General features: G+C 39.6%; 2 protein-coding genes and 1 pseudogene across 10 annotated transcripts; 1 reads left to right on the top strand and 2 right to left on the bottom strand.

Annotated features, from left to right (window-relative positions):
• Positions 1-2,094: 2,094 nt before the first annotated feature.
• Positions 2,095-26,459, top strand: LOC140525803 (uncharacterized). Of its 9 annotated transcripts, none has more exons than XM_072641491.1 (5): positions 2,095-2,503; positions 3,088-3,158; positions 3,742-3,868; positions 17,535-17,648; positions 21,454-26,459. In XM_072641491.1, the coding sequence occupies exons 2-5, from the start codon at positions 3,126-3,128 to the stop codon at positions 22,647-22,649; spliced, it is 1,470 nt and encodes a 489-aa protein (XP_072497592.1). In that variant the 5' UTR covers positions 2,095-2,503; positions 3,088-3,125; the 3' UTR covers positions 22,650-26,459. The 9 variants fall into 9 exon arrangements, with proteins under 9 accessions (XP_072497592.1, XP_072497593.1, XP_072497597.1 ...); XM_072641489.1 differs by having other exon boundaries at positions 2,387-2,503; positions 21,451-26,459; XM_072641490.1 differs by having other exon boundaries at positions 2,387-2,503; positions 17,532-17,648.
• Positions 26,460-30,288: 3,829 nt separating this feature from the next.
• LOC140522712 (large ribosomal subunit protein eL28 pseudogene) lies at positions 30,289-30,658 on the bottom strand (annotated as a pseudogene).
• Positions 30,659-41,206: 10,548 nt separating this feature from the next.
• OR10C1 (olfactory receptor family 10 subfamily C member 1) lies at positions 41,207-42,498 on the bottom strand. The gene has a single exon (XM_072641497.1). The coding sequence runs from the start codon at positions 42,488-42,490 to the stop codon at positions 41,549-41,551; it is 942 nt and encodes a 313-aa protein (XP_072497598.1). The 5' UTR covers positions 42,491-42,498; the 3' UTR covers positions 41,207-41,548.
• Between the last annotated feature and the right edge of the window lie 18,450 nt (positions 42,499-60,948).

The raw sequence follows: 60,948 nt of genomic DNA, 5'->3' as shown, positions 1-60,948 counted from the left end.
TGGACAAGATAATTCAGTCCCTTTCGGCTCTAACATTCTGTGATTAAAGTTACCTTGCATACATGATAGAAATCGATGTAAATTAATACAAATGTAAATGTGTATAATAAGATCATTTGTTTAATTAAAAAATAAATGCGTGTAAATTGTAAACTATAAGACATTCTATAAATGTGAGCTATTATCATCATTACTATCAATGAATTGCACTGTTCTAGTCATCATGCCTGTAATGTCCTAGGTCTTTGATCACCATTCTCAGGTATATGTTGTCTCTCTCTAACAGGATAACTGATAGAAAGGTGGGCCATGAGTCAAGAAAACCAGAGTTCAAATATGGCCTTAGATACTCAACTAGCTATTTGACCCTGGACAAATCACTTAACCTCTATTTGCCTCATTTTCTTCAACTGTAAATCAGGGATGTTGTGAGGAACAAGTGAGATTATATTTGTAAAAAAACAAAACAAAAACTTTAGCACAATGCCTTTAGCACAATATAGTAGGCCCTTAATAAATGTTTGTCCCCTTTCCCTTCCTTTGGGATAGGGAAAGTCTCGTTTTTGCATTTGTGCCCTCAGGTCTTAGCAAAGAGTTTGGCACCCAATAAGAACATGAAAATATGAGTATTTTGTTCATTCAGGGACTCATGGGTACCCAGAAACAGATACAGAAAACACTTAAAGCATTAAAATAGTCCATCAATGACTCCTAGAAGGAACTTCCTTCAACATTCTGCTGAGCACCTTTTTTCTACCAAGTCTTATGCTCTGAGATTTGCTGAAACATGCTGCGGTTTACTTTCTCCATGGAAGGTGAACTTACTGTGGAGGCTGCTGAACAATCAATCCCCTTTCCACAGGACCTGCACTATCTGAGTGATTCACTGACTTTCCTTACCAAGTAGGACATTGCATAGGAACTAGGTGGGTCATCCTCTTCTTTCTCCAAAGAAGAAACTGCATCATGGCATTTATTCTTCTTTCTAGAAGTCTGGATTCCCAAACTTGAACTTGGGAACTCTAAAATTTAGGGTTACCCACAAGGCAAATCTGAAATTTTAGTGCTGACCAGGATTTCGCTTTTCTGGTTAAAAGATTCTGGGGCTACCCTGTCTAATGAATTAGAAATCTCCTCTGCTCTCCACAGGGGAATATTGTTAAGGAACATTATCTGTAAAATACTCTCTAAGACAACGTGCAATTATATCTCTCTCTGCCATGTGCTTCTCCCAAGACCCATCAACTGCTCCTGTGATTAGAGGGAGAAAGGAGAATACTTTGCCTTGCTGCACTCTGGAAAGAGAAAGATGAAAGGGAGAAGATGAAGAGGAATGCCTGTGCCTGAGAGGACCCCATGTGTAGGGATGGTTCTTCCTACGAGAATGAATTCTCCTTAGATTTGATTTGTTAATCACTATGAGTTACCTGTGCTCTTTCAGGTACCTGTGGGCATGCGCTTATTCCATGAGGCTGAACCCTTTTTATGGCTCCAAACAAAGACAGATATCCATTAGCCTCATCAGGTTGTTGGGGGTGGGATAATCACTAACTTATAGGGCTGGTTACCTGGTTAGAATACTAAATGTACTGTAACTTAAAAGATAGTTTTATGGAGAACTCACAAAAGGAAAATACCCACATAGAGCTCAGAAGAAGCAATACAAAGTGTCTCTTTAGAACATTGGAATAGATAGTGTGACAGGGGAGACACTAGCACAAGAAGGCATAGCGTGCCTGCATCAAAGAAGGTGCTGTTTGTTGATCTATGAGCAAAATACAATTGAAGTAGTTCAACATTAAAATGACATATGCAGATTTAGAGAATCCACCCCAGATGTTGACATGGACATTAGTGGTCAATCTGCGTTGCAGCATCCTGGGCTCATATTGGTCTGATTAGCCACAAACACATACACTGTAAGTTGATTCTAACGTGGTGATGCCCTTTTGGTCTTCCAGAAGGAAGGACAACCAACTTCACCCCTCCAGGTTGTTCCCAAAGCACGTGGAGGCCAGGTCAGCCCCTCCCTTTCCTTCTCCAACCCCTCCGGCTCATTCAGGACCGCAGCTCCCCCAACTCCTCTTCCAGGTTTCCTTCCCTCTCTCCTTACTCCTCCACTGCCCCAGCTCCTCGCCTCTGCCTCGCTCCCCTCGTCCTCGGAATCCCCCTCCCCGCCAACCTTGGCTCCTCCCCGCTTCCTGCTGGCCTGACGCGGAGGAGTTAAGGGCAGCGAGATCCATCTGGGCGCCCTAGAGAGTCGCTGCAGCTCGCGGACTCGCCAGACCCCGACACGCATCCCTGCCCTCCTGATTCCCGGGCCCGGCTGGTGCCTTTGTCTCTTAGCTGCCTTCTTTCCTGTGCCCCCTTCCCTGGTTCCTTTCAGACCCTCAGCTTGGGCTTGGCCTGCAAGGCCTCTGGCCCCGCTGTGCCCTCCTCCTCGTGGCTCCTTGCCTCCCTCCCTGCCTGCGGGCAGCCAGAGGACAAGCCCTGTCCAGAAAAGGTGAGAGGAGAGGGAGTCCAGCTGATGAGGAAGGGCACGGGGAGGGAATGGGGTACAAGAAAGTAGGAAAGGGAGGGGAGGGGACGAGGAATGAAGGAAGAACTCACTATTCCCCCATATCTGGACCAGACCTGGGCTGCGGGACAGCTCAGGTTCCCCTGCAGATCTGACTGCTTACCCTACTGTGCCTCTCCAGCCTTCGCCTTTCTCCCCCCACCCAGTACTCCAGCTTCATTCAAACATTTCTCCTTTTGTCTGGCCCACCCTCATCCCACTGATTTCCATCTCCCTGTGGGCTGAAGTGGGGACGGGGCTCAAAGGAGAAGGGCCAGGGGGCATTTTCAAAGATTTTTGTCCTCTGGGAGTGCAATGGGGAGGAATGCTGAAAAGGGGGTGCTTCAAAGAGAAGGTTGGAACTTGGGGGGAGAACAGCAGGGAATGAAGGCGTATGGGCTGATAAAACTTTGGAGGGGACATGGGTGGGCATTTGGGAATCTATGTAAGTGGGAGGGGTTTCCTTGGGCTCCTGGGGGTGTGGAGGAGGGTGGGGAGTCCTCTCTGATGGCTCAGTCTCCTCCCCCCAGCTTGACCTTCATCTCAGCTCCATTCCCAACAAACAGCCATGGTATCCAGATTCCCTCCAAATGGGGCTCAGGTGAGATGTGAACCCCTCACTTCTTCCTCTTACTTTCCTTTGCCCCCACCCCCACACTCCTTAATTCCATCCTGGGTGGGGTGGGATGGATGGGAGGTTGGTGGTGGTGGGAGATGATTGATTGTGTGTGTGTGTGTGCGCATGCGCATGTGTGTGTATGTGTCTGTGTGTGTGTATGTGTGTGTGTCTGTCTGTATGTGTGTTTGAGGAGGAATTCTCTTTCCTCTTTCTCACCTCACTCTCCTTCACAGCTTCTCAAGCCCAGACCCACATGGCCCAGAATCTTAGGATTAAGTGAGGGGAATATTTCTTGGGCATCCAGTGGGGATTCATACATTCGTTCCTTAAATACACCTTGTGTGCAAAGTACAGCTCCCTGTGGTGGATTAAGGCAAATAAGTTAAATATGTGGATCTTCTCCTTCATCTGTGTGTCTGTCTTTATGCTCTTTCCTCCCCATCTCATTGTTTATTTCTGCCCCTCCCCCTTTTGGTCTGTCTCTCATGGTCATTCCCCTTGTGTGAGTCACTCTATCCTCCTCCTTGCCTCCCATCCCTATCTTTTCCTCTCTTGACTGTTTCAGGGGCTGCTCACCTTTGAGGATGTGGCAGTCATTTTCTCCCAGGAGGAATGGAGGCACCTGGACTGTGCTCAGAGAGCACTCTACAAGGATGTTATGTGGGAAAACTACAGGAACCTGGCATCTGTGGGTGAGGTCTCATTTCTCCTGCCATGTCCTAGAAATTCTAATCCTCCTTCAGTAACTTCCTAGAGGCATCTTGCTCCCTGATATTTTTCTCCCAGGTCAACGGATAATTGGACTGGGTTTAGCTGTAGTAAAGAACTGTAGATAATATACTGTTTCAGCGACTTTAAAAAAAAATTATTGTTTACATGGATATGTTTAAGCCCATTGAAGTCAATATTAGTCTCATGTCTCTTTCCGTAGGCATCTAAAACCCTTGTTTAAGCAGCTAAGTTTTATAATTTGTCTGATATTCAGAGAGGCTTAGCTGGATGACACTAAAGGACTGGCTCTTCAGCAACAGCGACCTTCTTGATTCTCCTGATCTAAGCCCTTCCCTTTCCCCTCTCCCTTCTCCCTCCTTCTCCATTTCCCTTTCCTTTTTTCTCCTTTCACTTTCTTTCTTTCTCTCTCTTCTCTTCTCCCTTCAACTCTGTCCTTAGAAGCCTGACCCATCCCAAGTCTGTTTACCCAGAAGCAAATTCTGACCATGGGTTTTACTGCATGAAGGGAGATCAGAGATTCCCCATTCAGTTCCCTCACTTTACCAGTAGGGGTTAAGTGGGGAGATAAAGTCAAAATCTCAAAGGATCAATTCAATTCTACAAGCATTTCTTTAGCCCTTCTTATGTGCCAGGCACTGTGCTTTGCACTGGATATATAAAGACAAAAGTAAAATTGTACAGGTCACTCTCCTGATCAGTTGGTATAAAGGAAGGGATTGGCATAGTGGGAAAAAAAATGTTTAATTTGGAGTCAGAGAACTTGTGTTCAAATCCTGACTTTGTCACAGCCTTTGCAGCTACCCCAGTCAAGTAATTTAATTACTCTAGGCTTTGTTTTTCTCATTTGTCAAATGATTGGGTTGTACTAGATGGTTTCTAAGGACCTTTCAAGCTCAAAATTTTTGGCCTTGTGATTACATATAGATGAGAAAACTGAGATTCAGAGGATTTAAGTGACTTGTCCAAGGTTACTCCTGTATCATCATTAATTAACTATTTATGAAGTCAAGGAGAGTTGGGGATTCTTTTATTATTAACTCTTCTCTGTCAACAGGACTGAACCCTTGAATGGCAAGAATTGAACAAAATAGGCTAGAGACAGGTGAGTCAGGAATCAAACAGAAATTTAATTTCAAAGTGAAGGAAAAGGCTTGCAAGCAAGGACTCACATGCTGGAGCCCTGCCTCTAGTGGTGGCCCCTCCCTCCCTTTGGTGTGGGGATGTCTCAATATTTATAACAATGGCTATACCATGAGCTGTGATCCTGACCATGAAGGGTAACAGTAACAATGTGACAAGTTTGATTCACAGCAGGTGTTCATGACCAGAAACAATTTTGGCATTTCGCTGTGGCTGAGATTATCCAGAGGGTGAGCACAAAGGGTTGTTATCATGCCAAGCTCAGGGCACAGCTTGCTTGCTGGGCCTTAGCTCTGAAGAACAGGGAGTCTCCTAATATCTTGACATTTCTCCCTTTTGTCTAAAGGGAGGGCGTCTGAAAGAACCTTTTTTCCCTCTGACTAACAAAGGAGAGGCAGGTATGAGCTAAGATGCCAAGAGAGGCCAGTTGAACCAGGAAGAGACTTTGCCCAGGATGTCCATTCCTTGAGGGGGACATTTTGGGGAACTATGTCCCAGATATCATTGCTAGCCATTGTCTGCTTACAAACAGAAAAGGGTTGGAGGGGAGAAGAATGTAGAGGAAGAAAATACCAACACACACTTAAATTAGGACCTTGGTGGTTGGACAAATAATAAAAGGCAAGAGGAAAAAAAAACTAGGACAGTATACTCAGTCCTCATCCAGAATCTTGGGACAGCTGTCTCATCTGAGTATTGGCTACATCTGGGTCCACACTAGATGAATCTTGATGTCCTTGGAGGGTTCTTCCATCTGCTCAGGAACAGGGAATTTCTTCAGATGATCCAGAGTGCACACCCACAAGTTTGGCAGCTATGGAAATAGTCAGAAGGACCTGGTAGGGACCCTTAGAAACAAGGACTGATCAGTATAGGGCCAGTTTTCAGATAAGAAAACTCCTTGCATTAATCTTTGGATCGAGCTTCTGGTTAGTACAACATAGGTCCTTAGTTAAGAATCTCTAGACAACTACATAGAAATGATCCAGTTTTCCAGCCACACAGGGCTAGGTTCAAACAATGCAAGAAGGTTTTCCTCACAATTCCCATAATTACATTAAGTCAAGTACAAACCAAACTGCTTAGAGACTAGCTTTGAGAAGGCAGATTTACATGTCTCCTTGTATTTTAGTGACCCATTCTCAATATCCATTTAACTGGCACATTCTGAGTCCCAGATGTCTCATGCAGTCATCTGATCCCTAGATATCTTTTCTTGGACAATATGCTTGTTCTCAGGACAGCTGTAAAAGGGGCTCTGCTTTTCTGGTTCCAGATCTAGAGGTTCCTAGATAGTTTGACTTAATATAATTTAGTACAATCACTTGAATTTGGTTCTTCAATCTTGAAACTTCAGAAAATTTCAGTTTGTATCCCATTTGTTATTCTTACCTCAATCCTGTACCTGATATAAAAATCTTTTTTTAAAAAAATTATGAGCTACTTTTCTATTTCTTAGCCACCACTGGATAGTTTTTGATAATTACTGTCTTATAATATAGTTTAAGATCTGATAATGCTAAACCTTTTTTTCATTTTTTTAGTTCCTTTGATACTCTTGACTTTTTGTTCTCCATTTTTATCATATTGGCCCTACCCATCCATGAATAATTTGTATTTCTCCAGTTATTTAAATCATCTATAGTTCCTGGACTTATTTGGGCAGAGATATTTTCAGGTGTTTTATACTGTCTAGAGTTATTTTAAATGGAGTAACTCTTACTTTCTCTTCTTGCAGGGTTTTGTTTGTGATATATCTAAAATTATTAATCGTTTTAACTAATCTTTTAGGTGTCTTTTTCCAAGTATATCATCATATTGTCTGCAAAAAGATAATTTTATTATCTCATTCCCTATTTTATTCCACTTCTTTTTCTTCTCTTATTTCTATTACTAGGATTTCCAAAACAATACTGAATAATATTGGTGAGGTTTCTAGCATATCCCCATTACAAGTAATGCTTGCTGATGGTTTTAGATAAACATACTTTTTATCAATTTAAGGAAAAACCAATTTATATCTATATTTTAAAATTTTTAATAGAAATGAGTGTTATACTTTATCAAAAGCTTTTTTGCATCTATTGATGTAATGTGATTTTTTATTATTAATATAATCAGTAATGTTAATAATTTTCCATATATTAAACCATCCCTGCATTCCTGGTATAAATCCCACTTGATCATAATGTATAATCTTTACAAAGATATGGTATCATAATCTTTTAGTTAGTATTTTATTTAGGATTTTTGCACCCATATTCATTTATTCTTTTTGGTTTTATGTATCAGTATTATATCTGTTTCATAAAAGAAGTTGGTAGGATCCTTTCTTTGCCTATTATTCTAAACAATTTATTTAATATTGGAATTAGTTGATCTTTAAATGTTTGATAGAATTAACTTCTAAATCTATCCAGTCCTAGTACTTTTTTTCTTAGGAAGCTCATTTATGGCCTGTTCTTCTGTCTTTTAAAATTATCAGACAGATACTACAAAAATGGGAAAATAATTTCACTTTCTTTACCATTATGCAGTTTTATATGTAAAATCCTTAATCCAAAGAAAACTTTCACATTACATATTTTGTCTTATTACTTTGTCTAATCATATCATCCCTGTACTATAATTTGACTACAAATATAGGTTAAAATTGTAAGATATTCATACTTGCATCCTGTTATAATAACTCAGAGATGTTTCATTATCAAGCTTTTATTTCGTAGATTTAGTATTGTACTTACATAACTTCTTGAGTATAGAAATTTTATATAAAAGGAAAAAGAAAGATATATGTATAACAATGTCATTTATTGTAACAGAGGGAAAAACTCCCTTAGCTCAGTTTGATTCTGGGCATGAGTCATATGTGACAGACAATCATGTAGTCACAGTGTGTTAAAAGCAAGACTCAGAATTTAACCACATGGGAAATTTTCCATTTCAGAAAAGAAATAGCACAATGGGGAAATAGGATCAGGAAGATCCTATATAGGCTGTGCCCAGGTTGTCCCCAAATCTCTTCCCAGACACAGAAATCCACCATCAGCAGTTCCCAGACTGTAGCACATGACATTTTCTACTATTGGCTTCATGACAATTCAGACAACTTTTTACACAATCAATACTCAAAACAAAAGTAAATTACAACCTGAAGAATTTTTGCATCATGTAGCAAAATTATATGAACCACAATGTAGGGCTTGAAAATCTTTCCTGATGTTTCCCTAACAGTTAACATTTCATTTATCCTTTACTTTTAAATGAAAACTACTCATATTCTGGGGCTAAGGTATACAGCAAATACCTTAGAGTTGGCTCATCATTAATATGTTGAAACTACATCTTTAAACCACCCTATACACTTTCATAATAGCCAAAATTTTCAAATGGAAAATTTGTTATTATATATTATTATTATCTGCTTTATAACAAAATATACCTTATTAAATATTTAACAGTTTTCAAACATCCATTTTTTTATCACATTCTTTTAAAAGCCCAATTCATATGTAACAACATCCAGATTAAAAATTTGTTTAAAAAGTTCTGATAGCATTTCTGTTAGACAATGATCTCTCAAATTTTATAACATAATTTAGAAATGAAATAGTAACGCAAGCAATAAACTTCAGATGACTTCAATTGCATTTGCAAATTATCACATATAAAAATCATTAATCTTATTACCATTAGATTTTAAAGTCACTTTACAGTTATTGGGTGTGGAACAACTACATTCAAGTAAAGATATAATGTAGTGTTTAGCCTATGCCAGTCACTGTGTTAAGCACTCTACAATCATTATATCATTTTGATCTCACAATAGTCTTGGGATGTGGGTACCATTATCATTTTTCTCTTCACAGATCAGGAAACAGGGGCAAAAAGAGATAAAATAACTTGACTTAGATTACACAACTAATAAGTCCCTGCAGCTAGAAAAGAGAATGGTGGGCTCACCAAGGACAGAGGCTCTCTGGCCCCGCTACCTTGTCCTGCCATGCTAGGTGCTTCCAGGGGCACCAGGGCTTTCCCAGACAGAATTTGGCCAGGGCCTGCCAAGGACTGGGCCTATACTGGACACACTGACTGGGTTTTAGGGTATGTGGCATAGGGCACTGGCTGAGGAATGGGAGTCCCAGGGGGTGGGGTGGCTTGTACCAGAACCTTCCCATTGGTCATAGTACCTGGTGGCAGGGAAAAGTGGATTCTGGCCTTGGGATCTGACCCCCAGAGAGCTGCAGCTTTGGGGCCAGGCACTGCTGAGTCCACTTACAGCTACTGGGGCAGGGTGGGCAGGATATACTGCATCTGAGTGATGCCCCCAGGCTTGCCTAGAGGGGCTGGCTTTGGGCTACTCAGGAGCATAGGGCCATTGGGACCTCTGCCAGTGGGGGGCCTTGCTGTAGCTGCTGCCCTCCCCCCAACTCTACTGGTGGGCCCTGGGCAATGAGCTGTGCACCTAGAGGGGCAGAACATAATTCAAATTTTCCTACATTTTTCCAGCATTTTCTTTCAAGACCTGTATTTGGGAATCTGATCTGGAATGAGAGGAATTAACAGAAAAAGGGTCTCTTGAACTGGGGGTGTCACAGGAGATAGCTGGTTTAAATCTTTTCTCTTTTCATGGTCAGAAATGTCAAGGATGGGTTAAAAAGAGATTGTTACAAGGTGCAAACCATTTGCCTATTTTTTTTTCCTTTTTCCACTATGAGACTCCTTCTAAACTAGCTGCCTTCTTTCATTGCCCTGGAACAATGTGGCTATTAATCTTCCCATTTATTTTCAAAACTTTTATAAAGTTTAATCCTTATTTTTCCTTAAAACAAATTCTGCAAAGTGGTAACCCCAAACTTACTAAAATATTGTGGAAGGGAGTGAATTCCTGGAATTACTTCAAAGTCTCAGGAGTTCTGTCCTGCAGTCTTAAAATGGCTAATTTCCAAACCCCTTAATCTTGATAGATTTTAGCAGTTCTCCAACTTTGATTATCTGACTTTCCTTCTGTAATTCCAACATAGCCAAAGTAGAAATGAAAGGAAAAAAAAGTATCTTACAAGTTTTTCTTTTTCTGTTATAACCTAATCTCCTGTGGAAAGACTAAAGTGAGAGTTAGTCCTGCTTATGGGACAATTACTTCAACTATGAAAGTTCATTAATCTTTCCCAGTGTTCTAACTCTCTGGCTGAAGCCCTTAGAAGCTTTTCTGACTGACTGCGTTTTAAATCCTTCAAGGTAACAGAGTCTAGCTCACAACACAAACACAACACAGACATTTTCCATTTTCCAAAGACACAAACACAGACAAAACAACAAGACAGATACAGACACAGAGAATTCTAACAAAACGTGCAGTCACAGTTCATACAGAGGCACATAGGTTATCGAAGTGTGCAGTTTTTAACTTTAGGCATGCAGTTACACTTTTACAGAGGCATACACAGATGCCAATAAACAGAGGTCTGCAGTTAAGAAAGGATATCCTTACCAGAGTTATCCAGATGAACAGGCCCAAGGGAGGGGCCCTGGAGTTTTCCTCACAAAGAATGTTGAGCTCAGCCAAGGCTGGAACTTGGAGGACTGGTGTAGGGAGAAGGGCAGAGGTCTCTCTAGACGAGGAGGGAGGAGTATGTTGGACACAGGAGAAAAAAAATCTCTGGTTGCACCTTGTCCATTCCAACTGGTACTGGAGCATCCAATTTCATCTACTTCCATGTACAATACCATTTTTGACACCCAATTCCTGTCAATTGGATGAAACTGGCCTCTTAATCTGTGGGTGACTAGAGCTGAACAAAGCAAACTAGAGACAGGAGAGTCAGGAATCAAACAGAAGTTTAATTTCAAAGTGAGGGAAATGGCTTACAAGCAAGGATACATGTGCTGGAGCCCTGACCCTGGTTGCGGGGCACTTTAGTGTAGGTAGAAATCAATACTTATAAGCAATGCGTTGTAGCCCTGACAATGAAGGGTAACACCAACAATGTGACAAGTTTGGCTTCACAACCAGAAACAATTCTGGGATTTAACTGTGACTGAGATCATCCAGAGGGTGAACACAAAGGATTGTTGTTACACCAAGCTCAAGGCACAGCTTGCTTGCTGGGCCTTAGATGTGGAAAACAGAGTGTCTCTTAATATCTTGACATGTCTTTTATCTCATTGTCTCACTCTCTTATTTCTCCTCTCCACCCTCTTCCATTTCTTTCTCCATTCTCCTCCCTCAACCATTTAATAATGACTCACTCTTATTGATTTCTTCTTATAATAATGTGAGGTCATGGAAATATTATCCAATTTCATAGAAGGGGAAACTGTGGTTCAGAGAGGTTAAACGATTAGCCCATGTCTGCACGAGCCAGTAAGTTGCAGAGATTGAACTAGAATCTATGTCTTCTGATAGCAGACTCAGGATTCTTTCTACTATACCATAGTTCCTCTTTCCTTCTCTTTTCTCCATAATCTCATTTAACTTGATTAAGATATATAGCTTGGCCCTTTCAAAGGCCAGTTTCATCATCGATCAAGTTTTGCTAATTGGTCACTCTGCGTCGAGTCTTCCCAACTTCAATCCATCTTTCACTCAGCTGCCAAAATGACTTCTCTTGAAGCATAGGTCTGTCCATATCATGTCCATGTCCATGTTATCCCTCTTCTGCCTCTTCATCAGTAAACTGCAATGACTCTCTACTGACCTTCTGGATCAAATATAAAGTCCTGCATTTTTGCATTTAGAGCTCTTTAAAACCTGTTCTTTTCCTTTCTTCTTATACTTTATTCTTCATGAACTCTGTAACCCAGTCACACTGGTTTACTTTTTCATCCTTAAACATGACCCTCTTTCTCCCTGCCCTGGCTCTTCTTCATGGCTGGAATGCTTCCCTTCTCATTTTCATTCAACTCAAATCCCATTATCTACATGAAACCTTTCTCTGTTTCCTCAGTGGCTAGTGCCTTCCACTCTGATTACCTTCTATTTATTCTATATTATTCTGTATGTATCTAGTTATCTTCATGAGCATTTCTCCAATTAGAATGTGAGTTAACTGAGAGCAGGGACAATTTTTGCCCTTCTTTGTTTTCTGTGTATGTATGTGTGTGAGTGTATGAGAGACTTCATTTTATTTTAATTGATGAAGTAACATGAGCATTTCCATAACAGTAGAATAAAAAAAAGACGATTGCACATGAAACTGCAATCTGTTATGTACAACTTGCTATTCCTTTTAAATATATAATAAAGTTATCATGTAACTTTCTTTTTTTCCCTTTTTTCCTTCCCCTCTCCCTCCTTTCTGCCCAAAAGATGGCTACTATTACATCTATTTATCAGTTCTTTTTCTGGATGCAGATAATTTATTCCTTCAGGCGTCTTTTGTAGTTGATTTGGGTACTTATAATAGTCAAAATGACTTAGTCACTTAAATCTGTTTTTAAAACAATATTGTTGTTACTATATACATTGTTCTCTTGATTCTGCTCATTTAGTTCTTCATTGATTCATGCAAGTCTGACATGGTTTTGTACAATTAATGAGTTCATCATTTCTTATAGCACAGTAGTATTCCTTCATGATCACATACCATAACTTGTTTAGCCATTCCTCAGTTGATGGGTATCCCTGCAATTTCCACTTCTTTGCCACCACAATTGAGAAAAAAAGTATAGGCAGTTTCTCAGATAGTATTATTCTCAGATAATAATATATTCTCAAATATATAAAAAACTTGTCAAATCTATAAGCATATGAGTCATTCCCCAATTGATAAGTGGTCAAAGGATGTGGACAGCCAGTTTTCCAATGAAAAAATCAAACTAATTTATAGTCATATGAAAATATGCTCTAAATAGTTGTTGATTAGAGAAATGCAAATTAAAACAACCTTGAGATATCATTTTACACCTATCAGATTGGCTAAAATGATTGAAGAGGAAAGTGACAAATGTAGGGGATATGGAAATATTGGGACACTAATTCATTGTTGATGGAATTGTGAACTGATCCAACCATTCTGAAGAATAATATGGAATTATGCCCAAAGAGTTATTAAACTGTCTATATACCCTTTAACTCAGTGATTCTACTACTGGGTCTACTTCCAAAGATAATTGGGGAAAAAAGAAAAGAACGTATATGCTCTTCTTTGTATCTCCAGTGCTTACTGTAGTATTTGGCAAGTAGAATAATAATCAATCAATGCTTATTGGTTGACTCCCTGCATTAATTTATAGCAATAGCAAACATTTACATAATGCTTGAAGGTTTGCAAAGCACTTCACAAATATTATCTCATTTATCTTCATAAGAACTTTGGTAAATGACTATGATTGCATCTACTTTATTTCCAATCATGTAACTAGCCATTGTCAGTGTCTGGATTTGAACTGAGGTCTTTCTTACTCCAGAACAACTGACTATTCACATTTGGAGTGATAATAGTCCTGGTTAGTCTATTTATGGAATATCATGTCCAGTCCTTAAGGAACATATTTGTTAAAGCTGCTTCAGATGAGGGCCAACACAAAACTGAGGGGATACCAAATAAATCTATATGAGATTAAGTGAAAGAAACTGGGGATGAGAAGTCTTAAGGGGCACAGAATAGCTGTCTTCAAATATTTTGGAGCTTGTCATAGGGAAGAGGGGTTAGACATGTTATTGTTCCTAGAAAGCAGAACAAAGCTTACAGGAGAGAACTTTCAGGGGGGCAGAGTTTAGCTCAGGATAAGGAAGTTCCCTCTCTCTAAGTTGACCGAAGCAGATTGAACTATCTTTAGAAGCTCTGAATATTTTTTGTCAACAAAACTGTTCAAGTACATGACAGATTTTGAGATGTAGTGGGCACTATGAATGATTTATGTATGGGTTTGACTAGATGACCTTTCTAGATCCAAGAGTCTGTGTTTTTAAGATTCATCCTCACTACCCCCTAAGTCATCCAGGGGCATTCAATCAACCAGTCTTTTTTAAGTGTGACATGCCAGGCATTGTGCTAAGTTCTGGCGATACAAGGGAAAAAATTGAAATAGTCTATATCTTCAGGGAACTTACATTCTAACGAGGTGAGGGGGCATTCACATATAAAGGTATAAGCAATATAACCACAAAGCAGATGCAAGGTAATATTAGGGGGAAGGCACTGAGGTGGGGGGAAGACCAGAATGGGCTTCTTGAGGAAGGTAATATGGATCTGTTTTAAAGGAAACTAAGGATTTTAAGAGATGGAGGTGGGGAAGAAAAACATTCCAGACATGAAGGATATCCATTGAACATGCATAAGGAAAGGAGATGGATGTGTGTATGAGGAGCAGCAACACAGCTGGACTGACAAGTGTGGAGTGATGTGCAAAAAACCAAACCAAACCAAAACAAAAAACCAACAACTGAAATGATAGGAAGGGGCCAAGCTATGAAGAACTTTAAATAGCAAACAGGAGTTTATGTTTGATCCTAGAAGAAATAGGGAATCACTGGAGTGTGTGTGTGTGTGTGTGTGTGTGTGTGTGTGTGTGTGTGTGTGTACATATGTGTGTATGTGTATACGTGGGTACATATACAGACTTGCATTGTAGGAAAAACATTTTGGACATACTGCAGTAAACTTGAAGCAGGTGAATGAGGGAGGCCTTTGCAATAGGAAATGAGAGGTGATAAAAACCTGAACTATGATGGGGCTGTGTGAGAGGAATGAAGACCATGTATGTGAAGGAAGTTGTGCAAATAGTAACAATATTTGACAGCTTATTAGATATGTATTCTGAGTGAGACTGAGGAATTGAAGTTCAGGTGCCATTGATATAAATAAGAAAATTTGGAAAAGGGGTAGGTTTTGGAGGAAAAATAATGAGTCCTGTTCTAGACATGTTGAATTTGAGATGTCTATAAGGCAGCCAGTTTGAAATGTTGACTATCCAGTTGGCTGATAAGAGTATAGAGATCAGGAGAGAGACTCAGGCTGAATATTTAGAACTTGGATCATGTTATTAATTATCATAAAGATGATAAGAGCTGTGGGAGCTGATGAGATTACAGAGGGAGAGAATAAGAATAAGGATAGAAAAAATAGGGATTCCAGAAGAGAGCTTTGGGGTATACTGACAATTAATAGGTATGACATGGATGGAGATCCAGCAAAGGAGACTGAGTAGCATTTGGAGAGGAGAACCATGATAAAGTGGTGTTATGAGAGCTTGGAGAGATTTTGTTTGAGGAGAAGATGGTCAACTTTGTCAAATGCTATGAAAAAGTATGATAATTGATAAAAATCCATGGGATTTGAAAATTAAGAGATTATTGGTGACTTTAGAAAGAGTAGTTTCAGTTGAATGATGTCAGAAACCAGATTATAGAAGGTTTAAATGAGTTAGAACAGAGGAAGTGAGAACAGCCAGTGCAGAAGACTTGCCCGAAGAGTTTAGCTGAGAAGAGAAATACAATACTGTCACCTAGTGGGGATGGTATGATCTAGTGAGGTTTTTTTAAAAAGGATGGTGGAGATAGCATGTTTTCAGGCATGTTTCCTTTCACAGAAGTAACTAGTAGAGAGACTGACAGGAAAGTATTGACAGAGAGGATTGACAGAGAGAGGAGGAGGTTGATAGAGAAGGATTGACCGGGAGAGATGAGAATGGGTATATTGTGTTGAAGTAAATGGAAGAGAATGGCATATAGAGGGATTGGTACTGGCAAGAAAAATGGCCACCTCTTTATCAGAGGCTAAAAGAGAAAATGTTGAGGGTCAAATGTCAATGATATGAGGAGATGGGGAGATGAGGGAGTGGGGGTCACCTGGTTTCTTTGGTGAAATATGAGGTGAGGTCTTTAGCTGAGAGGGTGATGACAGAGGGTCCTTTGTTTGACTTGAGGGGAGAAGATTGAAATAGCTATTGTGATCAGTGGGATAGAAAATAAATTAATGAGGATTAGGATAGCCTTGTTGCAATGAGGGCCCAGATAACATATTTTGGTAGTGGCCCCATCAGCATTCCTCCAGCAGTACATGAGTAGGATAGAATTGGTGGTAGGTGGGAGTAATCCAGGGCTAGGGTTTGGCATTGTGTAAGCAAGGAACTTTATAGGACAGTAGAGAGTTGAACTGGTTCACTCGTGGATTGCGATTAGAAAGGAGAATGAAATCAGAATTATATTTCCTCCTTTTGCAGATTTTTTCCAGAGTCTTGTAATAGTTGCTAAGTGCTGATGAGAGGAATGGGAGGGTGGTGGGTTAGGGACACAGTATACATTGAAATGGTTGATGTCTTTGGGTGCCAGTAATAAGACTTAGTGCTATACTAGGTCAAGTTCATAGTCCATCTAGTCTAGTGTTGAGTTTCAAACAGAAAGGAGGAGTTTATAGGATAATATGACAGTTGTCTTAGTCTAGGACACTCTTCTCAGAGCTTGGGACCCTGTCCCAAACAATCCCAACTGCCATCATCAGTCATTAAAGACTTCTTAGTTGCAAGACACTGTGCTAGGTACTAGGTGCTAAGGGGGAAGTGGCATGAGATGTAATCCCGATCTCCAAGGAATTTAGTCTTGGGGAAGTGGACAGTTTATGCTACATTTTATGGTCTAGACTAGGGGTTCTTAATCTGGTCTAGATAATAAGGATTCTTAACCTGGTTTAGATGAGTTTTAGAGGGTCCATGTATTTGGATGGGCAAAGAAATTTATGTCATTATTTTCATTAAGATCTAAAAGGAATTTATAATTTCCTCCAATTATCAATTATTTTTTAAAAATATCATTCTGAGAAGAGGTCTTTAGGCTCCACTAGAATGCCAGAGGGGACCTTGATAAAGAAAAGGTTAAAAACCCCTAGTCTAGACAGCAAAATGTTACAGCTGTTTAGTAGAAGAGATTTCTGTGCACTGAGATGATTAGAGAAGGCCTTGTGTATGTGACAGGACTTGAGCTGAGCCTTGAAGGATATATAGAATTCAGGTAAGCAGATAGGGCATAGGGAGGAAGTCATGTGGGGAGAATAATGTCTACAAAGACTTTAAATTGGAAAAGCTCTACCCACATTTTTGCAAGAACAGTAAGTAGTCTAATTTTACTAGGCTGAAAGGTTAGGATAGAGAAGTAGAGGAGAAAAGCCTGCAAAAGTAAGGTTGGGGTACATTTCAGAGGGCTTCAAATGCCTGACTCAGAAGTTTCAGCTTGATCCTACCTAAACCTCAGTTTCCTCACCCACAAAATGAACAAGAAGATGTCTAAGTTCTCTTCTTTTTCTAATGAGCTAAAGCTTTGAATTGTCAGCACTGAGAAGCTATTAAATGTTTTGGAAGGGGAAGGGGAACTGAGTGTGTGGAGGGAGCAAGCATGGGAGCATGTGGAGAATCTTAGATGGAGAGAGGAGAGCAAGGGTTGGAAAAATGCCTGAGTCTGGGCTTTCTGAGGTCAAAGTCCAGGGTGGGGCAAAGCAGAGTTAAATGGTGAGCTAGGTCCCTGATCTGACTCTCTTTCTCTTGAAGCAGGATTTCCCATCCCCAAACCACAGCTCATCTTATGCCTAGAACAAGGTGAAGAACCGTGGCTGCCTGACAGCCTGGGATATTTGGAAAGGAGAAGGATCCTATTCTTCTGTATAGGTGAGGAAATTGGTAGCAGAAAGGAAGAAAATAACTTGAGGCGAGGGGGGGCTTCATGCTCAAGAAGAAAAGGTTATAAGTGAGAAAAAAATAAATTTCTCCCTTAGTTATAGAGCCTATCTATTTTTGCTTTGATCACAACTATGATGTGGGGGCAATAGTGTTCAGTGCACCCTGCCAGAGAAACACCTTGAGCTCCATTTTGTTAATGGGTCTGTTATATCTGTCTCAGTGTCCAATGCTTCTCATCTTACCTGGAAAGCAGTCTGGTGTAGTGGAAAGAATACTGTATCTGAGGACTCAGAGAACCTGGCTTTGAATCTCATCTTGACCAGTTACTAGCTGTGGGACCTTTATGTATTTGTATACCTCTGCTGTCATAAGTTGGTTCTAATGAATTCTAAGAACTTCAAGCTCTAAATCTTTGGTCCCATGGTTGCTTTAGGTTTTTCTTTTCCCCACAGCCAACTAAACTTACTTCTCCTACATTTTATATTCTCCCTTTTAAGAAAGATAATTCAGTTGCTTTAATAAATTGATCTAGCCTGAGAAACACAGGGAAGAGGAATTTCATGCACAGAGTCTACCATCAAGGGATTGAGTTACATTTTAATAGTGACTCCAGAATGCTTCCATCTTTGTTATGAAACCTAAAATATTTTTTAACAATGGTATTCCCTAGACACATTAAAAGGAACAGAGGTCCCAAAGGCAGATTTCTGATGGAGATATTTGGGGGTTTCAAAAATCTTTGGACATTTACCTTAATTGGCCTTCATCTAGAGCTAGCCCAATAAACAATAGCTTTAAGGTTTGAAAAATGCTTTACAAAATATTATCTCATTTTCTTTTTACTTGCCTTTGCCCTGGCAGGTAGGTGGGATTATCTTCATTTTACAGATGAGGAAACTGAGTCAGCCGGAGATTAAATGACTTGCCCTGGGTTACATGACTAATGTCTAAGGAGAGATTGGATTCTTCCTAATTCAAGATCCAGCCCTCTATCCACTCTATCCACTGTGCCACCTAGGTGCTGTAGGTGGGAGAAATAGTGCTATTATGGGAAAAGCACTAGGTTGGATGCCTGAAGGGGCTGTTTCAATTTCTGTCTCTGAGCTGGGCATGTGTATCGTCAAGGTAATATTCACAGCACTGGTGGTGACAATGAATATGCCAGCGTAGTTCTCAATCACAAAGTATAAACAACTCTCCATATAAAAGTCAGAAGAAAAACATTTATTTAGACACCAGAAAGCCAAATTTCAGAACCAGAAAGTAGTCATGGTGACCAAGAATTTAATACATATGATCACTGCAGTAGGCAAAGTCATTCTCAAGCCTCCTCCCCCACCCTCCCCAGAAAACACTCATGAACCTGAGCCTTGCCATACCTGCCTGTGTCCTCTCTCCTCTGCCCCAACCATGCTCACTCACTTCCTCCCTGTTTTGTTCCACACTTCCTGTTCCCTTGTTCAGCAAGCTTCTCCTACCACATATGTCTTAGGCATTCAGGTGACTCAAGCAGGTCACATGGGCCTATTAATGAATGAGAAAGATCTTTCCATTTAAATTGCTATTAGAGCATTATGGTGTACATCTGAGACCCCATCTACCAGGGAGGCTAGAACTGGAAGATCTTTTATTCTTGGGAGTTCTGAGCTGCAGGGAGCTGTGCTCATTGGGTGCTCTCATTATTTTGCACAGGTGTGGTGGGTCCTTGCAATGGGTTGGAGGATAGGACATTATGTTGCCTAAGGAGGGATGAGCCCAGGTCAGAAACAGACAGGTCCAATTACCTGGGTGAATTAATCATATGATTAACCTGTGAGCAGCCCCTCAACTTTCAACCTCAGCAAGATGGGGAAAGTCGGTCTCAAAAACAAAACAGATTCTGGCTTTGCCACTTACTAGCTGCATGATGTTTCAGAATTTTATTTTCTTCATTTATCAGTTAAGTAGATCGAGAAAGTGGTTTCTAAGCTTTATTCAGGGCTGGGATTCTACGAGTCTATGAAAGATAAGATAAGAGCACCTTAAGGAATATTTGATTCTGTATAGTAAATCTTGTCTCAAGTTCAAGTTTAAATTTCTCTTGCTTTTCTTATCAAATTCTTTGTTGGCTTCAGTACCACCTGTGCTCAGGAGGTTGACTGGTGTGTTAGAAGGGAAACTAAATTAAGAATTTTGGGGATTGGTAGGCTTATCCACCATGTGACTCGAGTCATCCACTGTGTGACTCTGGGTGAGACATTTTATTTGTTCCTTCATCCATAAAATTAAAGGGTGGAATTGGGTTCCTTCTAGATCAAATAGGCATAATTTCTCCCTTTTTCATTGTAGCAACAAAAACTGCCAGGAAAAATCTTGGAAATAAAAAAACAAAACACTTAACTCCTCCAGCCCCCTCTTTTCTCCTCTCCTTGTATATACGAAAGGGGGCCATGAGCCAGGAAAGAAAGTAAGGTTAGAGAGAAAGAAAGTCCATCTTTTTTAGCTTTGCATTTTTCATTTGATTCAGAGGAGGTTCTATTCATCCCTAAGTGGGAGAGAGAGGCTGGATGGATAAACTAGATAATTTTCCAATTACTTTTGTCAGGAATTTGTTGAGTGTGAATTCCCAGAATGTTACACATTCCCAACTTTATAGACAAAGAGAGAAAGGCATTTCTTCTCCAGAGAGAAGAAACATTTGGGATAAGTTCCTTGTTTGCCTTTTCTGCATTATTGAGCCTCTTGATAATGTGAAGAGTTTAGCTAATGGTGCCAAGTTATCCATTGTAAACATTACTATGTTTAGCAAATGTTTATTCTTAGTCTGGGTGACATCCTGGCATCTTCTTCCTACTCTCAGTGTTTCTTTTATTCTCATGAGCCGTTTGGTACTTTGGAAACACACTCTTGTTCAGTATTAAAACCATAGAACTATAGACCTTGAAAGAATTAAGTTTGAGCTTAATTAGAATTGGGAAGTCAAGCAGGTCAAAATTATCATGTGATACACACTCAAGGCACCGGGCTCAGTGGAAAGATCACAGCTCTGAGAGTCTTTGCTGTGCCACCGAACTATGTTATCTTGGACAAGTCACTTCCTCATTAATCATTTCCTCAATTGTAAGATGAGTTAGGTCAGGTGATCTCTGAAGTCCCTTTTAGCTCCAATGTCTGACGCAAACAGAAATGGCTTTAGGATGATCTTTTGTTTAGAAATATACAGGTCAATTCTCCTCTTATTTTTTTTCCATAGTGTTATTCCAGCTGTAGAGCACTGGTCATGAAATCAGGAAGACATGGGTTTAAATTCTTTTGCACTATAAAGAAAGTACATTAAAAAAAAAAGAAAAGAAAGTACCTTAACCCTTTTGGTTTCTGCATCTATAAAATGAAAGATTTGGACCTAATGACCTCTAAGGTCCCTTACAGTTCTAAATCTCTGAACCTTATTCAATTTTCTAACAGCTTTGTGCAGGGTGAATGATTCTCTCCAATTAAGAGAATTGTGGATTCTAGTGACTTAACCCAATATAACTGAGAGTAGGATATTTATAAAGTGCCTAGTGTGTTTCTGACACTGCTAAATACTGGGAGAACTAAGAAATTCAAAAGCATGGCCCCTGCCCTCAAGGAATTCACATTTTAATGGGGTTAAAACATATGCCAATAATGACCTATAAGACTTGCAGACCAGAGAGTTCTGGCAGGCTTCAGGTTACAAGCCCCATCTCACTGGATCCTGATCACATAATTAGGGAGATAGCTCACACACAATTTTCCGCTTTCTGACTCTGTTGTTTGTGTTCCGCAGCAGGGGACAAGCCATGGACTCCTCACAGGTTTCAGAAAGGTCTGGAAGAAGTGGGGGCCCTCAAAGGACACATTTCTGGAGCCCAGACAGAGAGTTCATCTTCCCCAGCAGAGGACAAGCCAGGGACTCCTCCCAGGATTTGGAAGGGCTTAGAAGAAATGGGGGCTCTTGAAGGACAACCTTCCAGAGCCCTGTTGGATGGGAAAAAGGCCTTTGTAGCTTCCCAGACTCAAATTATCTACTGGTGCACATCAGACAACAAGGAACTGATTCCCTGTTCTGTGGACTTCACTCCCCTGCCATCTTCAGGCATCCCCAACCCCTACAAGTGCTCTCACAGCAGTAAAGATTTAATCCACATCTCCAGCTTCTCTTGTTACCAGGGAACCTATCAGTGCCCTCAGTGTGGCAAGCAGCTCAGCTGGAACTCTGACTTCAGCCGCCACCAGTGCACCCACAGTGGTGAGAGGCCTTTTAGCTGCCCACTGTGTGGGAAACGCTTTGGCCACAGCTCTGACTTTGCCCGCCACAAACGCACGCACACTGGTGAGAGGCCCTACAGATGTTCAGATTGCCCCAAGTGCTTCAGCCGCAACTCGGACCTGGTCACACACCAGCGCACCCACACGGGTGAGAAGCCTTACTGCTGTGGGAACTGTGGCCGGGGCTTCAGCCGCAGCTCGTCACTGGTCACACACCAGCGCGTTCACACCGGTGAGAGACCCTACCAGTGTCGAGACTGTGGCAAACGCTTCAGCCTCAGTCCGGACCTTATCAAGCACCAGCGCATCCACACAGGGGAGAAGCCCTACAAATGCAGCCACTGTATCAAGTGCTTCAGCCATCGAGCCAACCTCATCACCCACCAACGAGTTCACACAGGTGAGAAGCCCTACAAATGCCGAGACTGTGAGAAGAGCTTCAGCCAGAGCTCTCACCTCATTATTCATCAGCGGGGGCACACTGGGGAGCGTCCTTACCGCTGCAGCGACTGCAAAAAGAGCTTCAGCAGCCGCTCCTACCTCATTACCCACCGCCGAGTTCATACTGGCGAGAAGCCATATTCCTGTGAAGTGTGTGGGAAGAGCTTTAGCCAGAGGACCAATCTTCTCACCCACCAGAAACTTCATGGGATGGAGAAGGGGGTTGTGAGAGGGGCAGCTTCCAATGGGATTACTAGGCTAGGGGGAGAAGCTTGAGCTCTTATCCCACAGTTTCAATGCAACAAATACTTAGTAGTTGCCTATCAGATAATAGGGATACAAAGATGAAAAAAAGATAGTCTCTGTCCTTAAGTAGTTTACACCCTATTAACTTCAGTGACTCCGTTGGAGGACTTCTGCGGGGGGCAGGTAAGAGAGTGAGATGGGAAAGATTTCTTGACATTTCTGTTGTGCAGGATTTCCAGGAGCTGCTTCCTACTCCAAATGGGGATTGGTTATTTGCTTATTTTTAATACCCCACTATTTCCTGAGGGAAGTCTGTAACAGTTTTTCAAAATGGTAGTACCACTGGAAATCAGGAGATCTGGGTTCAAGGTCTGGCTGTGACACTGGCCATGTGACCTCAGGTAAATAATTTCCTCCAGTTGGATCTCATTTTCCTCATTATAAAATGCAAGAGTTTTTGCCACATTATTTTAGTGGTCTTTTTTATCCGTGATAATCTATGTTATACCATATGCTTATGTGAGAATTAGAGATGGGATGCAGGAAAAAGGGGAAAGGAATAATTTATATAATGCCTGCTATGTGCCAGGAGCTGCGCTAAGTGTTTTACAAATAGCGTCTCATTTGATCCTCACAACTGTGGGAAGGAGGTGCTGTTATTGTTCTCATTTTATAGTTGAGGAAACTGAGGCAAAAAAGACCCACATGCAAGTGAATGTCTGAAGCTGAATTTGAACTCAGTTCTTCCTGACTCCGGACCCCGAACTCTTGCAGTACCATCTCGTTGCAAAAGACATTAAGAATTTCTGAGTGAATTGGGTTTTTGCAAAGCAGGTTGAGGACATCCTAGGGAAATCTTTACAAACCTGAGGGACAACTAGCCTTAGAAAAATCACTAGTGGGAATCAGTTTCCCAAAGCAGTCTAGGCAAAGGGGATACTAGTTAATTTCCAGTGGTCAAAGCCCTTGACACTTGTCCTTCTTACCTCTGTTATCCCTCCCCCTTCCTGGAATCCCCAGTGATCAGAATCCAAATGCTGAATTGCTCAATTGCTTTTTAGGGGAGAAATCTAAAGGGAATGACTAAGAGAATAAAATGTAGAGTAAAAAGATGAGGTAATGTAGAGCTGGAAAGGAAGAGATTTGGCATTTGATTTTTTTTTTCAAGTTTTCTCTAACTTGAGGTTAGGGATTAATCTGCTTTTCATCCCCTGTTGCCCATTCTTCCTCTCTCCAACCTAGTTGTTTTAGCTGTTTCTCCTCCAAACTGGTTATGAGTTATCTTTTAAATGAGGTGAAAACCGAAGAACTGTGAGGAGTTTGACAGCCTGGCATTATGGATGATCCTTAAGATAAGAGGGCTGATAAAGAGGATCCAGGAGAAAAAAGCAATTGACTAAATTCATTTAAAACTATTAGCTTTTACCACCAAAAGGTTGTTCTGTATTGTGTGATTTCTTGATGACTCTTCCAAAACACCTTCTCCACGTTCCCATTTTGGCATTATTGACTTTCTTGATTAATAAACATCAAAAACAAGAAACTTGGGTCAAACAGGATGGCTCAGCATCCAATTTTTTTCTCCCTAGCAGCCGCATTCATTTTATTATTTCAAAATTTCTATGGTACCCAGGGAGTAATTTTAGTAGGAAAGAGAATGATTAGATATCAAGATGAATTGTTCTTCATAAAGGGAAGGGTAGAGAGTCAGGACCAGGAACATTAAAGCCTAGGAAGTTGGGGAGGAATGGGGATGAGGCAAGGTCGGAGGATACCATTTTCTAAACTCCGTCTGAGAAATCTGCTTTTCAGAAGATGGAAGTTATAGAATATGTGTAAGTATGTGTGTGTGTGTGTGTGTGTGTGTGTGTGTGTGTGTGTGTGTGTGTGATGTGGGCATACTAAAGGCAACTAGGTGGCAGTCTTCATGTTTATGTGTCAGGTGAAAGGTCTGCATATTACTTATCATCATCTTTGGTTTGGAAGGATAGGTCTGACCCACCTACTCTTCCCTCCAAGAGGGACAATCATTCATAATGTCTAATTACTTTCTCTTGCTAAAATTTCTACCCAGATTTGGTACCACAGAAATTTAAGAATGACCAAATGAATGCAATTGCATTTTGTTGCATTTTTATTTTTAGATGAATTTTGTCAAGATCACATTGGCGTTAAGTATTTATGCTCAAAGTTACAAGTCTTAAATGTTTTCATCTAAGTTCGATATTTTTGGATTTGTTTGGGGCAGAAGGGAAATATTGCCTAAGAGTATCTTGAGCACAATATGCATTGTCATTATGTCAGTCATTTTGTTACCTGGTGAATATAACTGGAAAAGGCAGCTTCTCTAGCATCTGGCCCAGAAGGAAACATGATCTATCCATTTGGCTGGAGCCATCTTGTTTGAGAGGAGCAGGACTTCATCCCACCTCCACAGTACCCAACCCCACAACAGATCTGCTGGGTCATTCATCCTATGACCCATGTCCTATTGCATCCAAAAGAATAGTGGGTCAAATTATTTGAAAGTAGGGTAATGGAACTGCCCAAACTTGTATCTTGTTACCTCTGGGTATACATGGTAGAGGCAGAGACTATGAAATGAAAGTGGAGCTGAAATAACTGCCTTAAGGCAGTGTACTGTAATACATTTAGCAGTGGACTTAGGAAGACTTGATTTGCACGTGGCCTCATAGATTTACCAGTTCTGTGATCATGGGGAAGATTTTAATTAATCTTTCTGCTCAGTTTTCTCATCTAAAGTGAGAAGCTTGTACTTTTGACCTCTAAGGGCCTTTTCCTATTCTAAATCTTTGATTCCAAGAGGCTGGGCAAAAATGTTAATTAGACCATTTGTTTTTGTCATACTCCCATCAAACCGTTTCTGTCCCTCAACCTCCTGGAGCTGCCTTTCCCTTTCTTCTCCTTGTTCCATTCCTCCAAGTCTGCAGTTTTATCCAGCTGTCAGCCTACTGTCCTCATGAAATTTGAGGTGATAAAGGGGTTAACTCTTGCCCCTCCTAGAAGTATTTTTATTTTAATAAAATACTCTCAAGACCTTCAAATTCAGTAAACATTTATAAAGTGCCTACTATGTGCAATGATGGCCCTACTAGATTCTAGGATATAAAGACAAAACCATAATAATCCCTTCCTTTAGGAAGCTTACTTTTTCCTGGAGGTAGGGATTAGGGGAGAGGGAGGCATTGGAGAGATTTATTCCACTGGAAATATATGATGAAGTTCTGCTAGCTGGGTAGCCATTGGGGTTGGCGGCTGGAATTCCATTCATCACATCTCAGAACTGACTGCCTATTTATAAAAATTGCCCTGGTCTCCAGCCTCTTGGCCTCCATCGATGACTGTTTAGAGATAGCATCTAGGGATAAACGACTGGAGGTGGAGCTTCTGACTATTGTACAGGATGCAATAGATGATTTTTTCAGGCTTCTAGGAAGACCAGAGAAGTTGCATCAGAGCACTGAATTCAAAATTCAGATCATTAACTGGATGCTTATCACTTGTGGTAAACCTATGGAATTCAGTTTACTCATTCTTAAAGTGAGGTTAGGCAGGGTGATTTCTCAGGTTCATTTCAGATTGAGGTCCTGTGATCCATTCCTATGAATTGAGGGTTTAACCAAAAATAAGTGGAAAGAAAGTGGGGGGGGGGGAGGTAGGAGGAAGTGTATAGCTTATAGGGAAAATGGATTCTTAACTTTCTGTGAGAATCTTTCCTGTCTGTCTTGCCCCAACTCTGCCACTATTTCCCTTCCCCTCCCTTACCTAAGATGGGCTTATTTGTTAACTTTGCTGGGACTGAATAAAATTTTTAAGTGACTTCTGGACTTCTAGACTGACTCCACTTAGGGCATAGCTAAGGCTTAGGTTTGAACTTATATTTGGTGGCTGCTATGCGAACAGAATGACTATAGTCCTGTCTAGTGAATGGAAGCTTCATCTAGCTCTCTCTGGATAGAAAACAATTCAAGAGTCATGAGTCACAGTCCACAAAGGAAGATCATCTACCAGTGATGTAGGATGGGGTAAGAGAAGGGCAGATGTGCTATAGCTCCTAAATAGAGATCTCCAAGGAAATAGAAGCTCCTACCTCACGTTACTCTTCCTTTACTATGTTCCTTTACTTCTGATGAATGCTTTACTGAGTCTGTTCTATTGTATTTAGGTAAATGGAAAACAGTGTTGCTGATAAGAAGGTCATGCAATGCACAAATCTTCAGTAGTAAGCAACCCTTGCTGATGCTGTTTCCATTCTCCCTAGAACTCCCTGCCAAGTCTGGTAGTCTTGAGCCTACTCTAGCATTAAAGTCACCCACAATTATAAGCTTGTTCTCTTTTAATTACATCAAAAGTAAAGTATAAGCAAAGTTTAGGATTCCTGGGTCAATAAGAAGGCAGATGAAATTCAGCTTTATGCTGATAATAACAATCCAAAGTGCTTTTATGATTCCCTGAAGGCTATTTATGGACCAAAAACCTGTGGTACATCACACCTACTCAGTGCTGATGGAGCCACATTGATCAGTGATAAGGACATGATCCTAGAGAGAGGGGCTGAACACTTCCATAGTCTTCTCAACAGATCATCATCAATGCTGAGGCCATTGACCATTTACCTCAGGTTGAAGTCAATCTCTCCTTAGCTGGAGCTCCAACTGAAGAAGAGGTTTTGAATGCCATTAGGCTCCTTTCATGTGGCAAAGCACCTGGTGCTGATTCTATTCCAGCTGAGATTTACAAGTAGGGGGTCCATTACTCATACAAAAGCTGACTGAAATTTTCTAGGTTATATTGCAAGAGGAGGTTATCTCCCAAGAGTTCAAAGATGCCTCCATTGTCCATCTCTATAAAAGTAAAGGAAATAAATTGCCCTGCAGCAATCACAGGGCATCTCTCTCCTAGTCATTACTGGTAAAATTCTTGCTAGAGTCCTCCTTAATAGGCTGATCCTTCACCAAGATGGTTATCTGTAGGGTCAATGTGATATTCACATCACCCACAGCAGCCATGAATATCACAGTTTAATTCTGAATCACAAAATACAACAGACTCTTCCATGTGAAAAACAGAACCAAAGCATTTATTTAGACACCAGAAAGCCAAACCCATCATAGTAACAAAAATCTATATACAATCACAATACAGAGAACAACACCATCCCAAAGCCTTCCCCCTTCTAGGCTTCCCACAAATGAACTCCATCAAACAAATCACAAGTAGGCCCTCTTAAACAAAATCACAAACAAGTGCTTTCACTCATGCTAGCCAGCTGACTGCATCCTTCCTAGCTCTGACTGCTCTCAAGACTAACTTCCTCTTAGCTCTGCTCTAACTCCACCTATTCCTGCTCCACCCTTCCTGTTCCACTCATTCAGCAAACTCCCCACTATAGGCTTCATGTGACTCAGGCTTCCATGTAATCTAGGCAGATCTATTAATGAATCAGAAAGATCTCCCCATTTTAAATTACCATTACAACATCTACCTGAGAGCCAGTGTGGCTTCAGTAAGGGCCGAGGCACAGTCAATATGGTGTTTGCTGCCAACAACTCCAGGAGAAATGCCAGGAGCAGAAGAGGTCTGTACACAACATTTGTAGATCTTACCAAGGCCTTTGATACTGTTAGTTGTGAGGGCTTATGGAAGTTATGTCAAAATTTGGTTGCCCAGAGAAGTTCATCAGTATTGTACATCAGTTTCATGATGGCATGCTTGCCAGGGTTCTCGATAATGGACAATACTCTTGTGCCTTCCCAGTCACCAATGTAGTTAAACAGGGCTGTGTACTTGCTCCCATGCTTTTTAGCATAATGTTTTCAGCCATGTTGTCAAATGCTTTCAGCGAGGATGAATATGGCATCCAGGTCAGCTACCAAACTGATGGTAAATTCTTTAATTTGAAAAGGCTACAAGCCAAGACCAAAGTGGAGGGAGTGTTGGTGTAGGGTTTACTGTTTGTAGATTATTGTGCACTCAATGCAGCCTCTGAAGTGAAGAAACAAAGTATGGATCAGTTCTCTGCTGCCTGTGCTAATTTTGGCCTAACAATGAGAAAACACAGGTGCTCCATCAGCCGCCAACACACCATCCATATGTGGTACCATAGGTTATAGCAAATGGAAAAGTTTTGAATGCTATGGACAAATTCACTTACATTGATAGTGTACTTTCCAGGGATGTACAGATTGACAATGAGGTTGACACACATTGCCAGAGCTAGCTGTGTTTGGGAGGTTCTGAAGGAAAGTATGAGAGAGAAGAGATATTAAACTGACTGCCAAACTGAAGTTCTACAGAACCATTGTGCTGACCTCATTGTTGTGTGCCTGTGAAACATGGACAATCTACCAGTGCCATGACAGGGAACTGAATTGCTACCATTTGAACTGTCTTAGGAAGATTCTGAAGATCACCTAGCAGGATGAGGTACCAGACACTGAGGTCCTTGCTCAAACTAAACTGCCAAGCATTCAAACTGTGCTTCAGAGTGTGCAACTCCAATGAGCTTGGCCATGCTGTTCAAATGGAAAATGTACACTTGCCAAAAATACTATTTTATGGAGAACTCGCATGGGGCATGTGATCACATGGTGGCCAGAAGAAGCGATATGAGGACATTTTCAAAGTCTCTCTCAAGAACTTTGGATTTGATTATGCAACATGGGAGACACTGGCACAGGATAGGTCAGCATGGTGTGCCCACGTCTGAGATGGTGCTGTGCTCTATGAGCAAAACAGAATTGAAACAGCTCAAAAGAAATGTAGGGTGCACAAATTTAGAGTAAACACCCCAAATGTTCACACGGAATATCTGTGCCCAATCTGTGGTAGAGCATTCTGAGCTCATATTGATCTGATCAGCCACAGCTGGACAGACCGAAACTTGACTTTATCATAGTGATGTCATTTTGGTCCTCTTCAAGAATGAAGGACAACAACCAACCAACCAACCAACCACCTTTTATGGAGAACTCTATAATCTGCTCAAATTGGTATACACAGGATTCCATTTCCAGTATTTGTGCTTTTGCATTAGGTATCCTTTGCCTCTCTTCATTTCTTAGAATTCCTAGTTTCCGTCAACTGAAGAATGTCTTAATCCCTCCAACTGCTAGTATTATACCCAAGCCTACCCTGACTGATCCCATCATCTTCTATATTCCTGTGTTTGAAGGATAATGCCACATTTACTAAGACTTCTCATTTGACTCATTTCCATATTCTTATCCTGATCCCTAGGAAAACCCAGGAGGTATATTCCCATCTTTTCTTATCAATTAGTAAAATATCTATGTATCTTTGCATCCACAGTGCCTTGAATAGTATTTGGCACATAGCAAGTACTTAACACCTACTTGTTGATTGATTGAATCTTCAGTGGGAGAGAAGACCTTTTGCATAATTCCCTCTTTTAGGGACTTTAATATTACAGTTTACAGAGGAAGCATTTCCCTCAACAATGTCTTGCCTGTTTCCAATTTGAGTTCTGTATTTACTCAGCCATGCTAACTCTGTAAATGAAAGCATTATTAATTGCTATTATTATTATAATTACTTCAGCTGTAAAAAGAAAGTTTTTTCGGAGGGCAGTTTGACTTTATTAGCCAAAGGCAGGCCAGGTACCTTACATGCTGTTGGGTGGGGAGATTCACTTCTTCACCACCACTGGCTTCTGGCTCTGCAGGATGGCACTGAGCTGTTGAAGAGTGGCCATGCAGAGATCTTTCTGGTATTTATTCTTGTGAATGGAGTGTGGCCTGAGCATTTTGGTTGATTGTCGTCCTCACATAGGAAGCGATAGGCTTCCTCTGACCTGCCCTCTGCTTCAGCACCATGATGCCCTTGCTGTTAGCAGATGACTCGATGCCCACCGTTTTCCTGTGGATCAGCCCATTGTAGTGGGACAAGTTTCAGGCCTTGAGGTTGTTGGGCATGCTGCTGTATGTCTGTTTGTTGCTTTTGATGAGGAGGCTGGAGCAGTTACAAAGGACCGTATGCTGCAGGTGGGCCGCAGCGTATTAGCTCCCGGAGACAGAAAGGACTGGTTTCTTTCTTAAAGGAAGAAGGCAAGTGAGCTGCCTGCCCCACCCCCAAATATTCCAAAGAGAAATAAACATGCATTTTGGATGTTGTCTAAGGGGAAGAACTGAAAGGAGACATTCAGCAAATATTTGTTGAGTATCTGGTTGTGATCAGGGTGCTGAACAAGATGCAGATATAGATACAGATAAAAGATGTAGCCCTTTTCCTTAAGGATTTTACAGCTTCATCAGAGAAATGAGAGAGTCAAAAGAAAAGGGAATGAAGAATATTCTGCAGTAAATAAAAGTCTATTGCCAACTGAGGGATATAGACATTATTATTATGAGTCCTTGGCTGGGGTTCCAGAATGACTTCATGGAACAGTTGGACCATAAAGGATGGGTACAATTTGGAGATGGAGAGAGAAGGCATTCTTAGAAGAAGAAACCTTGTTATTAAATGCATGGAGATAGAAAAGGGCATTTAGAGCAGTGATCAGAGCAGTAAGCTATAGCAAAAGGTTAGTGAGAGTGGCATGAGAAAAGGGTGGAGATTCAAGTTAGGGCTAGACTGGAGGCCCTGGACTAATGATTTTATGCTCTATTTTGTAGCTAGGGAAGGATGTCACCCAGTAGTATGCAGACAACTTTGCAGGTCTTCCCCTTGCAACTCATAGGATCATAGACTTAGAGGCAGAAGGGACTTTAGAGGCTATTTTATCCATCCCTTTCATTTTACAAATAAGGAAACAGGCTTAAAGAGGTCAAATGGGTCACATAGCTAGTATCTGTCTGAGGCAGGATTCGAACAGAGGTTTTCCTAATTCCAAGTCTAGTGCTCCACCAACACATAAAAATTGTACATGCAGAAAATCCTATAATTGTTTTTTCTTTAGTAGGCTATTTGAGAGACAGTAGGAGTGAGTCTGGGCCAGCACTTTATTGACCACTGAGATATTATGCAAATATCCAGTGGTTGAACAGGGTACTACTCAACTTTTGTGGATCCAGATAATTTAATATTTGAACAGGAATAGTTATATGAATCCTATCAGCTTAGGTCTTTATAGAAGGTCTTTATAGAATTTTAAGATAAGCATTAACTTAACACACAATATAACTTCTTTCATCATACTTTCTTCCACTTCTATTTTTTATTTCCTTAATAGGTTATGTTACCAGTATGGGCCTGGTAATGAACTCTACGTCTCTTAAGCCTAACTTAGTTCAGAGCAGCTAATTGCTAGGTTGGCTGCGAGCTGATTAATCTTTTGAGTGTTAAAAACAATTTATTGGTCTTAGTTTTACATCTGAAAAGTAAGTGTGTGTGTGTGTGTGTGTGTGTGTGTGTGTGTGTGTGTGTGTGTGTGTGTGTAGTATTGGTTTAAGTGATTGCTGAAGTCCCTTCCATCTCTAAATCTATCATCCAATACCTCAAATTAGATCTGGAAAATATATTAGACTGAGTCCTGAATCCAAGAAATACAAAAAAAAAATCACAGGGGGCCTTTTTCCAGCCTAGGTATAGGGATAGGGAGAGAGACATAGCGAGAGAGACAGAGAAGGCTGCAGATACAGGGAATAAAGGTTTTGTCAGACATGATTATGCAGAACATTCCATCATGAGGAGAGGCTATGTACAAAGGCAAGCAGAAATTACAAATACAGCAAAGAGGGAAACAGATGCCAACTGGCAGTTTACTGCTCAGTTCTAGGTCATAGCTCCAAGACTGAATGATGAGGGTACCGGTACCTAGGGCTGGCAGTCCAGGGTAAGGACAAGTTGTGGACCTTAGGCTGTGTACTGATCAAGATCAAAATCGAAAAGCAGGCAGTTGCTGGGTGGTCCTGACCTCAGGAATGAAATAGGTTCTTGGTTCCGGTCACTAGCCCAGTTTGAAGCCTGCAGTGGAATAACCATGGCAGGAATCCCACACCACAGGAAAACCTGAAATTCTCTCTCTCTGAATCAGGAGAGCATTCTAGCTGGCTGATAATGATTGAGTCTTGCAGCAATCTACTGGAATTGTAAATAGGTCAAAGTCACAGATGTGTTGCTTAGACTCATACCCAGATAAAGAACTCATATAAGGAGGGCAGAAATTACACTTTGCCCTGAATCAGAGCTCTTTGAGAACACTCTCAGTTTGCAAATTCCCAGAATGAATTGTCCATAAGATCCTGGAATAACACAACACTTAATATACCAAGAGTAGACCAGCCTAGATATTCTCTCCAGAGTTCAGTGCTAATACAAAGTCTGAAGTCATAAGATAGGCTGAAATAATGAGCAAACAAATAGTTCCAATTTAAAAAGCTATTCTGATGACAGGGATTCTCAAGATACAAACCCAGAAGAAGAGAGAGAAAAAAAGCCTTAAACAAAGCCTCAAAGAAAAAATACAGTTTGGGTCCAAGTTCAACTACAAATCATGAAAGAGATGAAGCAAGAGTTAAACAAATTGTAAATGAAATGAGAGCTTTGAAAGAAAAACATGGATTACAAATGACAGCTATAGAAGAAAAAAAATGGAAAATAGGTTAACAGTTTTTTCACCAGAAGAAGTGGAAGGCTTTAAACCTTTCCTCAGCAACAGGTTCATGAAAATCAGTATGGATCAAATAGATATTAGATTTCTTATAGCAAAAACAACTGAATTTGGAAAAAAACATCAAGGAGAGATAATTTAGGAATCATTGGATAAACTGAAAGCCATGACCAATGACAACAAAAAGAATCCAGACATTATATTTCAAGAAATTAAAAGAAGAAAACTGCTCAGATATCTTTGAAACTGGGGCAAAGTAGAGATGGAAGTAATCCACCACTCCTCTCTTGAAATAAATTGCAAAATGAAAGCTCTCAGAAACATTTCATCCAAAACTTGGAGCTTCCAAGTCAAAGAAAAACTACTACAAGTAGTAAGAAAGAAAGAATGCAAATATTGAGTAGTTACAATGAAGATCACACACCATTTATCAGTTATTAGCCTTCAGATAAGATCTTGTAATATGATATTTTGAAAGGCAAAGGATATCAATTTATAACCAAGAAAACCTTGCCCAGCAAAGTAAGGCATAATCCTATAGGGCAAAAAATGAATGTTTAATAAATACAAGAATTCCAAGCATTCCTGATGAAAAGACCAGAGTTGCATAGAAAATCTGAAGTGCACACACCACCATCGAGAGAAATATAAAAAGGTAACATAAGTGAATGATCATAAGGGGCTAAACAAGGATAAACTGATATATGCATCACTTCAAAACTCATCATCAGGGGTCATAATCAAATCAGACATAAGTCCTGGGAATGATTCTATTATGTTTTGATGATCTTAAAATAAGAAAGGAAAGAGAGGAGAAGAGGTGTATATGAGAGGTGAAAAAGGGAGAATGAGGATGAGGAAAATTATATCACATAATCAAGGTGCACAGGTAGAAATGTACCTCAGTTATGTGGCATAAAAAAGAAAGATGTGGTGAGGGGTAGTTAACTAATAACTAGTTAAAGAAGAGGGGAAATTCATGCATTCAATTAATTTTACTCCACAGGGAAACAGGAAGGAAAAAGGTAAAAGGAAAGGGGGAATAAGAAAAAGGATAGCTTAAAGGAAAGTGAAGTCCTAAGTCAAACAACCTCTAAGGGCATTTAGAATTATTTATAGCAGCTCTTTTTGTGGTGGCAAAGAATTAAATGCTGAGGTAAGTCCATTATTTGGGAAATGTTTGAGCATGTATTGTATGAACTAGTTGGATTGAGGTGAGCAGAACAATGAAACAATTCATAAGATAAACCACTTTGAAAATCTTAGGAAGTCTGAGAAATGCAATGACCAACCACAATTCTGGGAAACTCATGATGAAACATGTTACCAACATCCTGATAAAGAGGGTGATGTGCTGATTCAGACATATTTTTTGAACATGACCAAAACAGAAATTTGTTTTTCTTGACTTCATGCTATTATAACAGGGTTTCTCTCCCTTCCTTTTCTTTTTTAATGGGTGAGAAGAGGTGGAAAGTGATAGGGAAAGTAGATTTTTGTTGGTTGAATAAAATAAATTTTAATTAAAAAAGAATGAAATGAGAGAATTGCCTAAAGATGGTGATGTGAATCATGAAATGAATGGATCAACTTACATTTAAACTAAGATTTACACATATTTATAAATGACTAATTCAAGAGCTAGAAATGTAGGACATGTACAAAAGAGTGTCGTATTCCTGTAAAAATATTGTCAAAAGTTCTAAAACTCAGACTGAACTGAGGTAGTGATAAATTCTAAGGATAACAACAACAGCCAAAGCTTTAAAAAAGTTTCATGGGGGTGAAAGAAGCTAAAAGGAGGGATTGGACCTTTTCTTAGGGGTAGATGAGATGATAATAACAAATGATGGCAAAGATGTATAATTACTCAACTTATTTTTATTTTTGTTTATTTTTCAAACATTTTCTATTTCATTTATTTTGTCTTAGCAACTTTCAACAAACATGAATATTTCAATATACAAAAAAGGATTGCACATGAAACTGAACTTCTATTATAGTTTTTTAAATAAAAAATATGAAATTTAACACAGTAGTAACAAAATTGACCTCTGCGTTTTTGTCCCTTTATGAGCTTTTTGCTCCTTGTATTTAAAATTTTTTGATGCTATTCTCTTTAAAACATTTCTTTGCATCTATCATCACAGACTAATTCCCTTATTCCAATAATTTAAATCCAGAGTCTTGTAACAGTCCAGCAAAATAGTCTAACACATTGATTGTGTCTGAAAATATGTCTCATTCTGTGCCACTAGTCCATCATCTTACTGCTAAGAAGTGAATAGTACCATCTTTCATCAGTTACTGGGAAAGTTTTTCTTGGTTATAAATTGATATCCTTTGCCTTTCAAAACATCATATTACAAGATCTTATCATGAAGCCATGACTTGTCACTGTTATTGGTCAGAATTCTATAATCTTTCAAAGTTTTTCTTTACATTAGTATAGTTATCAAGCAAATTTTCTCCTGGTTCTGCTTATTTCACTCTATCATTTTGAATAAGTCCAACAACAATGAATTTTAGCCCAGAAAGGACAGAACAAAAATGTTTAATAGAAAACTGAAACACAAGGTGAATGAAAAGTGATTCATAGTGAATTCAAGTTGATTAAGGTCAGAGAAACAATATCCAGTGGCAGTGAAAGAATTGGCAAATTAATTTAATAAGTCACTGAACTATGAGAAATTTTGGAGAGGAAGGGAGGGAAGAAGGAAGGGAGTGAGGGAGGGAGGGGGAGAGAGTTCTTGGAAGGAAAGAAATTGGGATCTATAAAGCAGAGCTATAACAAGGAATTCTCTTACCTAAGGGATCAAATAAGGGGAGGTAAGAGACTTCATGGGGAGAGAGAAACAGGGGTACTGTAATACTACTGCTGCAAGAGGCGCATGACATGTGAACCAGTCTGGAGAAGAACTCATGTGGAATCCTGACAAAGGAAAAAGGAAGCTCCCTCTCTTCTATGCACTTGCTATCGTGTGCCCTTTTTATTTGCTTTCCTTTCCCCTTCCATAACATCTTCCCACTTCCCAAGTTCTAATTCTTTCTCAGACAATTACTAGCTATGTGATTCTGGGCAAGTCTCAACCTTGGTTTACTCATCTGTAAGATAAAGATAATAATGGCAACTTACTCATAGGATTGTTGTGATGTTGTGACGTAAACATGTGTAAGACTTTTTACAAATGTTAACGCACTATATAAATGTTAGCTATTATTATTATATAACAGCAATTATATAACAGCTAATGAAATTGTGGGCTGCATTGAGAAGTATAACTTTCAGGAATAAAGAGATGATAGTTTTGCTGGCAGAACACATGCTGAGGATTATGTTTAGTTCTGGATATCACACTTCATGAAGCATCTTAATAAGCTGGTGAGTAAGGGGGCAAATAAACAGGAGAGTGAAAATCATTTATTCCTTTCTATATGAAAATTGAAGGAACTTTGCATATCTAACGTAGAGAAGAAAAGGTGTAGGGATGACATAATAGATGTCCTCAAATATTTGAAGGACTATATTGTAGAAGAGGAATTATGTTTGTTCTTCTTGGCATGAGAGCAAAAGTATGAGCAATGGGTGTTAGTTGAAAAGGAGTATATTGGGATTGATATAAGAAAAACTGACTAAGTTTAATATTATCCCAAGGGGTAATGGATTTGGGTTTAATGTTTCTCTTCACTTTTTGCTATTGTTGATGTTCTGTCATGTCTGACTCTTCATGACCCCATTTGTTTTTGTTTTGTTTTTTTGACAAGGATATGAGAGTAGTTTGCCTTATCCTTCTCCAACTCATTTTACAGATCAGAAACTGAGGCAAAAAGGATTAAGTGACATGCTCAGTAAACTGCGAGTCATGTCATCATCTCCTTGATGTCATGATTCTCTTCAAGAACAAAGGACAAACACTATGAGTGAATAGCACCTCCTCTCTTTTCCTCTCTTCTCCTTTCCCCTCCCCTACCTTTCCCTGTCCTTTCCTTTCCCTCCTCATTAGGGGTGCTCTGCCAGGAGAAGGCACACTTCCAAGGCCAAAAGCTCCCTTTTTCCCTTTGGGTTTACTAGGTTTCTTACTCAAAGATCAAGCCTTATGGCTTGATTCAATTCAAGCCCAATAAAGCCCAATTCACTCTGGAGATCATAGATTGGACAACAGCTCCCTGACCTCATAGCACAGAGTGAATGTAAATACTAAATAGTAACTTTCTGTTTTGTCCAGGAATCCTGAGGATCTTCCTCTCCCAGTCTGATTTTTCTTTTTATTAAAGGGGCAATCCCTTGAATAACTACTTAAAGAGGTCTATTCACTGAATGGGCATATCTCACTCAAAGTGAGAATCTAAAAAGACCTTAGCCTAAATTTGCCAGGATCTCCCATTGTATCTTTGGCCATCTCCAGTCATCCTAAAGAATATCTGGCCACTGGATGGCTCTGGAGAAGAAAGTGAGGCTGGTAACCTTTCATAGCCCTCCTTCACTCAAGTCAAAGTCAACTTCAAGTCATGTCATCTGATGTCATGGCCATTTTCAAGAACAAAGGATAAACACAACTTACTAGAATCTGAATCCAGATTTGAAATTAGTATGATAAGTCTTTCTGACTCCAGGCTCAGTGCTCTATTCATTGTGCCACCTAGCTAGTGATCTTTAAGCAAAGGATAGATAAACACTTGTTGGAGAGGTAGCTAGGTGGTGCAGTGCAGAGTCAGGAAGACCTGAGCTCAAATTCAGGCTTAGACACCTATGAACTATATGACCCTGGGCAAATCACTTAACTCTTCAAGCTCAGTTTCCTCATAGGTAAAATGAAGGCAATGAGAACAACTATCTCCAAGAGGCTGTGAGGTTAAAATGAGATCATATTTGCAAACTACTTTGGAAAGCTTAAAGCACTATATAAATATTGGTTATTATTGTTATTATCATAGCATTGAGTAAATTATAAGTATGGACTGGGTCATATTAGGCCTTAGGTTCTTCTGACTTTGAGATTGTATATTCTTTAATTTCTCTTTTTTAATCATACTTATTTATATTATTATATACCAGGTGTAAAGTGATAGTAGAAATGGTAAGGCAGGAACTAATTAAAGCACATAATTTGGTGGCTGATTATATAGAGGACAAAATGGGGAGGGAGAGTCTAAAGAAGGTGAGGTTTTGAACTTGGTTGATTAGAAGAATGCTGAGAAAGTTATGAGAGAGATTACTGGCTTATTTTTTTGATAGGGGGAGGTGATTGGCTGGGAAAAATATATTGAGTTTGGTTTCAGTCATCATGACTTTGATTTGATGATGGACTATGCAAATGAAGTCTAGCAGGTAGTTGACAGGGCATCATTGGGGATCGTTGGTGATCATTCTGATAAGTTCTTCAATCAACTTGAGATCATAGAGCACAGAGCTTTGTCAAAAGCATATCCACTTCTTCTTCTTCTACTTATCTCATGATGAATAGACCTAGAGGAAGTCATACTATCTTTAGATCCACTAGAATTTTCTTTTGTTATCTAATCTCCACTGGGCTTTCACTGAGGCAAGGGAGTCTTTTATCCCTCATTACTTTGCTATCTCATCCCCACAGTAACTATTCCCAACCTCCTCTTCTCTCTTCAAGGTTCCTATAACACTCCTTCCTTGCCTCTTTCAGCTGAAGACCTTGTCTCATACTTTTCTGAGAAACTAGGGGTCATTCACTATGAGCTCCCTTTTCTCCCTTCTTTAAGAGCTTATAATCTCTTATTTAAAAAAGAAAACTTTTTTTTCAAATAAATGTCTGCTTTCTTTTCTTCTTCTCTCCTACTCTCACTGAGAAAGCAAGAAAAACACATACCCTCTTGTAACGTTAAACAAAACAAATTCTCATATTGGTCGTATCCCTCCACAAAAGTCTCAATTTGCATCTGAGCTCATAGTAATCTCTTGACATTATCCCCTTTTCTTCTTCCTTTGCTCTAGTCTTGGATAGTTAAATAACATTTTTCCTATCAAGGTCACATATTTTTGGTCCCATCTCTCCCATTTTCTACAGCAGATTTCTTTCACAATCATTTCCTTATTTTCTCCCTATATACTGGGACCTTTCTTGTTGTCTACAAATATGCCTATCTCTGTCATTCTTAATATTTACCTCTGTGAATCCCTTCCTATTATCCCCTCTGGCTATCATTTTCTATAGTTTCTCATCAAAACTTTTGGAAAATTCTGCTTACATGCATTGCCTCACTTTCCTTCTTGCAATTCACTTCTCAATTCTTTGTAATCTGGTTTCCAACCTTATTTCTCAATCAGAACTACTCTTTCCAAAGTTACCAGTGGACTCTTTATGGCCACATCTGATGAATGACCTCTTCTCAATCCTCATGTTTCTTGACAATATTTCAGTAAATCAATCAATTCATTAAGCATCTGTTATGTGCCAGGCACTATGCTAAATGCTGAGAACAGGAAAAGATATAATCCCTGCCCTCAATGACTTTATAATCTAATGAACATTGTTGACGAACCTCTCCTGATAAATTCTTTTCTCTGAGTCTTTGTAACTTTGCTTACTCTTGGTTCTCCTACCTGCTTGACCATTCATTCTCAGTCTCCTAAGTCATCATCCATGTCATGCTCCCTAACTGTGAATGTATCCCAAAGCTTTGTCCACACCCTGTTCTATCCTCTTTCTCTTCTCTCTGGTGACCTCATCAGTTCAAATTGGCTTAATTATACTGTCTATTCGGATGACTCCCTGATTTCTCTCTCTCTCTCTCTCTCTCTCTCTCTCTCTCTCTCTCTCTCTCTCTCTCTCTCCCTCTCTCCCCTCTCCCCTCTCCCCTCTTTATCTATCTATTGCCCTTATCTCTCAGTTGAGCTCCAGTCCTGAATCATCATCAACCGCTTACTTGGCATTTTGAACTGGATGTCCCAAAATCAGCATGCCCAGAATGGAAATCATTATCTTTTCCTCCAAACCCATCCCTCCTCTGAACTTCACAGCAACCAGGTTTGCAATCTCAGTGTCATTCTTAACTCCTTTCTCTCACTCATGCCATGAGAGATATTAGTTGCCAAATCTTGCTGTTTCTACCTTCCCAATGTTATTTTTATATCTTTCTTTTTTCTGTAGCTCATGACTGTCCTGGGAATCATTGGCATATGGAGTGAAATGCAAAGGTCTTTTTTTTTGGCCCTTCACCATACTATCCCTTCTACTATTGGGTTTCCTTTGGCTTCCATTTTAACATCACATAGAACTCCTGTTCTGTTTTATTTTCTCAGGATCTTCTGCTGGTCAACAAATTTTAGTCAGAGAAATAACAAAAATAGTAAAAATGAGGCACCTCAAAAAAGGTATAGAATTTCTCTTAGTGTTAAGAAAGAGACAAGACATTCCATTATTAGTTCTGGAGTCTTAGCTTTCCAACACTTCATACTAATACTACTTGAGGTCTTTGGATCACCAGAGAGGTCTTTGGATCACTAGAGACAGCAGCAGCTCCCCAGGATGAAGTAAGCATTTAAGATTTTAGATCACCTCTTCTACAGAGATCTCTTTTCTTATAATCATAAGCTTTGAAATTAGGAGTTTTTAACTCTGTGTACATGTGTGTGTGATGGATCCCTTTGGCAGTCTTGTGAAGCCCATGAACTACTCAGAATAATGTTTTTAAACACTTAAAATACAAAGATTTTCAAAGGAAACCAATTGTATTGTATTGAAATACAGTTATCAAAGTTAAAAATTACATGGACTTCAGTTTAAGAATCCCTGAAATGGAGAGATAGTTTAATGCACTGGACCACTGTACTTGGAGTCTGGGTTATATCACTTACTAGTTGTGGGAAGTGGGACAAGTCATTTAACTTCTCACTTTTCTCATATGTGAAATGGGAATAATAATATCAGCCTGCCATGATTCCTTGAGTTGTGTTGAGAAAAGCACTTTGTAAATTATAAATTATTACGTAAATGTCAGTTATAATTATTTGGGGGCAAGATGTGTTAACACAACATCTCAATTTATTTAAAATAAACATCTCTTTACAACAGTGTGTACAACAGCTAACAAGATCTGGTATTTAGAGAAACATGTACTTTTCAGTAGCCTGTTGATCCTAATTTTCTGTCTATCCTACTTCTCTCAGTCTGAGGCATCTTCAAGGACAGAACCACTGTCTTCCTCATCAAATTCAAGAATTCCCAAGGTCAAAGGACTGTGTCTACGCCAGCAGATTAGGTGTTCTGGTGGTGGTGGTGATGCTGTTGCTGGTAACCTTTTCTTTTCTGATTCTTCTTGCCATATAAGGCTCCACTAGGTTTCCTGGGTGATGATTAAAGACACCCTAGATCTCTTTGGAACTCATCTTCCTGAGGGTCCTTTTGAGTGCTGCCTTGACGTCAGCATTACGAAGGCTGTAGATGACAGGATTGAGGATAGGAGTAACCACTGCGTAGAAAAGAGACAATAGTGGATCCGTGGTCGGGTCGTAGCTGGCCTTAGGGCGGATATAGATGAAGACGGCTGTGCAGTAGAAGAGGGAAACCACCAGCAGATGTGAAGAGCAGGTGGAAAAGGCCTTGCGGCGGCCTGCAACAGATGGGATCCGAACAATTGTGACTAGGATCTTACCGTAGGAGACCAGGATGAGCCCAAAGGGGCAAAGGATGATGAGGGCGGCAGCCAAAATGATCTGCAGCTCGTTGAACGATGTGTCCCCGCAGACGAGTTGCAGCACAGGCTGAATCTCGCAGAAAAAGTGAGGGATAGCATTGGGCCCACAGAAGGTAAGAGAAAAGATAAAAGAGGTGTGGCCAAGCCCCACCAGAGCCCCGCAAGTCCAGGCTCCTGCAGCCAGCTGCAGGCACACCCGGCGGTTCAGTAGGAGCGTGTAGCGGAGTGGGGTGCAGATGGCTGCGTAGCGGTCGTAAGCCATGGCAGCTAGGAGGCAGCACTCGGTGGCCCCAAAGAAGAGGAAGAAGAACATTTGTACCGCGCAACCAACTCTCGGAATCCTGCGCCGCCCAGTGAGGAGGTGGTGGAGCACAAGCGGGACGGTGACTGAGGTGTAGCAGATCTCCAGGGCCGAGAGGATGCGGAGGAAGAAATACATGGGCGAATGGAGATTGGCATCGACAGAGACTAAGGCCACTATGAGGAGGTTGCCAACCACGGTGAGCAGGTAGATGCTGAGGAAGAGGGAGAAGAGGAGACCCTGGAAACCCAGGAGGTGAGAGAAGCCCACGAGGATGAAATCTGTAACGACCCCTGAGGTGTTGGTGGACATCAGGTCACATGATCTCAGGGGGCTGGCGAAGAAGAGGGTGCCAAGGGAGAGTCTGGGTTACTTAGGACCAGGGGCCGCAAGCACAATTCTACGAAATGCTGATGTCCACATTGGAACTTAAGTCTTCCCCCACCCCACCTCCCATTTCTTTGTCTCTTTTCCCATCAACTTAGGGCATTGATACGGTTCTGCGAGAAAGATCACTCTGAGACTCATTCATAGCTAGCATTTCAGTAGCTCCTACGGGTTTAAAGGAACAATTTCCCCACAAAAGAGAACGTATTATTATAACCATTTTACAGATGAGGTAATTGAAGTTCACAGAAGGGAAATATCTTGCCACACGTGCCATTGCTAGTAAGTGTCTGGGTTGGGATTCAAGTCTCTTGAATCTAATTCCAGCTTTGTTTTCAGTATGCCATGATGCTGGTGCTGTATTGCGACCCTGAAATTTTCCTTCTTTCCACACTATTGCATTTTAAAAGGCAGAATTAACACCAAAGCCTAAGTTTTTGGAGGGAGAGAGGACATTCATTTTTGATGGAGGAATTGCAAGTCCCAATGTTTATACTTTTTGGCCTTTGGATGTCAAGCAAGTGAAAGCCAGATTTTTGTTGGCAAAGCTAGGGGACGGTTGTTGGGAAGTGGTGAAGACAGTAGTTTTTTTTAAAGGCTAGTGACTATTACCATTAATAAACATAAATACATATTATACTTTGCTACTGAGGGGAAAGATGAATTTCTGTAATAAAATGTTCATCATAGAAAAATAATGTTACATATGTTATGATTTTATAATAATTTAAATTAGGAACTATAACTCATTTTACACGTAATTATATTTAATATATATTATTTATGGCTGATAAAAATTATCTCAATTGATTTTTCCTGCTTAAAAATGTCTTTCACTTTTTTAGTCCTAAATGAACTACATAAATGGATATTGTGAGTACACGCACTATTCACTAGGAGAACCAAATTATTAAGATTTCAACAGACTGACTTTATGGTTTCTACCACTGATAATTAGGCTCATTTTGACACTAGACTTATACAGCATCTGGCTTTTTGTAGATACTTTCTAATTACTCCTATTCCCCAAGACTTCATTCTTGTTTGTTTGTTTTTTTGTACAGCATTGCCTTTTTCACTGTGTCTTCAAAGTATACAATGGTGGTAGATGCTGCTAGTATCATACAGAGGAGTAAATGTAAGTAGAGAATGGTAAATAGTGAGTTGGGGAATGGAATTGGAATTGTGAATGCTTATTGTTAGAACAGTTCTCAAAGTGGTCTCCAAGGGTATGATTTCTTGTATTATAGTAATCAAAAAAACCCCACTATATATAAAGAGAGACAGTTTGGTTGCAGGATAAAAGTGTGGTCTTTGAATCAAGAAGCTGTCCTTCTGATGCAGACTAGCTGGTGACCATGGCTAAATTCATGCTTGAAGTTATTCTCTACATTGATTAATTAGAGAAAGCTGCCCATAGGTATAACAGGAATTTCCATCTCCGGTAGTTTTCAGTTGACTGGTGAAATCACAGGTTCAGACAAACAAAACAAAACTCCAACAATTATATAGATAGTCCTCTACAACTTTGTGAAGCAATTTACATATGATATTCCAGTGGATCTTTACAGTATTCCTGTGGGTGTGAGTGGATAATGTGGTATTATCCTCAATTCCTCGATGAGGAAGTTGAGTCATAAAGAGTTTATATATGGCTAAGAAACATCTAAGACAAGTATCAAAATCCTTTGACTTATAGTATATTGGCTCTTTCCATTGTGTCACCCTACTTTTCATGATTGTAGAGGCAACAGTGTAATATGAGGATGTTTATATTTCTGATATCTTCATAAGTGTCTTATCCAAAGCAATATCATTCCCCATATTAATTTGGCTTTTTTTTTTTTTTGGATGGGGAGAGTCAAAGTCAAAGGACATTTTTGCTCCACCAAAACTGAAAAAATATTGAGATCTAGTATATGATCATTCAGTCAACATGTTTGCCCTGAGTGTCAAGACAAGATATATCACCATCAAATCCTGCTACCCTTTCTGTTCCTGTTTGCAATAAGTAGTTCTGTTGGTACTCCAGGAGCATTGCTTTTAGTTTTCCTTTCCTTTGCCATCATCATTTACTTTGAAGGGCTTTCATATGGAAGAGATATTACATGGGCAGAACTAAGGTGAAAGTGTCTGAGAGGATCCTTTTGGCTTCATGCAAGGAAACATTTCCTTATAGTTAGAGCTATCCCACAGAGGAATGCACTGCCTCTGGAGATACTAAACAGTAGCTAGATAGGGATATTGTAGAGTGTACTTTGGTTTGAGCATGGATATTTCTAGATGATTCCTGGAGTTTAACTTTGAGATTTTGTAGTTCTTTAAGGAAGGGTACAATCCCTATATCACTCCATATGAGTTGGAACACTCAAGGGGACACATGAATGCACTTTCTATATCTCTCAGAAGGCTTTCTTTGATTCCTCTGTCCTATTTCCTATGAACTGTATTCATTTGTACTTGCTGACATATTTTTGGTAATAATTTCTTCATCTTCTCTTTGTTTTTTGTCTCCCAATGGGTTTTGTGAATGAGAAGCATCCTGGTGTAGAGACCTGGACTTGAAGTCAGGTAGACTTAGGTTAAAGTCTCATTTGTGATACACACTCTGTGAACATGCACAATTCACTCAGTGCTCTAGAGCTCTCTCTATGACTATAAATTATGGATAGGACCTTGATTTGCAAAGGTAGAGGAAGTTTCCACACCAGGAGTTCCCTGCAATGATGAAATCATAGACCTGCAGCACAGATTCTAAACAATTCAAGGGCAAGGACTGTATCTTCTTTTCCTTTGGCATCTCCACATAAGGGAGAGAGTATATAGAAAGAGAGGGTGACTTTTTATTTTTGGCTTCCCTTTAAGGTGGGAGATTGGATCTTTTCAGCCCTTCTTTTGTTGTTTACACTTTTCTGTACTTCGTGCCTTACTACGTATGTAATAGACAAGGGATGTCTGGCACTTTGTCATAACCACACCTAGAAATCAGCTTACTCCTTACGTTATTAAAAAAAAAAAAATTCTTTTCCTGGTCAAGGGACTCTGTCCTCCTACATTTTTCTCTTTTGTTCTTTATCTTTTTCTACATTTGTGTTGTTTTTCTCTATCCTTTTAACTTTCTCTTTTGTTTAGCCTTCATTCTGTATCTTTCCCCCTACCTTTATTCCATCTCCTTTCTCATTTTCCCTTTTGTTTTTTGTACTCCTCTTCCTCTCTTTGATTAATCCCCAATTTGATGTGCCTTGATTTTGTCTAGTCTCCTTTCTACTTCTCATGACTTAAATTTCCACCCCTAGGGAAGGAAGGGTCCATGAAAACCTCATATTATTTAGTCCCCTCCTTCTGTTTCAGATCAGCAGGTAAATTATCTCTTGTATTTGGAGGTACCTATAGAAAGAGAGACAGAAACTCTACTGGCTGTTCAAGTGTTTGATTACCTCCCTGGTCTCACCTCAAGAGGGATGAAGCAGTCATATAAGCATATTCACAAATAAATGCAAACCCACAAAAATATACAAAACGCATATGGCAACATTCTAGCATGAACAACAAAATTATGCAAACCTACATAACATGCACAGAAGTGTACACATAAACATTTAAAACAGTACAATAGCATGCATATATTAACATGCATTCATAATTACACATAAAAATTAATCCAAATTGTTATCTTTATATATGTATATGTAAATATACTTACCTCGAATAACATAATATATGCACACATGCAGAAATACAAACACATATATGAATGTCTCTTTTTGCAGAGAGTGAATCCTTGATTCCTTCAGGGTACTTCTAATATATGGCTGAAGAGATGGTATCTGTTGCTCTGACTTTGAACTTTAAAAAACATCCAAGTGAAGGGAGATGTTGTCTGCATCTCCCAGTTTGGAAATTGTCTCCTTCATATAGAAAAGGTCACATAAAAATGGAACACAATCGTCATGTATTTTTAAGTTCCTTAGAGCCTTCAGTCTCTAGACAGCTTCATCACCCTAATGAGGAGAATTCCCCATATAGACAATTAACTTGCTTTAGTTGGGACTTTGGTGAGATAGTTAAGAAATTTGGGACAGGAGGTCAAGAGAGTTCAGGAGGGATAATCAGAGATCCTGGGATGCAGGGATTTTATAATCATCTTTAGCTATTTTTATATTGAACCTATGATTCAGCTTTTCTAATACCTTTTTCTTAATCTTTAGACTTTTAAATGATAAACTTATTAGGAATTAGAAAAATAGTTAAAATAATAAGCAAAATAAAAAGTTCATAAAACCCCAAATCTAAAATTTGTTCAATTGTGTACATGAAATTATTACAAATAGCAAAATGCCTTGTTTTCTTCCATACTTCCTTATGACATCTTCTCATTTTGTACTTTTTTGGGGGGAGGAGTTGTAGCTGGTGTAATTGCCATATGTAACCAATTCTACTTCTCTACCTTACATCACTTTTTATAAATATTCCTAGATTTTTCTGTATTCAATCTTTTTTCATTTTTTAAAAAGAGATTAGTCATTTTCATTTGTTTCCCATTCAGTACACATGACTTTTTTGTTCCTTTCTGTGAACTTTTGTATAGATTGCTTTCCTAAATCTGGCATTCCCCAGGACTTTCTTTGCTAACCTATGTTCTCCCTTCTGAATGTTTCACATTTTTCCTCTTCTTAGCAAGCATTTCCTAATTTACCTCATTTTGTTAGCTTCCTGTGTTAGGTTTCCACATAGGATGAAAGTGTTCAATTTGCACTCCTTTCACTTATATTTCTGGGTAATATTAATGTTTAAGTGTTCTTATGGTCTTTCATGGGCTACATGGACTCTGTCTCCTAATGGCTCCCAGGATAAGGATCATACCTTATACTCCTCATGACTACTCCTCAGCCTAGTATAGGGCTCTACAAAAGTGATGTTTAGGGAGGCAATGGTATTGATTTTTCCCACAAAATAAAACAAGGATGACCTCATATTAAAGACTTAAAAAATAGATTAAACACGCACATAGGCCAAGCCAAGATGGAAGGGAGAAGTCAGTAAGTTTTCTGAGCTCTCCCCAGTTTCTGTTAGAAACAACATTAAATCAAGCCTCTCAATGGATACTGGAGCAACAAAGCCCACAAAAAGATGAAGTGAAACAATCTTCTAGCTTAAGATAGCTTAGAAGGACTTCAGGAAAGGTCTGTCTCACTTGGGTCAAAGAGGAGCATGGTGTCTGGGCAAGCAAGTTGGAGGCTCTTAGTCACAGTAGAGTTCAGCAACCAAGGTCTCTTGGTCTTGGCTCATCAGGCTAATGGTATAGCAGGTCAGATGTAAGGGCTCCAGCCCAAGCAAAGAAGGCAAATTGCCAGCCCCGGAACCCTGACACAAGAGGTATGACTAGACTGGACCACCCCAGCACAGTAGGCAAGCTGCCAGCACTTGAGGCCTCTGCATAGAGAGCTAGTGACCAAATCTCTGGTCCCCAGTGCAAGAAGCTTGTGCCCTGTGCCCCAGAGCAGAACTCAACTTTAAAAAATGAGCAGAAACCTAAAAAGAGCCCTGACCATAGAAAGATCTTCCCCAATAGGGAAGATCAAAACCCAAACTCAGAAGAGGACAACAATATCAAAATGCCTATAAATGAAGCTTCAAAGGGGAATATAAATTGGTCTCAAGCCCCAAAATCCTCTTGGAAGAGCTCAAAAAAGGATTTTAAAAAATCAGGTAAGAGAGGTAGAAGAAAAATTGTGAAAAGTGAGAATTATGAAAAAAGTGAACAGCTTGATAAAGGAAGCACAAAAACTGATTTGTCAATTGTTTCAGAAAACAATTCATTAAAAAATTGAATTGGTCAAATGGTCAATTCCTTAAAAATTATAATTGGGAAAATAGAAGTTAATGATTCCATGAGATATCAAGAATCAGTCAAACAAAATAAAAAGAATGAAAAAAATAGAAGAAAGTGTAACATATCTCATTGGAAAAACAACTGACCTGGAAAATAAATCTAAGAGAGATATTTTAAGAATTATTGGACAACTTGAAAGCCATGGACAAAAAAAAAGATCTTGGACAGTATGTTTCAAGAAATTATGAAGGAAAATTGCCCTTATATCTTAGAACCTGAAGGTAAAATAGTCATTGAAAGAATCCACCATAACTTCCTGAAAAATATCCCAAAATGAAGTCTCTGAGGAATGTTACAGCCAAATTCTAGAATTATCAGGTCAAGGAGCAAATACTACAAGTGGCCAAAAAGAAACAGTTCACATATTAAGGAGCCATAGTCAGGACTACACAAGACTTATCAGCTTCTACACTAAAGGATCAGAGGGATTAGACTATGTTATTCCAGAAGGTAGATGAACTTGTATTATAACCAATTGTCAACTTCCCTGAAAAACTGAGCATAATCTTTCAGAGAAAAAGGACATTCAGTGAAATAGGGGACTATCAGACTTTCCTGATGAAAAGAGCAGAGTTCATTGGAAAATTCAGTATTCTTGACAAGAGTCAACAGAAGCATAAAAAGATAAACAGGAGAGAAAAAATGTGTTATTCAATAAGACTGATTTGTTTCTGTCTTTACATGGGAAGATGATACTTGTAACTCTTGAGAACTCTATTACCACAGTTAGAAGGAGTATACATAGAGAGAAATTGTGGATATATTGACTTTGATGTGATGATATAAATAAAATTATAGGGTGAAAAAAGGATGGTACTGGGAAAAGGGGAAAGGGGTAGGTACAATGGGGTAAATTATATCACATGAAGAGGTGAAAAAGTCCTATTAGAGTAGAAGGAAAGAAGGGAGGGATGAGATTTGTTTGAACTTTCATCAGATTTAGCTCAAAGAGGGAATAAACTTACACACTCAGTTGGGTATAGACATTTATCTTACTTTATAGGGAAGTAGGAAGGGAAAGGGGAAAGTAAAGGGAAAGGAGACTCTGGTAGAAGGGAGGGCAGAAGTAGGAGGGAAAGCAGAAAAAATGGGGCACTGATAGAAGAGAGGCAGATTGAAGTAAGCGATGATCAGAAGCAAAACACTGGTGAGGAGGGACAGGGTAAAAGGGGAGAGAAAAGGATAAATGGGGGAAAATAAGATGGAGGGAAATATGCAGTTAGTAATCATAACTGTGAATGTGAATGGGATGATGTATAGCCAAGGCAATATTCACTGCACCTTCAGTGACTATGAATATGTTGGCATATTTCTGAATTGCAAAGTATAACAGACTCTCTATATAGAAGGCAGAAGCAAAACATTTATTCAGACACCAGAAAGCCAAATCCCCACACCAGGAAACCAAATCCATCATAGTAACCAAGAAGTCAAAACACATTAGCCCTGCTGGGGACAAGGCCATTCCCAACCTCTCCCTGCCTCCCCTGCTGGGGTCTTCCCACAAATGCTCACAAGACTACTTGTGCCTGCCTATGTCTTCTCTCCTCCACCCTAACTGCTCTCACTAATTTCCTCTCAGCTCTGTTCCACCCTTCTTGTTCCCTCTGTTCAGCAAGCTCCTCCCACCACATATGACTTAGGCTTCCACGTGATTTAAGTAGGTCACATGGGCCTGTTAATGGGTGGGAAAGATCTTCAAATTAAGCAAAAAATACTTTAACAATACAGGTGAACTCTCCAATAAAATGGAAGTAGATAGCAGAGTGGATTAATTGTTTAGAAGAAAGATATTTGAAGTGGAGGAATGCATGCAGAATAAAGGTAAAAGATTGGAGCAGAGTACATCATACTTCACCTGACATAAAAAAAACAAAAACAAGAGTACCAATCCTGATCTCATACAACACAAAAGCAAAAATATATCCAATTGAAATAGATAAGTAAGGAAATTACATTTTGCTAAATGGTATGAAGGAAATTAAGATAATGAAGTAATATCAATACAGAACATATATGCACCAAATATTATAGTATCCAAATCTTAGAGGGGAAGTTAAGTGAATTACAGGAAGGAATAGACAGCAGAACTGTACTAGTGGGAGATCTCAACCTCCTCCTCTCAGAACTACATAAATATAATCACAAAATAAACAAGGAAGAAATTAAAAAGATGAAAAGAATTTTAGAAAAGTTATTTATGACAGATCTCTGGAGAAAATTGAATGGGGATAGAAAAGAATATGCCTTTTTTAGAGCTACATGGCACCTACACACAAAAAAAATGAGCATGTGTTAGGGTATAAAAACTTCACAATCTAATGCAAAAAGGTAGAACTACTAAATGCATCCTTTTCAGATCATGATACAATGAAAATTATGTGTAATAAAGGGCCATGGAAAGTAGACTAGAAATTAATTGGAAACTAAACAATTTAAATCCTAAAGAATGAGTAGGTTAAGCAACAGATCGTTGAAACAATCAATAATTTCATCAGAGAGAATATAAAATAATGAGACAACATACCAAAACTTATGGGATGCAGCCAAAACAGTTCTTAGGAAAAAATTTATATCTATAAATGCTTAATGAATAAAGTAGAGAAAGAAGAAATCAATGAATTAGGCATGCAACTTAAAAAGCTAGGAAAAGAACAAATTAAAAATTCTCAATTCAACATCACATTAGAAATTCTGAAAATCAAAAGAGAGATTAATAAAATTGAAAAAAAGAAAATGATTGAACTAATAAATAAAATTAAGAACTGTTTCTTTAAAATAGACAAACCTTTAGTTAATATAATTAAAAAAAAGAAAGAGACCAAATTACCAGTGTCAAAAATGAAAATGGTGATTTCAATATCATTGAAGAGGTAATTAAAACACTAATTATGAGCCATTTTGCCCAACACCATGCTAATAAATCTGACAATCAAATTGAAGTGAAGAATGTTTGCCGAAATATTAATTTCCCAGATTAACGAAAGAGAAAATAAACACCCCCATATTCAAAAAAGAAATTGAACAAATCATCAATGAATTCCCTAAGAAAAAAGTCTCCAGGACCAGATAAATTTACAAATGAATTCTACTAAATATTTCTAGAACAATTAATTCTGATACTATATAAAATATTTGGAAAAATAGATGAAGAAGTGCTACTAAATTCCTTTTATGATACAAATCTGGTGGTGATACCTAAATCAGGAAGAGCCAAAACAGAGAAAGAAAATTATGGACCAATTTCCCTAATAAACATTGATGTGAAAATTTTAAATATAATGTTGGCAAACAGATTACAGCAATTTGTCATGATAACTATGACCAGGTGGGATTTATACCAGGAATGGAGGGCTGTTTCAATATTAGGAAAACAATCAGCATAATTGATAATATATTAACTCAATAGATACAGAAAATACTTTTGATAAAATACAGCACCCATCCCTATAAAAAACATGAGAGCATAGGAATAAATGGAGTTGCTCTTAAAATGATAACCAGCATCTATCTAAAACCATCAGCAAGCATTATATGTAATGGGAACAAGCAAGAAACATTCTCAATAAGATCAGAGATGAAACTAGGATGTCCATTATCACTACTGTTATTTAATATTGTATTATAAATGCTAGCTATAGAAATAAAAGAAGAAAAAGAAATTAAAGGAATTAGAATAGGTGATGAGAAAATGAAACTATCACTCCTTGCAGATATGATGATATACTTAGTGAATCTGAGAGAACGAACTAAAAATTAAGTGAAATAATTAACAACTTCAGCAAAGTTGCAAGATATAAAATAAGCCTATATAAATGATCAGTATTTCTATATATTACCAAGAAAGTACGGTAGGAAGAGATAGAAAGAAAAATTCCATTTAAAATAAGTGTAGACAATATAAAATATTTGAGTGCCTACCAGTCAAGACAAACCCAGGAACTATTTGAATACAATTAAGAAACACTTTTCACACAAATAAAGTCAGATCGAAAGAATTGGAAAAAATATCAGGTGCCCATTGCCTGAACTAATATAGTAAAACGACAATTCTACCTAAACTCACTTACTTATTCAATCCTGTACCAAACTACCAAAAAATGATTTATAGAGCTAAAAAAATTAGTAACAAAATTCATCTGGAAGAGCAAGAGGTCAAGAATATCAAGAGAATTAATGAAAAAAAAAATTGCAAAGGAAAGTGTCCTAGCCATACCAGATCTAAAACTGCATAATAAAGCAGCAATCACCAAACTATTTGCTGCTAAAAAATAGAATGATGGATCAGTGGAATAGGTTAGGTACAAGACACTGTAGTTAACAACTATAGTAATCCACTGTTTGATAAACCCAAAAACTCCAGCTTCTGGGATAAGAACTCACTATCTGACAAAAACTACTGGGAAAACTAGAAAATAAAATGAAGATATTAGGCACAACCAATACCAAGATAAGATTGAAATGGATATATGATTTAGATATAAATACATTAGGAGAACAAGGAATAATTTGCCTATCAAATCTATGGAGAAGAGAAGAATTTGTGACCAAACAAGAGATAACATTATCAAAGGCAAAAAGGATAATGTTGATTAGCTTAACTTAAAAAGTTTTTGCACAAACAAAGCCAAAATTAGAAGGAAAACAGAAAGCTGGGAAACAATTTTTATAGCCAGTATTTTTGATAAAGATCCCATTTCTTTTTTTTTTATTAATTTTTAACATTTATTTTCACATAATTTTGGGTTACAAATTTTCTCCCCTTTTATCCCCTTCCCCCCCTCAAACCCGAGCTTTCTAATTGCCCCTGTGACCTATCTGCTCTCTCCTCTATCCTCCCTCCCTGCCCTTGTCTCCGTCTTCTCTTTTGTCCTGTAGGACCAGATAGCTTTCTTGACCCCTTAACCTGTATTTCTTGTTACCCAGTGGTAAGAACATTACATTTGGTCCTAACACTTTGAGTTCTAACCTCCTTAGCTCCCTCCCTCTCCACTCCTTCCCCTTGAAAAACAGGCAATTCAATATAGGCCATATCTGTTTAGTTTTGCAAATGATTTCCATACTAGTTGTGTTGTATAGGACTAATTATATTTCCCTCCATCCTATCCTGTCCCCCTTTACTTCTATTTTCTTATGGTCCTTTCCCTCCCCATGAGTGTCAACCTCGGATTGCATTCTCCTCCCCATGCCCTCCCCTCCATCCCCCACCCCCCACACTGCTTGTGCCCCTGTCCCCCACTCTCCTGTATTATGAGATAGGTTTTCCTATCAAAATGAGTGTGCATTATATTCTTTCCTTTAGTGGAATGTGATGAGAGTAGACCTCATGTTTTTCTCTTGCCTCCCCTCTTTATCCCACCACTAATAAGTCTTTTGCTTGCCTCTTTTATGAGAGATAATTTGCCCCATATAACTTCTCCCTTTCTCCTCCCAATATTTCTCTCTCACTGCTTGATTTTATTTTATTTTTTAATATATGATCCCATCCTCTTCAATTCACTCTGTGCACTCTGTCTCTATGTATGTGTGCGTGTGTGCATGTGTGTGTGTGTGTGTACTCCCACCCAGTGCCCAGATACTGAAATGTTTCAAGAGTTATAAATATTGTCTTTCCATGTAGGAATGTAAACAGTTCAACTTTAGTAAGTCCCTTATGATTTCTCTTTGCTGTTCGCCTTTTCATGGTTCTCTTCATTCTTGTGTTAGAAAGTCAAATTTTCTTTCCAGCTCTGGTCTTTTCATCAGGAAAATTTGAAAGTCTTCTATTTCATTGAAAGACCATTTTTTCTCCTGAAGTATTATACTCAGTTTTGCTGGGTAGGTGATTCTTGGCTTCAGTCCTAGTTCCTTTGACTTCTGGAATATCCTATTCCATTCCCTTCTATCCCTCAATGTAGAGGGTGCCAGATCTTGTGCTATCCTGATGTATTTCCACAATACTTGAATTGTTTCTTTCTAGCTGCTTGCAATATTTTCTCTTTCACCTGGGAATTCTGGAATTTGGCCACAATGCTCCTAGGAGTTTCTCTTTTTGGATGTCTTTCATGTGGTGTTCTGCGGATTCCTTGAATATTTATTTTGCCTTCTGGTTCTAGAATCTCAGGGCAGTTTTCCTTGATAATTTCATGGAAGATGATGTCTAGGCTCTTTTTTTGATCATGGTTTTCAGGTAGTCCCAGAATTTTTACATTGTCTCTCCTGATTCTATTTTCCAGGTCAGTTGTTTTTCCAATAAGATATTTCACATTATCTTCCATTTTTCGTATCTGCGCGGTATGTTCTGAGATATCTGTCTTTCTCGAAAAGTCCTTAGCGTCCATCCGTACCATTCCAGTTTTGAAAGATCTATTTTCTTCAGTGAGCTTTTGAATCTCCTTTTCCATTTGGTTAATTCTGATTTTGAAAGCATTCTTCTCCTCGTTGGCCCCTTGCACCTCCCTTGCCAGCTGAGTTAGGCTAGTTCTCAAGGTGCCAATTTCTTCAAGATTTTTTTGGTTCTCCTTTAGCAGGGAGCTGATCTGCTTTTCGTGCTTCTCCCTCATCCCTCTCATTTCCCTTCCCAGTCTTTCCTCCACCCCTCTAACTTGATTTTCAAAATTCCTCTTGAGCTCTTCCATGGCCCGAGCCCATTGGGTGGGCTGGGACACAGAATCCTCGATTTCTGTGTCTTTGCCTGATGGCAAGCATTGTTCCTCCCCGTCAGAGAGGAAGGGAGGAAGTGCCTTTTCTCCAGTCAAGTACCCTTCGATAGTTTTATTTCTTTTCCCTTTTCTTGGCATTTTCTCCAACCAGTGGCCTGACCTCTGAATGTTCTCCTCACACCCACCTCACCTCCTGGTCCTCCCAGCCAGAGTTTGGGGACTGAGATTCAAATGCTGCTTCCTGCCTTAGGATTTTTGGCGGGGGCAGGGCTGCTATTCAGTGTGAGAATTAAGTTCAGGTGGTCAGGGGCAGGGCCGCCTCTCAGGCATAGTTCCCTCTGGGGGTTTATGCACAGACCTTCCACAATGGATCCAGGCTCCTGCCCATTTGGGGAGCCCCCGTCCGCAGCCGCCTCTCAGCCCCCACCTCCCGGGGGGGTCCGAGCCTTGGGGGCACCCCGCTCCCCTCTCAACCCGCCAAAGAGACTCTCTCACCCACCCCCGTCAGTCACCTGTTGGTGGGGGGGCCCGTGCTGCCGCTGAAGATCCCGCCTCTGGAGCCCTCTCAGATCTGTGTCTCTTGGAGCTGTGGCCGCCGCGGCCGCCGCCGCAGGTCCGGGCTGGGCTCCACGTCTGCAGTGCGACGGACCTTTTGCGAGAGGTTTGCAGGTCCCTCTGTGGGTGGGGAGACCCGCGTGGCCACTGGAGATCCCGTCCCCGTAGCCCTCTTGGATCTCCTCCCCTTAGTGTCGCGGCCGCGGCAGGGCCGCACTCCGCTTCCCATCCCGGCGCCCAGTCCGTGGCGCTAAGGACCCCTCCGTGAGAGGTCCGCAGGTCTCTCCGGAGCAGGAATCTCCCTCACTTCAATACTCCGTGGTCTCTGGGTGCAGAATTCGCCCTGGCTTGGTCCCCTCTAGCCATTCTGTGGTTTGTGTGTTCGGGGCTATGTGTATGTGCGTCTTTCTACTTCGCCATCTTGGCTCCGCCCAAAGATCTCATTTCTAAAATATATGGAAAGCAACATCAAATTTATAAGAATACCAATCGTTCCCCTTACATACATACAAACCAAAGGGCATTTCCCCTTGGTCAATGATCCCAATTCCACAAATAGGCTCAATAGGCAGTTTTCAGAGAAGAAATTAAAGTTGTCTACAGTCATATGAGAAATCTTCTAAATCACCTTTGGTTAGAGAAATTCAAGTTAAAACAACTCTGAGGTACCCACTGCACACCTATCAGATTGACTAATATGACAAAGCAGAAAATGATAAATGTTGGAGAAGATGTGGGAAAACTGGAACACTAATGCATTGTTGGTGGAATTGTGAACTGATACAACCATTCTGGAGAGCATTTGGAACTTTGCCCAAAGAGCTATAAAAACTGTGCTTACTCTGATCCAGCAATATCACTACTAGGTGTCTATCCCAAAGAGGTGACAAAAAAGAGAAAAGGACCCATACATACAAAAATATTTACAACTCTTTTTGTGGTGACCAAGAATTGGAAATTGAGGGGATGCCCATCAACTGGGGAAAGCCTGGACAAGTTGTAATATCCAAATGTAATAGAATACTGTTGTGTTGTAAGAAATGATCAGCAGGAGGACTCCAGAAAAACCTGGAAAGATTTACGTGAACTGATGCTGAATGAAGTGAGCAGAACCAGGAAAACATTGTACACTGTAAGAGCAACACTGATAGACTTTACTTTTCTGAGCAATACAATGATCCCAGACAATTCCAAAATACTCATGATGGGAAATGCTATCCACATCCAGAGAAAGCCTTACAGAGTCAATGCTGATTGAAGTATACTATTTTCCCTTTTTAAAAACTTCTTTCTTTCTTGGTGTTTTCCCCTTTGTTTTGATTCTTCTTTCACAACATGGCTAATCTGGATATATTTTAAAATGATTGTATATGTACAACCCATATCAGGTTGCTTGCCATTTGGTAGAGTAAGGGAGGAAGGGAGAAAAATTTGGAACTCAGTCTTAATAACTATGTTTATATGTACTTGGAATAGATGAAATGCTACAACAACTACAAAAAATAAAAAAAATCTACATAATAAGGGTGATAGTAGTGATAGTGAATGATTTTGAGTGTGTGCACATGTATATGTATGAGCTGTGTCTTTGGACACATTCTAACTCTTACCTTCAATTAAGTAAGGCTTCCTGGAGGAGGCAGGATTTTAAAAGCTCCTGAAATGAGCAAGGCTTGGGGAGCTGGAGAGGGAAGGCATTCCAAGCCTTTGACAGGAATTCAAGGGGATAGAAAGTGATGTTCCTTGAACATCTTCCCCCTTCTTTCCATTTTCATCTTGATCCTCCAATCAAAAAAAATTCTGTCAACTTCTTCAGTTCAATAATAATGGGGTCAATATTGGTGCAACACTTTCCTCTAAGGTCTTGGTCAGAGAGAAGGTACCTGAGATTTTTTGGTGAGTGAATGCCTGGATAATGATCCTGGCATGTCCTTGGGAACAAAAGTAGGCTTCAGTAGACTAGTCTGTCAGCTGATACTGTCTACCTTCTTACAAGACCTATTATCCCAGTTATTAAGTCCTGCTCTGGCACATCATTAGGCTGTGCAGGTAACTCTAGTTTCCTTTGCTAGCATAGCATCATCTCTGTTACGTTAAGCTTGAAAGACTCAGAGTACAGGCCTGGTGATGGATTCTGTTTGTATTTTTTTATGCCAGTGCCTAGCACAATGCCTTTGCATATTGCAAGTGTGTAACAAATGCTTATGGAATTAAATTAAATTGTTTCTCAAGGACAAATCTAGTTACATGTGATGAGGCTCATAACCAGAAAGTTGATAAGAAGGGAAGGGAATAAACTTTTGTTAAGCACCTACTATGTGTTGGGGTTTAAGCTGTCCAGGGAAGACTAACAGTTCTGGAGTGAAGTGCCTGAATCACCCAACTCTCATCTGTGACTCCAAGAAACTGTAGCATGTGCAGCAGCTATATCCCGACAAACCGTTTCAGAAGATGGGCTAAATCAAGTTGAGGGTCAGAGGAGTCTTTCACTTGTTGGCATGAGGTGTGTGTATACTCCAAGCATGTGAAGACTTCCCTAGGCAGAATGAGTATATGACAACAGTTTGTTCCAATGGCCATGAAGATGGCTGAAGTAGGTGATGAAGAGTTGGATATTCATCAAAGACACCCAGGTCATCCATTGCATCCTAGGACATTGCCAGTCATCTTGGCTTTTGTCTTGCCACCGAACTTTAGAAGAGAGATTGAGGCCAATGACTTCGAACAACTCTGCCTCACTTAAATCCAATTTATGCACGTCAAAAGATATCTCTTTTTACCTATCTCAAAGTCCTGTGATGACATGCAAGAGTCAAAGTAGTAGATGGTATACACTGAGAGCTGTACTACCCACTGGGAACTGTACTACCCTGCATATAGATGGCTTAGGCCATAGGTAGTCTTTGCATAGGAATGAAGCAAGCAGTGGAATTCAGCAGTCCCCTGGGTGTCAGAGCAGCCTTTTTAAAGTACTACACTGCTTACTTTCTGGTGTGAGGAAGCAACTAGAAAAGGTGCCCTAAAAATTGTCTGCTTCGCCTAACTTTGGCCTGCTTGCCACACAAAAATGCACAAAACCTTTTGTGAAGAGGATTCTACTCAGCATTGGTACATGGAATATGTGCACATTTATGGACTTATGGACAACATGAAATCCAATCCAGTAGACCTGAAAGACAAATAGCTCTTGCTGTGAGAGAACTTATCGGGTATTGCTTCCAAAGAGCAGCCCTGAGTGAAACAAGGCTGGCATATGAAGACCAACTTACTGAAGTCAGGGCTGGATACATATTTTTCTGGAGTGGCCACAGTGATGGGGAATGCCATGAATTTGGAGTAGGTTTTGAAATCAAAACTAATCTAGTCAATAAGCTTGTATGACTACCAAAAGGAGAGAATGACAGACTCATGACAATGTGATTGCCACTTGTGGGAAAGTGCCATGCCATCATCATCAGGGCACATGTTCCCTCAAGCCTTGATGAGGTCAAAGAAAAATTTTATGAAGACTTGGAGACTCTTATAACCAATGTGCAAAAAGAGGACAAGCTTATGGTTCTGGGTGACTTTATAGTCACAGACTATCAGACATGGTAGGGAGTACTTGGAAGAATGAAGTCAGAAACAACAGCCACAGTCACTACTGAAGACTTGTGTATCTCATGACCTTCTTGTCACCACCGCTGCCTCCCATTTACCTAAATGCAATAAGACTTCATGAATGCACTCTCACAGCAAACACTGGCATTTAATAGACTATATCATTGTAAGGAAAAGAGACAGACAGTATGTGGGGTGACAAAGGTGATATGTGGTGCAGAGTGCTGGAACCAAGCAAAACATTCGCATTCAACAAAAATGTGGACCCTGGAGGGAAATAGCTAGCAATAGTAACTGTGAAAAAAAATTGAAGCAAGTTACTCTGATAAAGGATTCATTTCTCAACCACATAGAGAACTGAATCAAATTTATGAAAATAAGAACAATTCCCCAACATATCAAAATGATAAATGATCAAAAGGCAGAATCAGTTTGCAAGTGAAGTAATCAAAGCTTTATATAGTCATATGAAAAACTCTATTGAGAAATGCAAATTGAAACAATTCTGAAGTACTACCTCATACCTATTAGATTGGCTAAAATAGGACAGAAAAGGGAAATGGCCAGTGTTGGAGTGGATGTGGGAAAAATGAGATGTTAATGCCCTGTTGGTGGAGCTGTGAACTGATTCAATCATTCTGTAAAGTAATTTGGAGCTATGACCAAGCAATGCCAGTATTAGGTCTGTATCCCAAAAGAGATAAAAGGACCTGTATGTACAAAAATATTTATAACAGCTCTTTTCTAGAGGCAAAGAATTAGAAATTGAAGGGATACCCATCAACTGAAAAATGGTTGAACAAGTTGAACAGTGTGATTGTGATGAAACATTTTGTGCTAAAAGAAATAGTGAGCAGGATGCTCTCAGAAAAAACCTGGAAAGACTTGCATGGGCTGATACAAAGCGACATGTATTATGTACAGAGAAACAGCAATATTGTAAGATGATCAGCTGAGACTGACTTAGTTATTCTTGGTAACGATCCAAGATAACTCTGAAAGACTTATGAAAAATGGTATCCATCCCTAGAGAAAGAACAGATTGAAGTATACTTTTTCTCTTTATTTTTCTTGATTTTTTTTGGTCTATGTTTTCTTTTACAACATGACTATTATAAATATGTTTTGCACGACTACACAGGTATAAAGTATATTGAATTGTTTGCCTACTCAATGGGGGGAGTGGGGAGGGAGAAAGGGAGAGAATTTCTAACTTAAAGTTTTAAAAAATGAATGTTAGAAATAGTTTTTACATGTAACTTGGGAAAAATGAAATACTAAATAAAGCAACAACAACAACAACAACAAAACACAAGGGCTGAAAGGCAAGTTAATTGCCAGAAGGCTTAATGTGAGCAGAGTAGAGTACTTCTTTGAGTGAGAACGGTTTGTTGCTGACTTGGAGAGAAAGCTGAGCCAAAACACAGTTGGCAATAGAGGAGTAGAAAAAGTGGACAGTTTCAGATATTTAGTGTACAGTGCTAAATTTACTCATTTAGGCCAGAACACTGGCAAACATCAAGATTTGTTTGACGAAGATAATGGAGAAATTCTGAAGCTGCTAAATGGGAAAACAAGAACTCCCCAAGGTTTATCAGCAGGATAGTTTGTCTCTAAGAAGGTGGCATTTAGCTCCATCAAAAATAATGTATAAGTGAAACATAGATAGATGTAATTTTCATGGCTTAGTAAGA

This window comes from Notamacropus eugenii, chromosome 2 (assembly GCF_028372415.1).
Source record: "Notamacropus eugenii isolate mMacEug1 chromosome 2, mMacEug1.pri_v2, whole genome shotgun sequence".
NCBI lineage: Eukaryota > Metazoa > Chordata > Mammalia > Diprotodontia > Macropodidae > Notamacropus > Notamacropus eugenii.
Note: the sequence above shows the minus strand (reverse complement) of the source record. Positions and strands in the feature narration are given on the sequence as shown.

Coding starts and splice junctions, on each gene's coding strand:
- LOC140525803 (XM_072641488.1), top strand. CDS start 3,126: ATGGTATCCAGATTCCCTCCAAATGGGGCTCAG. Junction 3,159..3,741: donor TCCCTCCAAATGGGGCTCAG/GTGAGATGTGAA, acceptor TGACTGTTTCAG/GGGCTGCTCACCTTTGAGGA. Junction 17,649..21,450: donor GATCCTATTCTTCTGTATAG/GTGAGGAAATTG, acceptor TGTGTTCCGCAG/CAGGGGACAAGCCATGGACT.
- OR10C1 (XM_072641497.1), bottom strand. CDS start 42,490: ATGTCCACCAACACCTCAGGGGTCGTTACAGATTTCATCCTCGTGGGC.